This window comes from Dermacentor silvarum, chromosome 1, assembly GCF_013339745.2.
Source record: "Dermacentor silvarum isolate Dsil-2018 chromosome 1, BIME_Dsil_1.4, whole genome shotgun sequence".
Taxonomy (NCBI): Eukaryota; Metazoa; Arthropoda; class Arachnida; order Ixodida; family Ixodidae; genus Dermacentor; species Dermacentor silvarum.
The window spans coordinates 361,266,034-361,338,122 of NC_051154.1; the positions used below are offsets into that span (position 1 = coordinate 361,266,034).

The window sequence follows — 72,089 nt, forward strand, 5'->3', positions numbered from 1 at the left end:
CTTTGAAAGTGTTGGCTGAAACACCCGGTATAGGTGAGATTCAGCCAGGATACATGCTAATCTTGCAAGAAGCGGAGACGGTAGCGGTAAAGATAGAAATTGTGCTAGCGGAAGTATAGCAGCATTTGTCCTAACATGCCTTAAATGTAAGGCTTATATTGACGGCCGTGGAATGCCCTTTCTTTCAGCGCTCAAACCAAGAAAGTGCCTTCAACGTTATAGTGCTAGCGCCAACTGACGTTCCTGCCGATGATTGCTGCTTGATTACGAACTAGTGCTTCCCTTCAAATTCAAACACCCTTTTGAAACATGGGCCCCACGCCGTGGTGGCGTAAGTTGCGCTACCAAGCTCGACGGCCCGGGATCGAATCCTGGCCGCGGCGGCCGCATTTCGATGGGGATAAAATGCAAAAAAACGCCTGTGTGCCGTGCATTGGGTGCACGTTAAAGAACCCCAGGTGGTCACAATCAATCCGCATTCCCTCATTACTGCGTGTCTCATAATCAAATCGTGGTTTTGGCACATAAAACCTCAGAATTGATTTTTTTTTTTTTTTAGAACATGGGCCGTTAAAATGCAGCGATTCCTTTCGCTCGATCCTGTTCCTTTCTTATCATCCACCGCTCACGACCAGCCCAAACTGCAGTGATAACCCACGGGCACATTGCACTGTTCAGAGGGCGCTACGACGTTTTCATTTTTCACCCCAGCGTCGCCGACACCGGCCGCTAGAGAGGTGATGAAAATGGTACGCCATTCCAAACGATAGCGGTCATTTCGTCGCTCGTCTGAGTGTTACGCCCTGCGCATGCGCAATTTCGACGTTTTTACTACTCGGACACTCTTGTCCTGTGATAAGCGATTGAAAGTGTAATGGCGAATGTATGCAGCGTCCCTCCAGTTTTGCTTCCACCCACTCGTTATAGGTAAAGTCCCTAGATTTCCTGGTCTTTCTTAAGTAGCGACATGTACTCAGTCGGCCGCCATTATCTTCCTAGATAGCATGCGAACGTCGACGGCCGCTGCTATCTACATTCTACGCTGCTCGCAGCAGCATGCAAATGATTGCGGGGGAACAGCGTTAGGAAGGACATGGCTGCCGGAATGAGCGCCGCCCAATGAGATTCGTCGGCGGTGCTTCAAAGCTTGTCGCTACTTAAAGAAAGCAAAAAATATCTAGGGACTTTAGTTATAGGCTGTGTGTTCTGGCGCTGCTGTCTACTCTGCAAAGCTTTAGCGCAGGGTGCCTATAGGCGGAACGCCGCTCGTATGCATGGACGAAACTTGAAAGGGAAAATAATTGGAATAGAGTCGTTACATTGTTATTCCGGCCGTGTTTACAGTTCGCTAAGGAAGATGAAACTCAAGTTTAGACGCAATGTAAACATTTTCTGTTCTTCTTTTGCATATTTCTTTTCCTATGTTTCACTAACCCGTCTTCCCGCCGCCTGATTATTCAATTGGCCAATCCCCCTTTTGTGTGTACGTACCAAAGCTGAGGATCATCACCATTATTATCATCATCTTCACCATCACAGGACGGGTACTGGATTCAGTATTTCGTGTTCGTGTTTCGTCTATATCATACAGGGGCGTTTAGATATGAACCCGACAGAAGCGGGTCGAGTTGACTTGCCGGGATGGAATTGGCCTGTCGAGTTCTCATGTAAGCGCTAGCCGGTCGGGTTGAACGAACGTCGAGTCGGGCCGAGTCAACCCGACTCGAACCACTCGCGTCAGGTTCAAGTAAACGCATCCAATAAGAGCCGGAAACACCTATCATAATAGTAGGAACCCCATTTCACCTAGCTTTCCGAAATAATTAGCAACACCCTCTACGCCCTGCTTAAGCTCGAATGATTTTCGATAAGTCACGGACAGGCAAGCTCAAGAACAAGTGCCGTTGGGCTCGATTCCTGCTGCTGCGTGTAATTGACGCTGTGAGTGTCGGTGCGCCGAATACGTCGCGCTATAAAGCCCCTCTATCTTTACGTCGCGCGTCACTTCCACGCCCTCTATACGAACCAGAGGCGTTTTACGAACCGTATCAATATGTGCTTACTCACGGCTCTTGCATGGCCGGCATGACTCGCCCTATTGTTGTGCGTCCCTTACGACCCGACCGCCAAATGGCCGCGCGGGGCGTTCACGTGCCAACAGAAACGCGCCCGGCACGCCTGCGCAGATGTACTCGCCTTTCGCTAATTCTGTGCACAGTTCCTAATTCTGTGCACAGCAGATGGAGGCCGCGTTATAGCAAGCCGCCATTTCAACCCGTCTTTATCACACGAGTTTCTTCTGAGCTTGATCATACAGTCGTTCATTCTCAAACGCAGCTCGTCAAGTTTAAAACAGAAGCCAAAGAGAAACCGTTTTCGTATGAGTGTAAACGTGCAACGGGCAGCAACTTCGTGACGCGCGAAAGTCGGATCGCAGATTTTCGCCGAGTCTGCTGCTTAGCAGTGCTGCACCGAAGTAGCGAGGCGGGATATATGCACAACATTTGACGCGACGAGGACAAGGTGTTTTTCTTCGCCGGCGGCGTGAAAACGTATACTCAAACGCGGAGTTTTGAAAAACGTGTCTATGGTATAGAGAAACTTCGGGAGGAGCTTTCCGCAGCCATTTCACCTTGAGTCACTGGCTGCAATTGTTTTCTTTTTTTTTTCTTCTGCTTCTTTTTCCGACGGCGTGCGGGAAGTCTGTTTTCTGAAATGCGGAAGCCTTTGCCATGCCTTCGCGGTCGTTTTAAAGCGGCGCGCTTTCTGCGTGCAGAAAATATACTTGGACCCTGATCGTGGTCCCAGCAAACAGAGATTAGCTCTCAAAGCTCTACGGTAGCTTTATTAATTCAACTTAAAACAGTATAATGTGTGTGCTTTTTTTTTTGTTTTTGGTATGTTGGCAACTTGTTCGTTATTGTGTTGTTTTTGAGCTATTTTACTCTTCGATCGAGTGTGAGTACAGAATAACCTTCTGGTTTACATATGAAGCGCGGATTACGTGATAACGTATTGTATGTCTATGTATATATAGGTTGCACCCGTGGACGTCATCGCGGACGCCATATTGGGGTACCAGCAGGTAGAGAAGGGGCGTAAGCAAGGAACATGACAGCATGACAGCAACAAAAAGCGCAAAAAGCAACAATGATAAACCGGTGAAAAACCAACCGCCGTGAAAAAGCAAAACATTTTGCGCGTGATAATACGTTGCACTGACGTCATCGTAGTGGCCATTTTAGGGTACCAGCGCGGTGAGATATGGCTGCGTGACGTCACATGAATACCATTGATACGTTAAAAAAAAAAAGCTTATCTTACGTTCTTAATTATTTCTCTCTGTTTTTCTTCCTGATCCTTTGACTTGTTTCGATAGTACTTTGTTGCCTCTATTTTTTGCGGCTGAGAGCCTGGGATAGCCGTCCCTTTCTGGGACCAAACTTTCATCTTTCACAGCTAATAAAGAAGTCTTTGCGAGCCTTGTTCGTCGGCTCCCTTAAACTTGATTAATTACAACATGGCAGCGCCCCTATAACTTTTTGTAGGTGGGTTGGCTGATTGGTGAATTTATTTAACGTCCCAATGCAACTTAGGATCTACCGTATAAGAGATGCTCGCGGTGCACAAAGGGACAACAGGTCACTGTGCAATGTACAACACTGGCGTTCAAGTGAAGACCAATCTAGAACAATGGTAGCGCTAACTTGCGTTCGGTTGCATATAACTGTAGTTCCTAGACTATGTAATAAAGGTGTTATATAGCTGAAATGTTTCACTTCTCCATTCATCATCTTTCTTTCATTCAACAACAGTTCAGAGCCGCGAAGAAGCCGGCGACATATTGTGTGCTTGTTGCCAACATTTCCAATGAATGAATGACTAAATAAATAAATGAATGAATGAATTCAATCTGTATATATATATATATATATATATATATATATATATATATATATATATATATATATATATATATCACTGTATATATATATATATATATATATATATATATATATATATATATATATATACAGCGCTCAGGATGCCAGACTTGCTAAACGGCAATCATTCATTCTCCGAAAAATTCGGGGCATGCGAACAAACTGCTTAATTTGTTCTTAATGCTCTACTTTAAACAAACGACGATTCATAACGTGCAGTGTAATGGGATTAAGCTCGCTAACGTGGTGAATATTCTAGGATGTGGACATCGCTTTATATTAATAGCGAAAACGACTGCTCATCATTCGAAAACTATGCGAAAAGTATTCGATGTTCAATTCGATTCGCTTGCGGCCCTGTTCGATTTGTGTTCTATTCGCCCTCAAGAATAACTGCTTGCACACCCCTAGATCTGTAGGCTTCGCTGCACTGCGCGCAGTAGCCGTTGCGTTAGTTCAGTGGCTATATGGCGTTGCGCTATTCAGAACGAGGTCGTGGGTTCGACTCCCGGGCCGCGGCGGACGCATTCCGATGGAGGCGCACTGCAGAACCGCTCATGCTTTGCGTTCACGTTAAAGAGCCCCAGGCGGTTGAACCCTCCACTATGCAATGTCCCGCATAACCCACGCAGTGTCGTTGAGCGGAATAAGGGGTGGGAAGAAACGATGTGGACGTCCTTATACTATCTTTACGTGGACGATGAGAGCGTCTGTCCTGTCCACATGGACAGGACAGAGGCTCTCATCGTCCACGTAAGGACATCCGCATCGCTTATTCCCGCCCTTACTCCGCTCAACGGCAAATGATGTACCAACTGGTCCAGCAGTCAACCCTTCTGATCCTCATAACCCATCGTGCAGTTTCGCGAAGTTTAACCGCACAATTTGATGTTACGACGAAAGTCTTCAATGACAGGCTGCACCGAAAACCTAACCCATGTACGTATGTCACGCAAATCATCATCACGCAAATCCGCAAGATAGCGATATTCTGCCGTCTTGTGCCTACCTAATGGTTAAGAAACTAGGTATAAAAAGGTTAGAAAAATTTGCGTTATTAAATAAATTGCACTCTTGATGACATATATTTGTTGCACTGAGGATATTTAGGTATCATTGGTTTGATCACCGAGTAATTCTATAGAAAAGATGTTTTGCAGCCTGGTCAAAGCTGTAAGGGAAGTAAACATGGCAATGCTTGGAAGTGTCTTGCGGTCATACTTTGCCGTTCTTTGTCTACGTAACAGTTAGGAAAGCAGGCATAGAAAGGTTAGATAATTTTGTTTATTAAAAGAAATGTACCACTGCTTCTTAAACTATACTTTTCACTTTCGTGTTATGACAATGCCACCGAAAGAGAGATCAATAATTTTCTTTTTTAGGTTTTTTTTAATTGGGCGTAGCTCGTAAGATGGAGTATAATTAATATTTTACAGACGTAACGCAGATGCTAATCAGCGTACTAGGGCGGGAACCCTCCGACACGCGTTTATAAACCTGTGCATGCTCGATCTAGTCGCTGTCCCCACCATTGCGCAACGCATTGGTCCTGGTCGGGCATCGATCAGGTTTTCCTGGTGGAACGATTAGTCTGGATTTATATACGAACATTAACGTTCTCTCCGACTTGTTCGAACCCATATATGCGACCGTATATCGATCGCGCAGAAATTATACTCGCGTTCTGCGTAACCTACATTTTCTTCGAACGGGCAGGGCGGGCAGCTGATTGGCCGCTTGCATTTCACTGTGCATGGTTGCCCCGGCGCGCGCGGTTTCTTGGGCGGCGCTGCATGCGGTGATTTCACTACTCGTTAATGCGGAAAAAAAAAAGCGACCTGCTCCCCAGGGGCTATCAGTTGCCCGGGCGGGTCTTGCATGCTAATAAGGCGCGGTGATAATTTATCCGATAAAACTTACAAACGTTCGGAACCCTTACAAGTTATCCTTTGTGTGTTTCACCGCAGCGTCAAGGCTGTTGTGTGAATTGCCTGAAACCGACGTGCGCGCTCATACATCTGAGGCTTGAGCCTGCTCTGATTTGTTGTTTTTGTTGTTGCCTCAAATTGATTGCCGCAGTGATTAGTTCCTCCTCTTCGAAGTCCGCAGGAGTCGACGCACCGTGCTAGAACTGTTGGAAAACAAAACAGTCGTGATTGAACTGCTGTTGCACGGCTGTGGTACTTCTGATGATGTGTTGCTACAGGCGGTGTTAGCCTGCAGTCAGTAGTGCCTGGCATTTCTCCGCCTGAGCGCCGCTTCTCATGCAGTGCACGACCGGCGCTACCATTGGTACATTATAGCCAGCAGTATAAGCGTAATGGTACCAATACCAATAGCACGAAAAGGCGAGAAAAACACTCCAGACCTCGTTTCTCACTATGCATGCCCTAGCTCTTGATTTCCTTTTCATTTTTCTCAGTGTGTCTGTAACATAAAACGCATCTATCGTATCCTGTACTTGTGTTTTATGTTTCAAATGCCGCAAGACATTAAACTCAGCTGCTTTCCTCAGCATCGAAAGCAGAAACAACAGAAAGAAAGGTAAAGTGGCGCATTATCAGTATAGCGATTAGAAGACTCGTGTGCTTTAGCATTGCAGATAAGTAAGGGTAGGCTTAACGTTAAGAGACAGGAAGAGAGCGGTGTGGATCAGAGAACAAACGGGGATAGCCGATATTCTAGTTGACATTAAGCGGAAAAAGGTGGAGCTGGGCAGGCCATGTAATGCGTAGGATGGATAACCGGTGGACCACTAGGGTTACAGAGTGGATACCAAGAGAAGGGAAGCGCAGTCGAGGACGGCAGAAAACTAGGGGTGATGAAGTTAGAAATTTGCAGGCGCAATTTGGAATCAGCTATATAACGCAAGACAGGGGTAATTGGAGATCACAGGGAGAGGCCTTCGCCCTGCAGTGGAGATAAATATATATGCTGAGGATGAAGGGTAGAATTTTAGCACCGCTATATATACTTTAACATCCCAGGTTTATTTCGTTCTCTTCGAAACCATAATTAAAACTTCCGTCGTCTTACTTCGACTGCATTGCGCTATACCGCATTCGTCGAGCAAGCACAGCACCGAAGACTCTCATCACAATGGCAAAGTGAACGAAGCCATCAACTGGTACGTCGCGCTGAAGATGTGCAGAATACATCGGGGAACAAAGTGAACGAAGAGTGCAAATGGGTGTAAAAAACATCCGTAACGGAAAGGGTCAGGGCGCGTGTCCCTTGACCACAAAGGGTCGACAGCACGCGTTCATTTTTCTCCATTTTTTTTTAAATATCGCCGGAATGACGCTTTCCTTTGTCCATTGGCGGCCTTCTTCGCATCTTCCTTCCTGTTCTCCCCTCGCTTTTATGGCAGCCGGAACGGCATGGCCGCGTCTTCCGAGGCTTTTGCGGCACATATGGGCGGCCGCGGATGCGACGGTGAATTGGTGGCTGACAAGCGCGAACCACCGTGGCTGTTTATTTGCCTGTTTCTTTCTTTCATTCTTTTCTGTTCTTTCCTTTTTTTTTCCTTCATTACGAATTACCCGCCTGTCAGGCTGCAAAGGATGCGCGCGTCTCCTCTGCTTGCGAAATAAACAAAATAATAATAATTGAGGAGGATGGGGAGAGGGAGGACGTTGATGTTTCAAACGGAAGTACCAGTGTACGAACCTCGGGAAGTGAGAGAAATAAAAAACTACAAAAAAAAACTACAAGAAAAACAATGCAAAAAATAAGAAGAGTTTCCTACATCTGAAACGCATGAACGGTGAGTGGTAGGGCGGTGAGAAGGGTGAGGGTTATAGCGCGTACAATTGGGGTGGTGGAAAAGCGGCGTGATTTCGGGCAGCGATCCGTGACGGCGGATGAATTTCAGGAGACTCTCTCGACTCGACTTACCTGCCGAATCGCCGGTGGTCCGGTGGTTTATGCGAACGTCACACCCAGGAGGGGCGGGTGGGGGGGGGAGGATAAGGGGAGGGGGGAGGAGGGGGCGTGCAGTGAACTGTGGACGCTCCAGAGCCCCACACGGCATGGGCTTTCAAAGAGCATGGAATGCGCGCGCACAACCCGTGTATACCGCGGCGAGCTCAAAGAGCGAGGAAGAAGCTTCAGCCCTTCAGCCTGCCGATCGAGACGCATGGCCGCTTTGCCGGCCCACGCTGTATATAAGGTCATCACCGGCTTTCGAAGGGCAGTTGGGGAATGGAATAAATGGAACCGCCGCGAAATCGGATTTCGGCCTCGGCATCTCCCGGAGGTTGCTGCACGGGCGCGGAGATGTTACGCGAGAGGACCGCGCTGTATGTTAGTATGCACCGCATTCTCTGCTGGGCGGTGCATTTCGCTTTGACGCGTGTAACCGCAGTTTCGCAACAATTTCAGCGTATACGTAGACTTCCGGTCGGCGGAATCTCTCTCTGATCTTGGGAACTATAATACGTAGCCGTGGCGATTCAACCGCGTCGAGCGGGAGTCGAGTAGAGGGTTACGCGAACACTGTCGTGCATCCAAGCGCGCCCTCTGGTGTGGTAGCTTCCGCGTCAAAATGTTTGAAAGTCTACAATCCCGCCTCGTGACCTCAACTGTTTCCAGCTCGGGAACTAGATTGTTTGCAGCACTTCTGGTCCCATAAGAGGTATGGAGGCTGAGAAGAACGACTCTTGTAAGAAGAGAGAGACCATTCCTTTAATGCAATGCTGGTGACGACATAACTGGCATGATACAGTCCGTTTTGGCCCACGTTAGAAATATACTATGTATAAGAAGGGCAATTCTTATAAGGCAGTTCGTCTGACAAAAGGAATTGTCCTTTTTATTATATATATGTAGTGGATAATTTCTTTTTCCTGTCTCGATTACTTCGACTGCGATGTTGTTCGTTTAACAGAATCTCTTCTGTCAATACGTACAAAAAATTTTGTCATGGCAGATCACCTCACAGCGTGAGGGGATCTGCCATGACAAATGTCTTGTTTTCTGTGCTGGATTTCACAATAATAGAAGGAATAAAGTTCGGCCTACATTACGTTTGTGCAGTATGTCTGTTACACAAAGCCTGCAGCGCAACCCTGCAGTAGCTACTGCTACGTGCGGAGTGGTCTTTAAACATTTGGCGCAGACTGCATGCGCGGATTTTGAGAAATGTATCCGCTGAGGACAAGGGCCACGCCTGAATAAAATTCTGTCACCGTTTCATCCACACGTCACCGCCCTTGAAATGCAATCGATCAATTAGAAAATGATTATTAAGAAGAATTGATTACAAGTAATCCGTTACTCATTGTAAAGCGTCGCATACAGGACCGGTTACAAGTAGAAAGAATGTCTACTCACACTTTATCGAACACATTACGTTTTCCTTCATTGCACCTTCAGCCAATTATCTTTCCGACGTCGCCTTGTAGTTAGGAGCGTGGCGGGGTAAAACAAAAAAACAACGAATACAATAGCAAAACAATACAACAGCGCTGGAAACATTTCGCTCCAAGTCACAGACGGCCGCGACATTTTTTTCCCGGTGGGCGTATACCACACCCCTGTTGACTTGCTCGCTTCCCGTTCCTTTAGCCCTTCGTTCTTACGTTGTTTGTTTGTTTGTTTGTTTTGTTTTTTTGTCGCCACTTTGCCGTAGTTTCTCCGGTTCTGGGAGACCGAGCATCCCCCCAGGCGCGACAGGAAACCATGCAGCTTCGAAGCGAGCTCACGCGGTCCGCTAAACGGTTTCTTCGTCCGTGAATGATTTCCCTGGTCGCATGCAGGCTACGTCGCCAAAGGTCACGGCTACGACGCGTGCGTCCCTGCCGTCCGTCTAGGTCACTTGTGCGTACTCTTCCGGTCGCTGCAGTCCAGCCTATATAATTAAAAAAGTCAAAGTTGGCCCAAGCTAATAGAGAGCTTTAGATTAGGGGACGCAAGCTGCTAGCGTACACTGGGGGCCATCGTACTGCGCATGCGCAGACGTCTGGGTCAGCGCATGCGCAGTGCCGTGGCTCCTATAGTTCCTGCGTACGCAAGCAGCTTGCGTCCACTAATCTAAAACTCTCTACTGAGGAGCACTTTGCACTGGAACTGTCGAAGATATGCGTAACATTATATGACAGTCGGCGTGTTGCGGAATGTAAATGCTCGGCAATGTAAATATGTGCATCTGTGATGAGTACGTATGAATTCGAGGGAAACGAAGCAGTCGTGTTAATCACCATTATGTTTTACGACGATACTGATGTGATGTGATACGACGTGATGTGTTCCGCGATTCTTTTTTTCCGTGCCGTGATTGAACTTTGGAACGCGTTACCAAGCTTCGTGGCAAATGCCAGTGATGTTTGGAAATTTGAAAAGTCGTTAAACACGTATTTCTGTGATTCCGCTGCCACTTGATGTACCTGCATATATGGTTTGTCTGTATTTAAAACCCTTCCTGTAAGAACCCTCAGCAGAGGGTTGACATCATCATTTAATGAGCAACGACAACAACAAAAATAAAGAAAGAATGACCAAATATCTCAGGTGGGCACATATACGTTAGACTTATACCATGTGTACGTCCCACGTAACTTGTGCCAAAATTTTAAAATATATGCAAGTTCTACGTAACTGGACAGAACTAAGGTAATGCTGTTTGGCACCGCTTGGAGGAAGTCAGACTATTTTTTTTATTTTGCTTGATTATATAATTAGTTATACGAAAGAAGTGCCGCGCGCCTAGTCGTTGATTGAGCAGTTGATTAATAATAGGTAATTATGTAGGCGAAATACAACAAATAGTCTGACTTGCTCCAAGCGACGGCAAACAACTTTACCTTGGTTCTGTCCACGGTAAGGCAAGTTTTGGCACCAATTACGTGGGACACCCAGTATATGCCAACGAAGACATACTTTACGTACTTTTAATTGACAGACACACCACTTCCACCGCACGGTTCATATGGTCTATAACATAAACACTCCCATTGGTGACTGTGCACCAACTGCTAGAGAGCATAGCGTCTGCTGTACACAGGTCGGATTTGAAGAATGCGCCTCGGTGGAGGGGAGGGGAGGTCACTGCTTCCACTCCGGCCGAAAGGTCACGGTCGCTGGGCCTGGCTTAACCGCCGCAACGTCGAGAGACAGCAACACGACTCGAACAAGTTATAAAGAAAAGAATAGTCGACAAACTCTGAGTAACTAAAGAAGAACGAAAAAAAAAGAGACGATAGGGGGCGCGCCGTGCGCAAACGCGGTTCACCGGGGTTTAATGATGCGAGCAAGACTGTGTCGTCGCGCCGCTTACATAATCCGCAAGAGTCGCGTTTATACACGAGTGCATCTTCGGGCGTGCATCTCTTCCGCCTGTCGCAAAAGGCGAGCTGCTCGCTGTCGCTAGATTGCTCAGCGAAGCGGTGAACCGCCGGGCGCTCGTGGCCGAGCGCGACCCGTAAACACGCCAGCGGTGTGCGGCGACCGCCAGTCGCCGACCTCTTCCGGGTGGTGCGCTGCGCGCGCTGCCGCTTTGCATTGCTTGTTAGATGCGCGTCCGTGTGGGCGCCACCTATTTTTTCTTCGTGAGGCGTTCACCTCCCATGTTTAGGGTCCAATGAGGCGGGCCGAATAAGGTAATACAGTCGAATCCGGACATAACGCACTGGAAGGGGATCGCGAAATACTTCGATATATCTGTAATTCCATGTGTAAACTAATAAATGAATAATATGAATTTCAAAGGGATTTTTACAGTTGTTCGATATACGCAATAATTCGTTATATGTGGGTTCGATATATTCGAGCTTGACTGTAAATCTATGCGAGAGAAGAATGAAAATGGTGGGGTGCACGAATGCGGGCTTCCTTTTTTTGCTTTGTATGTTTGGGTGTTTGTTGTGCGTACGTGTGTGTGAATGCCTCTTTCACCACACACACACACACACACACACACACACACACACACACACACACACACACACACACACACACACACACACACACACACACACACACACACACACACACACACACACACAACACACACCACACACTATATATATATATATATATATATATATATATATATATATATATATATATATATATATATATATGTGTGTGTGTGTGTGTGTGTGTGTGTGTGTGTGTTGACGTTCATCAGCCAGCTTAGGCACTGCTTACTGAAACGTAGCTCTCCTTGTACGCTGGCAACGTCTTCATCTGATGCCAATCCAACCTCACGGTTTTATTTTTACGCGGTTTTTCGTTGTCGTGTACCACGATTTGCGAGACCTGTGATGGTGGTCCTTCTTTTGTAAGACAAGCAACGGGTAGACATGCGCGTCATAATTTGACATGCGCCTGAAATTCATCCTTACGCGCGTTCTTTTTAAACTAAGTGATTTTACTAAGAAAAAGCCAGCTTTATGGCTCGTACCTGCGCTGCCCTCTGAAAAAAAAAAAAAAAGTCAGTCAGCTCATTTGTTGCAGTTATACCACCAGTATTAACAGGTACACAGTTTGAACGGGTTCACAGGTTGGGTAGACACGATAAAGAAAAGTGTCGACCGATCATTGCCAAACTGACCCTTTTAAAGATAAGGAGCAAATCTTGTCACGTGCACGTAACCTGAAGGGAACAGCGTTTTCAATACGCGAGGATTTTTCATTAGCAACGCGACAGATTCGCAGGAAGCTAATAGAATTCGCAAAAACTCAAAATAAGCCATTTAAGCTTCTAGTAGACAAGCTGCGCATCGAAAACGTAAGCTACGTCTACGATGCCATCACTAAGACCGTTGTACGTTCACGCAGATAGCTAGAAGTAAACACACGAACATCTAGCCAGCAAAAGCTGCATCAGCCTTGCACTCCTCTATCACTAACAGTATCATTCACTAATATTAGAAGTATCCTTTCCAAACGTGACATGGTCTCATCTTACATCGATGATAGCCTTTCTGATATTCTTGTCTTCACCGAGACGTACATTCCAGAAAAGTGTTGCTCGGCAGCTGTTATCGGGCTCCTGATTGTCATCATTCCTTCTTAGATGAGTTGCGCAGCAGCATTAGTGCTGCCATTGAAGTCTGCCAGGCTCGCACTGTGTATCTCTTCGGCGATTTTAATCTACCTTTTATTGACTGGGAGGAGCTGTCGTCTTCTTGTAAACACTCAGCTGACTTCATTAACTTAACTTTAGACTTTAATTTTGCTCAGGTTATTACTCACCCAACACGCGGTTCGAATACGCTAGACCTCATTCTGACAACTGCACCTGAAACAATTAACCACATAGACTATTTGAATGGATTTAGTGACCACAAATTGCTACAAGTAGCTCTTGCTATCCAGCCGCCATTTGCAGGAACTGAATCTAAGAAAATTAGGGATTATAATAAAGCCAACTACCATGCCATTAACACGGAACTTACTTCCTTTTCTGACAACGTGTTACTACCTTCTTTTTACAGTCGCTCAGTAGAAGAAAACTGGGTTCTTTTCAAAATAAGATTTCGGCACTAATAGGAAAACACGTGCCTTTGATAACGATTACTAACGATAAAACGAATCCATGGTTCAACAAGTCTCTGCGCAGACTCAGAAACGGAAAGAAGCGGCTCTATAGGTCAGCGAAAAATTCATATTCACAGTCTTCTTGGGAAACGTATGAGGAATGCCTAAAAACATATTGCCACGAAATTGCAACTGCCAAAAATAAATACTATTCCCAGGACTTACCATCACTCCTTAAATCTAATCCGAAGAAGTTCTGGAAAGTAATAAGCCCTGATTACGACGATAACTTCATTTCCTTGCATGATGAAAATAACACTCCTTTTGCCGACACTGATTGTCCATATGTTTTTAACTAATTCTTTTCATCTGTCTTTACTAGTGAAAACGACCATCTTCCCGAAATTCTCGAACGAGATTACTCATACATGGCACCCATCGATATCACAATTGAAGGCATTTCTAAAATCATACAAAATCTGAAAATGTCTTCGTCTTCTGGTATTGACGATATAAATTCTAAAATTTTAAAGAACACTATATCTGCCTCTAGTAAAATCCTATTCCACATTTTTCGGCAGTCACTAAATACGGGATTGTTGCCTACTGACTGGAAGATAGCGAAAGTAGTGCCAGTCCATAAAAGTGGGAATAAAAGTTCACCTGGGAATTATCGCCCCATTTCCTTAACATGCATCTCTTGTAAGATGCTTGAGCATATCTTAGCTTCTAACATTTACACTCATTTAGAATCTAACAAATTCTTCTTTTCTAACCAGCATGGGTTCGAAAGGGTCTTTCTTGTGAGACTCAACTTTTCGAATTTACTACCGACTTGCATTCTAACATGAATAGTAATCTACAGACAGACTGCATATTCCTTGACTTTGCAAAGGCCTTCGATCGTGTTGCTCACTGCCGCTTGATTTTAAAACTATCATCGCTAAAACTAGATTCGCTTACGCTAACATGGCTCCGTAACTTCCTAACGAACCGGCAGCAATTTACTATCGCAAACAATTACTCTTCATCACTTTGTTATGTTTCCTCTGGTGTTCCGCAAGGAAGTGTTCTCGGCCCCTTACTTTTCCTCATCTACATTAATGACCTGCTGGACAATTTATCATCTTGTATGCGCATATTCGCTGATGACAGCATTATTTACCGTCCCATCCGCAGCAGTACTGATCATCTTGCCCTTCAACAAGACCTAGAGCGTATTGGTGAGTGGTGCAATACCTGGCAGATGACATTAAACGTTTCCAAGTGCAAACTAATCACTTTTAGTCGAAACATCATAACTTTAGTGGCCTATACAAAATTGGTAACAGCATTGTGGAACGCGCTCAGCATTATAAGTACCTAGGCATAAACCTAACTCCTGATCTTTCCTGGTCCACACATATCACTTCTATCTGTGCTAACGCATCAAAATCATTAGGTTTTCTACGCCGTAATTTATACAATTCTCCTTCCGATGTACGTAAACTCGCGTATCTTGCTTTAATCCGTCTGCAACTCGAGTTCGCCCCCTCCATTTGGTCACCACACCAAAAATACCTAATTAACAAGTTAGAATCTATCCAGAACAGAGCCAGTCGATTCATTACGCGTAATTACAGCTACCCATCTAGCATAACACAGATTAAACAAGGCCTTGCACTCGAGCCACTAAAAATTCGCCGTGACATTTCCCTTTTATCACTTTTCCACAAACTCATCCACACCAGCATGATGCCATCTGTTCACCTTAATCTAGCTCATCGAACTTCACGCCGACTAAATAATAACTTTAGCTTATCACGAATGTACGGTGAAACCGACGCTTTCAACCTTTCGGCCCTTCCACGAGCGATTCGTTTGTGGAATGACCTACCAGATGATCTCGCATCAGAGCGGGATCACGCAAAGTTCTTAAGCAACCTAAAAAAATATTTATGCACCGAAATTTGATGTATGGCGTTTTCGCGTTCACCCGTGCCTACAATGCTGTTACCGGTATGCTTTTTTTTTGCTTTTATAGTTTTGACGATGCTTTTTTCACCTGTTTTTATTTTATCGTCTGTGTACAGTTATTTGCGTAATACTTTTTCGGCAGTTATCATATCTTGTTAAACTGTTGGTGTTTAAATAGTTGCTTTATATTATCTTTTGTGTAACGCCTTCAGACACTACACTTTGCTGTTTTAGTATATTTTGCGTTTCTCTGTTCGTGTGTTCACTTACATTTGTAATAATCAATATTTCACCTATGTGTATTTCTCTATTATGTACATGCTGTATTGCCCCCCTTACACAATGTCCCACGAGGGCGCTGTAAGGTACTCATAAATAAATAAAATAAATAACTATTCTACAGCAGGGTATACGCGACAATATCATCAGCAATTTCGATTACAGTAAAAGCAGCGGAAGAATTCTGTACTGACCTGTACATTGCCCAGAGCAGCCAAGCTACTTTATTCGAAGTAGTGGTGAACAGGATACCGCGGTTCCTTCTATAACTAGCGATAAAGTTAGAAGGGCCTTACAAGACATGACCAGGGGAAAAGTTGCTGGAGAAGATGGACTAACAGTGCACTGGAGGAGATATCATGCTTGAAACGTTTGCGGCCCTTTATACGCATGCCTCACGACTTCAAGTGTACCAGAGAGCTAGAAGAACGCCAACATTATACTAATCCATAAGAACGGAGACGTTAAAGAAAAAAATGTCACAGTTTCGCCCTAAGGGCGAAGCAATGAATGCGATAGCAACACAGCAATGCCATACGAAGTAAGGTGAGCGGCTTTGGTAGCAATATGAATTGTAGTAAACATGAGCTGAATAAGTAAGCAGGTGTGCTGCGCCGTAAGTAGACCGACATGAAGAGAGACTCGATGACCACGGGAAGGCGCCTGTGAAGCGGTGGTGTTGATGAGAAGCGCTTCCCGTGGGCAGCGCGTGCGAAAGGACACACCTGTAGCGCTGCACTGCCGATCGGGGTAGCATTGCATGTGTAGCGTGCGTTGGAAAATGTGGCCCGACTATTACTAACTGAATAACAAGCGTGGTGTGAGCGCGCACAAACAAACATGAATAGATCACACTAAATGACTGCGGAAACGATTGTCAATACGCTGGCAGCAAGCAGCGGGCGAGGTACGTGCGGTCTATCGCTTCAAAGGAAACTGAGCGGCGAATGCACGGCGCATAAAGGTCATAGCCGTGTGGAGATAAGCGACGGTGCGAGCGAGCGACGAGCGCGGTTGCTGGCAGAGTAGAAGTGCGCCCCCCCCCCCCCCAGCTCCCTCCGGCGCTGGCTTCCCGCTTCCTTGCTTACGCGTGGGAGATTGAGTGCGTTCGCTCTCCGTGATAGCGCGCGTCCCCGCACGCTTCCGCTCGGGCATACGGCGCGCGGCGAAGATTTTATCTATAGGGAACCTGACGGTGACGGCGACGACGACGGCGACGCCGACGGCAGAAATCCGGTTGAAGTGTCCATATAATTGCTATCGCAATAATAAAGACTGATAGACCCATTAGCTTACTTTGAGTACTGTATAAAATATTCAACAAGATAATTTCCAATAGAATCAGGGCAACACTTGACTTCAGCCAACCAAGAGAACAGGCTGGCTTCCGGAAAGTATATTCTGCAGTGGATCACCTGCATATGTCAGCAATCAGGTAATCGAGAAATCTGCGGAGTACAATAAGCCTCTCTATATGGCTTTCATAGATTATAAAAAAGCTTATGATTCCATAGAGAAACCAGCGGTCATAGAGGCATTGCGTTCTCAAGGAGTTCAGGAGACATACGTGAATATCTTCGGAAATATCTACAAAGATTCCGCAGCTACATTAGTTTTCCACAGGAAAAGTTGAAAGTAACCTATCAAAAAGGAGCCAGGCAAGGAAACACAATCGCTCTAATGGTACTCACTGCATGCTTAGAAGAAGTATTCAAGTTCTTAGACTGGGAAGGCTTAGGAGTGAGAATCAACGGCGAATATCTCAGCAACCTTCGGTTTGCAGATGACATTGTCCTATTCCGCAACAATGGGGACGAATTACAACAAATGGTTGTGGATCTTAACCGAGAAAGTGTACGAGTGGTGTTGAGGATTAATATGCAGAAGACAAAGATAATGTTCAATAGCCTGGCAAGCAGACGAGAATTGACGGTCGCCAGTCATCCTCTAGAGTCTGTAAAGGAGTAAGGTTATCTAGGTCAGTTACTCACAGGGGACCCTGATCATGAGAAAGAAATTTACAGAAGAATAAAATTTGGTTGGAGCGCACACGCCAGGCATTACCAAATCCTGACTGGGAGCTTAACACTGTCGTTGAACCCCGCAGGGGCGTGTGCGTCAGCAGGCGTTTGGTGTGTTGCGACACCACGTTCCCGAGCACACGAGGGTTGGAACCTCCCGCGTCTAACCGTGCGCGGCTTAGCCGTGTCCGGGGAAAAGGGGATCCTGGGGGTTGAGCCAATTCCGGGTGTTTGGACTTTTACGGCCCCTCGGCGGAGGCAACACACCCCTTTGGCCTCGGCTTCACGTAGACGGCACCCCCGGACTGACCCGCCCGGGGGAAATCGGTAGTTGCCCTTTCCTATCCTTCTCTCCAATCTTCGTCTTTCTCTCGCCTTTTCATCTTACCTGTCTTCTACTCCCTTCTATATTACTTCCGATCTTCTTGGCAGCGAGGATTCACCCTGTGTGAGTAGCCAACCTAGGTTATTTCATATTCGGTTATGGTGGTGACGTACGGCTGGCGTCTGCGGGACCTGCGTTTACAGGCCCTGCAGCGTCCCCTTGTTGGGCTCCGTGGTGGGTCGCTGGCGTTGCTGCCGAAAAATCCATATATCCTTATGGCTACTTCTTTCCCATCACTCCCTGATCGCCGTCTGAAACGAGGGCGCACCGAAGACGTGTTCCAGTTCTTTGGACAACAAAGACAAAACTTCCCACGATTCCATGTAATTCACTCTGAAAAAGCAGGAAAACAAGTACGAACAATCTCTCCTTTTCTAGTCTCTAAATCCCTAACTGAGGCTCTTGGGCCAGGTTATAAGACATCGAGGATGGCCAGTGGTGATCTCCTCTAGGAGCTCCATGATCAGAAACAATATGAAAAGCTGCCTAATCTAGTGTCCTTTGGGGACATCCAAGTAACTGTAACCCCACACCGCACCATGAACACCACCCGCGGCGTTGTCTCAGACGACGACTTGTTGGAACTGACTGAAGCTGAACTCTTGGAGGGCTTCAGTGAGCAGAATGTCATCAACGTTAAACGAATTAAAATGAGGCGCGACGGTAAAGAAATCCAGACTAAGCACCTGATACTTTCAATTCAAGTGTTCTGCCCGAGTCCATCGAGGCCGGGTACATCAAACTTCGTGTTAGGCCGTATGTGCCAAATCCTCTGAGATGTTTTAAGTGCTAGCGATTTCGACAGAGCTCACCGAACTGCCGAGGTCGGCAAAGTTGTGCGAAATGCAGTGCACACGAACACACTTCTGAATCTTGTGAAAACTCTCTCCACTGTGTAAACTGTGATGGGGAACACGCCGCATACTCGCGGTCCTGCCCATCCTGGAAAAAGGAAAAGGAAATTGTCACAATTAAAGTCAAACAAAACATTTCATTCAAAGAGGCACGTCGGCAGGTGTCCTACCTGCCAAAAACCAGCTTTGCCGAAGTGGTGCGTCAGGGGGCTGCGCAACAACGGCTTTCGACGGCTGTGTGGCACACGCGTAGTGAGCCAGCGGTGACGCCATCCGCCCCCTCACCATCTCAGAAGAAGGGGCCATCGACCTCCGGGCTGGTGGCCTCAAGGGTCTCGTCTCTTGAGACGAGGCCTTCAACGCGAACAAACCGCTCTCAAGAGCGGGTGTCCAGCGCGCCGCAAGAGCCGATGGACACATCTTCCAGCCAGACGGCGCCGCCAGCGCCTAAGGAGCGGCGATAATCTCTCGACCGCTCCAAAAAAGAGAACCCCGCATTACAGGGCCTCTAAAGGGTTCTGTTGATGATTAGTGGGGTTTAATGGCGCAAGGGCCAGATATGGCCAAAGAGCGCCATACACATGGTAATGAGTTTCCGATTAGTTGTTTATGAAATAGAGGAATGTACTGTGAATGGTGTATGTTAAGTGGCTGTAAATAGGCCTAAAATCAGTCGCTGTAACTTGCGTAAAATATATAACTATTAAAATGATGACAGTGACTAGAGATGTGGGAAATGACCATGGATGGTTTGTTCTGAGGTAAAAACGTGTACGTGAAAGTAGCACTGGTGCCTCAACAGGACCCTTGAACGCAAGGCCTGAGAAGCACGTGCTCTATAACATTGCTGTCGCAGCAGCAGCCTCTGGAGAGAGGATGTGCTACGAATGTTGGGGGCTGATGACTCGCAATGTACCGGCATCTTCAAGGAACTTTAAAACTAACCTGTAGTCAAAGAACGGTTCTGTGCCCAGAAACATTGCTGGGTGTAGAGGTATGTATTGTGTGTATGCTAAGAGAAAATATTTCTTTCTTTGAGTCTCTAATTCCTTGCACTCTATTAAGACATGGATTACAGTTAGCGTGTCGCCACATTTGCTACCGGAAGGGGGTTCATTACCAGTCAACAGGTGCGAGTGCGTGCCATAGGTATGGCCAATTCGGAGGCGGCAAAGGATGACTTCGGTTTGTCGTGTTTTCGTAGTGGGTGGCCAATTCCCTAATTGTGGTTTAATGGCGTGAAGTTTATTTATTGTTTCCTCGTCCCATAAGTGCTGCCAATATCTCCTAAGGCTTTTGCGCAGGAAATGCTTCATATATATTGCAGGGACAGCTATAGAGGAGGTGTTCCCCTTCCTTACAAGGGAAACGGCAGTTTCATCTGCAAGCATGTTGCCCTCAATACCTCTGTGGCCGGGTACCCAGCATATAGCGACACGTTGATTAGACGTATATGCTGTGCACAGCACTGAATAGAGCTCACTGAGCACAGGGTTTTTGTGTTTACGAGGAGACATTAATGCCTTTACTACGCTTAATGAGTCGGGGAATATAACTGATTTTTGAAGCTTTGTTTTCATTATATACTTCCCTGCACACAATAGGGCATGAGCCTCAGCCGTAAATATGCTTGTTTCTGGATGCATTTCACCGGATTCAGAAAACCATGGACCGATTGCCGCATAGGACACGCCAGCGTGTGACTTTGATGCGTCAGTAAAGAATTCCGGGCAAGAGCATTTCGATTGACGTTCACGAAAGTGCATCCGGATATGTACTTCCGGAGCATGCTTCGAGACCTCAACAAACGATGTGTCAATTTCTATAAGTTGCCATTGCCACGGCGGTAACGACTTTGCCGGAGCCATTACATGGTGTTGAAACAGTGGGACACCGCTTTCTTCGCTGAGTTTTCTCACCCGCAGTGAGAAGGGTTGTATTGCGGTAGGTCGGTTATGGAAAAGTGTGGCACACGTAGTGTCATTTATAATGGAGTAACAAGGATGTCGGCAGTCCGAGTTCACGTTCAGGAAGTACATAAAGCTTCAGTAGGACCTTTGAAGGTTTAAGGGCCACTCATTTGATTCCACATAAAGACTTTGCACAGGGCTTGTTCTGAAGGCTCCGGTTGCCAAGCGGATGCCTCAATGATGAACAGGATCGATCATCTTTAAGGCACTGGGGGCGGCGGACTGATAGACTATCGCACCGTAGAGTATGCGTCAACGATGAGGCTTTTGTATAAGTTCAACAAACACTTTCTGTCACTGCCCCATGTGGTGTAAGACACTATTTTAAGAATGTTTATTGCTTTTAAAGATTTGGCTTTAAGGTACTTTATGTGGGGAATGAAAGTCAGTTTAGAGTCTAGAATTGCGCCTAGAAATTTGTATTCTGTGTTTACTGGTATGAGCTGTCCGTGTAGTTCCAGTTCGGGGTCTGCTGCGAGCCCTCTCTTTCGTGTGAATAGAACACACGAACTTTTATTTGGGTTTACTTTAAAGCCATTTTCTGTGGCCCATTTAGAGACTTTGTTCAGGGCAACTTGAACCTGTCATTGGCACACTGTAAGGTTACAAGATTTATAACCTATCTGTACGTCGTCGACGTCCACGGAATAAGATATGGCTGAAGGCAATGATGTGCGAAGTGAGTTCATCTTGACTATGAAGAACGTACAGCTGAGAACGCCTCCCTGAGGTACCCCAGTTTCCTGTATGAATGAGCGGGACAACGCATTACCTATTTTGACCCGGAAAGTGCGATTCTGCAAGTAGCTCTCTATAACGTTTAGCATGTTCCCGCGGATGCCCATTGCCGACAGGTCTCGCAGGATTCCGTAACACCACGTTGTGGCATACGCCTTCTCCATATCTAGAAAAACAGATAAGAAGAACTGTTTATGTATGAAAGCATCCCGAATGTTTGTTTCGATGCGCAAGAGATGGTCGGTTGTAGACCGGCCTTCTCTGAAACCGCATTGGTAAGGGTCAAGTAGTATGTTAGATTCCAGGAAGTGTAGAAGACGCCGATTAATCATTTTTTCAAATAGCTTACATAGACAACTAGTGAGCGCAATTGGGCGATAACTTGTCACAGAGGATGGGTCCTTGCCCTGTTTTAAGACCGGGATTACAATGGCTTCTTTCCGTGTAGATGGGAGATGACCTGCAGCCCATATAGCATTGTACAGTGCAAGCAGTGTCATTTGAGTGTCTTTGTGAAAGTGTTTAATCATGTCGTACATGATTCTGTCAGGTCCGGGTGCAGAGCTGAGGCAAGCAGTCAGGGAGGCTTTCAGCTCGGCGATACAGAAGGGGAGGTTATAAGGTTCGTCATGTCTACATCTGCGGTTTATTACGTTGAGTTCTGCTATATCTTTGTATTTTAAGAATGCCTCGGAATAGTGAACTGAACTAGATACACGCTCGAAGTGCTTGCCAAGAGCGTCAGCTTGGTCTTTTAATGTATTCCCTTGGTCATTGACCAGGGGTAATGGCTGGGTTTGCTGGCCATTAAGTCTTTTCAACCCATTCCAGACTTTCGCTTCCTGCGTGTAAGAGTTTATGTTTGAGAGAAACCTCTCCCAGCTTACCCTCTTTGCCTGTCTGCGCATCCGCCTTCCCTGTGACTTGACGTCCTTGAACGCAACGATATTTTCTGCAGTTGGAAATCGGCGCAATATGCTCCATGCTTTGTTTTGTTTCTTTCGCGCTTCCTTGCAGTCGTCGTTCCACCAGGGAACCCGTCTTTTAGATGAGGTGCCCTTTGTCTGAGGAATACATTTCTCTGCTGTGTCTACAATAAAAGCAGTAAAATACGCTACGGCGTCGTCTATGTTAAAATCACTGATAAAATCCGATGATATGCAGGTTGACTCTTTAAAACACAACCAATCTGCTGCTGGTAGTTTCCATCTAGGAGGATGCGGAGGACCATTTTCTTGTTTTACCAAGTTTAATGTCGCAGGGAAGTGGTCACTTCCAAAAAGATTGTTTATGACACTCCACTGCAGGTGGAGGTAAAGAGTCGGAGAGCCAATAGCTAGATCTATTGAGGAATATGAATTGTAATGTGTGTTGTAGTATGTTGGCTCTTTCTTATTGAACAGGCAAGCACCGGACGTCACTAGAAAGTTTTCAATTAGTCGACCTCTCGAGTCACACCGGGAGTCTCCCCACAGAGTGTTGTGCGCATTGAAATCGCCAACGACCACGTAGGGTTCAGGGAGCTGATTCATTAGGCTGTGAAGTTCTGCCTTGCTAAGGTGGTAATCCGGTGGTATGTAAATGGAGCAGACCGTAACCAATTTGTTGCAAATAATTGCTCGAACTGATACTGCCTCTGGTGTTGGGCTGCTGAGCACGAGGTCGCGGGATCGAATCCCGGCCACGGCGGCCGCATTTCGATGGGGGCGAAATGCGAAAACACCCGTGTACTTAGATTTAGGTGCACGTTAAAGAACCCCAGGTGGTCCAAATTTCCGGAGTCCCCCACTACGGCGTGCCTCATAATCAGAACTGGTTTTGGCACGTAAAACCCCATAATTTAATTTTTTTTAACTGATACTGCCTCGAGAGGCGTCTGAAGGACTAAGTGCCGACAAGCTACTGACTTGTCAACAATTATTGCTACGCCGCCAGATGGGGCGTTAGCATTATCACGATCTTTGCGGAAGATGGCATATTGCCGCAGGAAATTTGTTTGCGTTGGCTTTAAATATGTCTCCTGTACACACAGCACCTTTGGATTGTATTTGTGTAGAAGTTCTTTAACGTCATCGAGGTTGTGCATAAGACCTCTCACGTTCCTGTGTAATATTTGTGTATCCATATTGTTTGTGTTCTTGTGCTGCGTGTCAAGAGGAGTCAAGTGGCTTACAGAGCCTTTCCAGGCCCCGTAATCCATGGTTTGTCTTTCTTGGAGCGGTCGCGAGATTCGCGCCGCTCACAAGGCGCTGGGTGCGCCGGCTGGCTTGTAGTTGTGTCCATCGACTCCTGGGAGCCGTTGTACTTCCGCTTATTCGAGCGGAGAGTTTTCGGGGTTAGCCTTGCCTCAAAAAGCAGGGCCTTGGAGGCCACCAACCCAGAGGTCGACGGGCCTTCCTTAAGAGATGGCGCGGCAGCGATGGCGGCTGTCGCCTGGGGGGCTGGTGGCACCGGCGCGGCCACACTCTTTGTGGACCGGGCCGATGCCGGAGTCTGCTGCGACGTTGCGCCCTTGCGCGTCGCATCAGCATACCCTGTGGTATGGAAAAAAGAAACACGTTTCCGCGCTTCCTGAAACGAGATGTTCTCCTTGATTTTCAGTGTGATTATGTCTTTTTCTTTTTTCCATGTGGCGCAAGTTCGAGAGTATGCTGCGTGTCCACCGTCACAGTTGGGACAGTGGAGCGTGCCGCTGCAGTTGTCGGATGCGTGTTCGTGTTCGCCACATTTCGCACAGGTCAGTCGGCCTCGGCAGTTTTGCGAACCATGGCCATATCGTTGACATATGAAACATCTTCGGGGATTTGGGATGTAAGGTCTGACTCGAATTCTGGTATATCCTATTTCTAGGGTTTCCGGTAGCTCACTCGACGCAAAGGTGAGGATCAGATGTTTAGTTGGAATATCCTGGTTGTCCCGCTTGTTCTTTATTCTTTGCACTTGGATCACGTTGTGTTCTTTCCAGCCCTCCAGGAGCTCTTCCTCACTTAGGCTTAAGAGATCTTCATCAGAGATAACTCCTTTACTTGTGTTCATTGATCGATGCGGGCTAACAGTGACTGGCACATTACGGAATGCTACCAGATTTGAAAGTTTGTCGTGCTGTTGAGTGTCGCGAACCTCCAGAAGAAGGTCACGACTGCTCATTTTCGTCACTTTGTAGCCATCACCTAGTGTGTCGGTGAGACATTTGGCCACAGTGAAAGGTGAAATGGTTCTTACTGTCTTTTCAGGGTCTTGACTGTGTATCACATGGAAGCGGGGGAACGTTTCTTTGCGCTGGCTGAATAGTTGAAAAGTTTCTTCGGTGCGTCCTTTTTTAAAGATAGGACGATCATGAAGTGGGGGGAATGACATCTTAACCATAAAGGACTGATTCGATTTCGGCAGCTAGGCCAGCCGCCCACCACCGAGCCCAACATGGGGACTCTGCGAGACCCGAAGGAAACGCAGATGCCAGCTGTACGTAGCTACTATAACCTAATATAGAATACCCAAGGTTGGATGAAATACACCAGGTTAACACTTGCTGCCTGGGAAAATTGGAAGTAAATGGAAGAGAGAAGAGGACAGGAAAGATTGAAAGTGAGAGAGAAAGACGAAGGTTGGAGGGAGAGAGAGACAGGAAATAGCAACTACCGATTTCCCCCGGGTGGGTCAGTCCGGGGGTGCCGTCTACGTGAAGCCGAGGCCAAAGAGGTGTGTTGCCTCCGCCAGGGGGCCATAAAGGTCCAAACACCCGGCTTCGGCTCAACCTCCAGGATCCCCTTTTCCCCGGACACGGCTAAGCCGCGCACGGCTAGACGCTGAGGGTCCAACCCCCATGTGCTCGGGTCCGTGCTGTCGCAACACACCAAACGCCTACTTCCGCAGACGCCCCTGCGGGATAAAGGGTTCTGTAAGCTAACTTTCTTTTCTTAAACACACAGCACAAAACTCTTTTTAATATGGACACTCAAATAATTCATTGGAACATCAGAGGTCTGCTTCAAAATCTTGACGACGTTAAAGAACTCCTCCGCAAGTTTAGCCCCAGGGTGCTGTGTGTTCAAGAAACACACCTCAAACATACACAAACAAATTTACTCAGACAATATGCTATTTTTCCTCAGACCGCGAGGACACTGTCGTGTCATCCGGTGGTGTAGCTATCATAGTTGACAGAGTTGTTGCCTGCTGGGAAATAAAACTTCGTACACCCCTAGAGGCAGTTGCTCTCCAAGGGGTGCTGTTTGACAAGCTAGTCACTATCAGCTCTATACACATCCTTCCCAGTTATCACCTTAATAAAACCGAATTTCAAAACTACATAGATGACTTCCGGCTCCATACATAGTTGTCGGAGATTTGAACGCATACAACACATTGTGGGGAGACTCGCTGCGATGCGAGAGGTCGCCTAATCGAAAACTTTCTCTTTTCCTCAGGAGCATCTATACTCAATAAGAAAGAGCCAACGTACTACAGCGTGGCGCATAATACATACTCCTCCATAGATTTAAGTATTGCGTCGAGTACACTAATGCCGTACCTGGAGTGGTTCGTTATCAAGAACCCTTTTGGGAGCGACCACTTCCCAATTATATTAAACTTAACAAAACAAGATGTATGCTCGCCACACATTCGCCGATGGAAGGTGGACACAGCTAACTGGGAACGTTTCCGAGAACTTAGATATTTAAGCACGGACGATATTGCCTCCTTTAATATAGAAGACGCTGTGGCGTATATAAGAGGCTTTATAATTGACGCTGCCACGAAATGCATCCGTGAAACTAACGGACTTACGAATAAACGTCGCATCCCGTGGTGGAATGAAGAATGTAAACAAGCACGGAAAAATCAAAACAAAGCTTGGGGACGACTTCGCGACTCTCCAACTGCCGAAAACTTGATTAGTTTCAAGCAGATAAAATCCCAGGGTAGAAGGACACGCCGACGTGCTAAAAGAGACAGTTGGGAGAAGTACATCTCCAGTATAAATTCTTACACGGATGAGACAAAAGTGTGGAATCGAGTTAATAAATTAAAAGGCCGGGAGGTACACCCATTACCCTTAGTCAGTACCCACGGTGAGAGCCTGGAAGACCAGGCAGGTTGTTTGGGCGAATACTTTGAACATGTATCCAGTGCGTGCCATTACGCACAAACATTTCTCAGGTTCAAAGAACACGCAAAGCGAAAGCCCCTTGATCGAAAATGTTCAAAAAATGAAGGTTACAACTGCCCATTCAGCCTAGTTGAACTTAAAGCTTCTCTTACTTGCTGCAACAACTCGGCGCCAGGCGGCGATCGTGTCATGTATGAAATGATTAAGCACATGCATCCTGAAGCGCTGAAAACACTCCTGTGCCTTTTCAATGCCATGTGGTCGGCTGGGTATATCCCGTCCTCGTGGAAGGAGGCTATAGTCATCCCCGTGCTTAAACAAGGCAAAGACCCGTCCCTAGCCAGCAGCTACAGGCCAATAACGCTAACAAGCTGTCTGTGCAAACTGTTTGAAAAAATGATCAACAGGCGCTTAATCTGTTTCCTTGAAAACAACAAATTACTAGACCCCTTCCAACGTTGTTTCAGGGAAGGTATGTCCACAACAGACCACCTTGTTCGCATTGAGTCTTATATTAGAGAAGCTTTTATATATAAGCAGTTCTGTCTTTCAGTGTTCCTCGACCTAGAAAAAGCTTACGACACGACATGGCGCTACGGCATTCTCCGAGATCTCTCTGCGATGGGTGTCCGTGGCAACATGTTAAACACAATCGAAAGTTACCTATCTAATCGCACATTCCGCGTAAGAGTGGGTAACGCTTTTTCTAAGTCTTTCATCCAAGAGACCGGTGTGCCACAGGGGGCGTGCTTAGTTGCACACTATTTATTGTAAAAATGAGTTCCCTGCACACAGTCATCCCACGCACTATGTTTTATTCTGTTTATGTCGACGATGTGCAGATAGCCTTCAAGTCATGCAATATTGCCATCTGCGAACGACAAGTGCAGCTGGGAATAAACAGATTGTCCAAATGGGCAGATGAGAACGGTTTTAAAGTAAACGCCCAGAAGAGCACTTGCGTACTCTTTACAAACAAGAGAGGCGTAACGCCTGTCACAAGTATACAAATCAAAGGAGATGCGCTCTCTGTGAGCAGCGAGTATAAGTTTCTAGGAATCATTTTAGATTCCAAGCTTACATTTATTCCTCATATTAGGTATCTGAGGGGAAAATGCCTGAAGACAATGAACGTTCTAAACCTTCTGTCGCGCAGAACATGGGGTAGTGATCGAAAGTGTTTGCTTAACTTGTATAACAGTCTTGTCCTCTCACGGCTTGATTACGGGTCTATAACTTATAATTCTGCAACGCCAAGTGCATTAAAAATACTAGACCCCGTTTACCATCTGGGTATCCGCCTCGCGACCGGTGCTTTCCGAACAAGTCCGATCCAGAGCCTCTACGTAGAGTCGAATCAGTGGTCACTCAATCTACAGCATTCATATAGCAGTTTCACGTATTTTCTGACAGTACAAACAAACACTGAACATCCTCCTTATTCAACTATAAATGACGTGACCGCTACCACACTCTTCCATAATCGACCGGCAGCGAGAAAGCCCTTCTCTTTGCGCGTGAGGAACCTCAGTGAGGAAATGGGTGTTCCAGTTCTTGAACATTGTCTTATGGCTCCAGCGAAACTGTTACCACCATGGCAGTGGCAACTCATAGATTGCGACACATCATTTGTAGAGGTCACGAAAAACGGACCAGAGGCACACATTAAAATGCACTTCTTAGAGCTTTAATCCAAGTACTCATGCGCAGAGTTTTACCCAGACGCTTCTAGGCCACATACCTGCGTGTCGTATGCAGCCGTCGGCCCATCCTTCTCGGAATCCGGTGTACTGCACCCGGAAACGAGTATCTTTACGGCTGAAGCCCATGCACTATTGTCGGTCGTGAACCATATAAGGAAATCAAAACTTCAAAAAGCAATTATATTTACAGACTCCTTAAGCGTCGTGAAAGCCCTGATGTCACTCTGCAAACACAAAAATCCTGTACTAACTGAGCTATATTCCATCCTATGCGGAGCGTATATATCAAACCGGCATGTAATTATATGCTGGGTGCCGGGTCATAGAGGCATTGAGGGTAATGTTCGAGCAGATCAAATGGCCACATCTGTTACATCTCAGGCTATTAACCCTACAACTGCTGTTCCTGCAACAGATTTGAAGCCTTTCCTGCGAAAGAAACTGCGAAGCCACTGGCAACGCTTGTGGGACGCTGAAATAAATAATAAGCTTCACGTCATTAAACCACAGTTAGGTTTCTGGCCTCCCACAACGAAAACACGACGAACTGATGCCGTATTTTGTCGTCTCAGAATAGGACATACATATGGCACCCACAATTTTTTGCTTACTGGTGATGAACCACCAACCTGTGGTAGATGTGGTGAGAGGCTGACCGTCCTCCATGTCCTCGTGGAGTGCCGGGAAGCCGAAACAGAAAGAAAGAAATATTTTCCACAAGCGTACCAATATCATGTCCCGCTTCACCCCATTATGTTTCTTGGTGAAGAACCGCTTTTTAATGCCAAAGCAGTCGTCAAATTTTTGAACGATGTGGTCCTGCATGTTATTAGCCCAACTATTTCGTAGCGCATCCTCTCTCCAGATGATGCCGCTGTGATAGTAGTCTTTTATAGCACATGCCTCCAGGCCCTTGTGGTTCAAGGGCTCTGTTTAGGCAGTAGTGCTTCTTGCCAATTACTGCATTTTAAATATTTTAAATATTGTATTCTTCTTTCTCAATGCATTCTTCATTTCATATTACACCTCCTTAGTCATTGCCATGATTTTAGTACATGTATATTTTTACGCACTATACAGCGATTATTTTAGGCCCATTTACAGCCAGGCCTCATCTACTTCTCAGAATTCTTTGCTCCAATGCAAACTCACAAACACTGGCATGGCGATACTTGGCCCTTGAATCATTAAACACCATACATCATCCTCATCAACACTGTCGTTGAAAAGAAAAGTGTACAATCATTGCATTCTAGCGGTGCTAACATATATGGGGCAGAAACTTGGAGGTTAACAAATAAGCTCGAGAATAAGTTAAGGACCGTACAAAGAGCGATGGAACGTAAAATGTTAGGCCTAACGTTAAGAGACAGGAAGACAGCGGTGTGGATCGGAGAGCAAACAGGGATAACCGATATTCTAGTTGACATTAAGAGGAAAAAATCGAGCTGGACAGGCCATATAATGCGTAGAATGGATAACAGGTGGACCATTAGAGTTACAGAATGGATACCAAGAGAAGGGAAGCGCAGTCGAGGACGGCAGAAAACTAGGTGGGGTTTTATGAAGTTAGAAAATTTGCAGGCGCAAGTTGGAATCAGATAGCGCAAGACAGGGTAATTGGAGAACGCAGGGAGAGACCTTCGTACTGCCGTGGACATAAATACAGGCTCATGATGATGATGATGATATATTACAAGTTCACTGCAGTCACCTCGTTTCGTTCGCAGACAATCGGCACAATTGGCTAACAGTGAAGCGCCGAAACGTACATTTCAATGCGTGGCGCGGCCGCCTATTCACACTAATTTGGCAATGGTACTGCCACCTATAGCTCTATCTTGTGGCCAATAACGGTGCCATACTCACCGGGATTTATATTAATAATAAAATTAATAATAATAATAATATTAAAATAATAATGTTTATATTTTGTTATCACACTGATGAAGGAAGCTGTAGGTAAAAGCTGCACAAACAAAATGGCACGTCAATATTAGTTCTCGCCTTGCCATACGCTGGCAATTCCTCAATACACAGGGTGTCCCAACTATCATGCACCTTGATTAAAAAATATGCAAATGCCACATAGCTGGACAGAACCAAGGTAATGTTGTTTGCTGTCGCTTGGAGATACTCAGATTATTTTTTGTATTCCATCTAATTACTTAATTAGTCCTAATACATTAATCAATCAACTAATTAATATTGTAATTAGATGAAAAGTGTCAGTAAGAAAAATGGGGAGCAACATGAAAAGCTCCCGATACAGCTTTCAAAAAGCCGACGATTTTTTAATCTGCGCGCCGACGAAAGATGCAGAATCCCCGCTTAGAAAACGAGCCGTCTTGTTACGGTCAGATAGCGCGTCCGACGTTATACATTTTAGTTTATAGACAAGCTTTTCGTTACTAAGAAGCCAATGATGTCACTAGTGCGCAGGCGCATATGAAGAGGAAGAAAAAAGTCTTATGTCTAGTCAAGTAGCTTCAATTCGTGGCTATGAAAATTTGTGGCTTAGAAAGTTTTCGTATACGACGGTAAGAGGCTCAGGGCCAATCCCGCGTGCCTGCCAGAACTACAGCGATTGCATTGTATAGTCAGCGATTGGCACGTTTATCTGTGCGACGTGATCACCTGGAGGGGGTAACATACATCGTCTCGGCTCCCGACCGGTGAAAGGGTGTGTAAGCACTGGGAATAGACGCAGACTGGCTCATTGCTAGAAAGCCGCTGAACGCCCTTGGACGGCCACCGCTACATCCCGCCATGGGCTACAGGATAGCCACCGGTCTGGAAGGGTTGGGTTTTGACGGACTCAACCTAAGCTTCGCTGGATTAGGCATCAGCATTCCTTGCACGGCGGGAGGCGCTGGTGACGCCGATGGCGGCATTCCAGTGTCTTGCTGTCACATTCTCGAACGGCTATCCGCATGGAATCGCTTCCTCTGGCACGTCGGCTTGCAGCTGCGAGAGCTCACGGCACCTGGAGAACTGTCCCTTGTGCGGGTCGTCCACTGGGGCAGCGGCGGACTCCAGCAAGAAGTGCGCAGTCGCGACGCACGGTTTCTCTTCTACCTGCTCTTGGTGCGGCATTGTTGCGTCGTGAGCGTTCACCTCGACGAAGTCATCTGCGAAGGAAGTGGGCTCGGCGAGTACCGAGAGCAAGTCGTCTCGGCGCTTCAGCAAAACACAAGTCTGAGGGCGTTGACCCTCGGTGGCCTATTCGGTGACTACAGGTACGCGTGCTTCGTCAGCACTGACTCTTGAAATAGTTGGTATTTCATTAGTGCTTGAGTTTTGCGTGATTCATTCGCAGTCAAAACAGGACAATGTTCGGGGGAAGTTCAAGGCTTGAAACTATGAACAGAGGCCGAACAAGGGATGACTTAAAATTAAGCCAACGTTGCTACAAGGAAGGACTTGTCTTCATTGCGACAACTCGTAAGGGATTTTCCCTGAGGAAGGCAAATGCGTTTGTGGAAACGTTGGCCACTGATTGTGCGGTGAAAGGTGAAACGTTGTTTCACCTTTCACCGCACAATCTTTCTGACCACTGGTCACACGTTATCGTGATATGTTAGGTCCACTGCGCACGTGCCGCCTATACGTGGCACGGCTGTAGACATGCCGATAAATCTACGCTTTAGCATACAGCCACCGCTTGGCGTGCTTGAGCGCAGACGCAAATTAATGGGGTGAAGAATTTGAATTTTTGGGCGTTCCATGCCGTCTGGTCAAACAAACAGGTCACCTCGCAAAATGCCGATGTTTTGTCCAGAGCGTCAGATGACACTACGCGATGACTGATTCTGCCGTTGGTTTCTTGCTGTCATTACGCAGAGCAAGTAGCGAGGATGAATTCGGATCAAGGCGGGCTTTGTAGCCGCTGCAACGTTGTTATGCAATCATCGTAACCAGAAGTAGCTTGTGTTCAAGTTTGCAGCACTTAATTTAACCACATACATATCAAATCAGTTCTGCGGAATCCCGCAAGGTGGGCAAAAGTTATTAAAGGAGAAAACTGTCATCCACCCGAATGCTTTACGAAGCTAGAATGGCAATTTGATTCCCTTGTAGCTTCGTGTTACATTTAGGTAGGTGACATATTTCGCTTTCTCACACAGACACAGAGAGAGAAACAAGTAGATCGGTCGAATGCCAGCGCTCGTCCCGTCTACTTGTTTCTTTTGTGTGCTTAAAGTTTGCGCTCCAACCATGAACGCAAGCTCCAGCTACCAACTATGCCGCCTCACCGCATCGATAACCAGGGGCAGTGCACGCCACAGTACGTGCATGCGCAGACCTCGTTTGTCCGTTTTATTAAATTCTTCTCACGTGATCGGGTGTTGCGCACATCAGATTCTTTCCCAGACGAGTTGAACTCTTTCCTTACCGCTAGAAATGTGCTCATTTTCTGTCCTTTTATGTTATAACGTTTATTTCAAGACATACTATACTCAACGGAAACCGGGATACATGAAAATGTAGCTTGATTACTAGTGTGTTGAATGAATGGAAAGCTGTAATAATTGTTAAACGTTTTCGAGAATTCTTAAGTGAGGCACCTAGACACCTGAGAGGCACCTGAAGTAAGTGAGGCACATGAAAGTAATAATTCGCTATTTTAGTATAAGTACTCAGTAAAAAATGTGAAATATACAAAATATGGCACCTCGCTTTTAGTTTCCCACTTTTGTTCGTGAGACCCCGCAAAGAAATGTTATGCAGAGATGTGGGCGTCAATACTAGTTATAGTGATGCCCAGGCTATGCGGAAAAGCAGTAGCTTCGAAAATGTACGGATGGGCGAGTACGTATTATGCAGGAGCATTTGGTTTCACTAATGGCAGTAGGCACCTGGTTCCTTTTTACTTTTTCTTATTTTTACAGCATTTTTTAGGCTCGCGAAGCAATGGTTGTCAGGTTAGGGAACGTGTAGAAGCCTCCTAATTATTGTATATTGCATTAGGTAGCTTTTCTGTTCAATCAAGCTGGTCTAGTCCGCGTTCAACTGGCGCTGCAGCCTCCATGTGCTTTGTGCAGTTCCTGTACTGCAGAGTTATGTGGATTGTTGCACAATATTGTACAGTAATGAATAAGGGCACTAGCCCAGGCGGTGTTAAAAATGTAAGATTAGACTGCCAGTCACGCCTCAGTCATCGGTCGGTCTGAAATAGACTCCGTGCTCTTGCGTGAGTGAAAACCCCACACGACGGAAAGGATTGGTCGCAATATATCTTCTATGTACATATGCTGTCGAAACGCTGATGGATTAAACCAATGGTTGGTGAGAAAAGTAATGCACTGGATATTAATCGAACACAATCGTCAAAATAGCCCGAACTAATGAGTATCTAATGTTTTAGCCATCGTGAACAGCCTATAGACGTCAGATTGGAAAATTAGACAACCCAATAGAAGCTTCTGGCGTCACTGCTGTCGTTTGAGCTTTGGTCGACTCCGCAACATAATTTTTAAAATTTGCGTACTTTTATTGTGGAAGCGCTACGACCATTGCAGGCTAGTTTCGGCGATACCTTCAATCGAAGTTTTAATTTTCCCAGACAACCCGATGTACCACAAATTGTCAAATCTGAGCAATAGCAGAAGCTCAATCGTCATTTTGATGGTGCATATGGCATTGCTTGTACAAGTCTTCCAACAGAAATGTTTAACAGCTTGTCTAAAAACTGCAGATCAAATTGATCGATTTATATAGGCGCGGGAAGGAAAGAGTTAACCAACTTGTCGCCTCCCTGTACAGGTGCATTCGGGAGGACATGTTCAAGGCGATGGCAACTATGACGAACCTGCGAGAACTGGGCATCTCGGGCACCGGTGCAATGCCCTCAGACCTACTGGACGCGATTTGTCCGCTCCTGGTGGACACGATGAGTCTGACCACTCTCTCGCTGCCGGGACTCGTTTTTGGCGCGGAAGACGGGCGGCGCCTCCTCGACGCGCTTCGGCACAACGACACAATCGCGAACCTGTCCTTGCACGGCAGCATTGTTCATTCGTATCTACCAAACGGAGTGTCCAGGTTCTCCCGTTTTCTGAGCACCAGTATTCGGCTGTGCTCTCTGAGCGTGGACGGTGTGCATTCGGATGCAGCAAACACGTACAACGAGCTAGCATGCATGACCACAGCGCTCGTCGTTTGCGGCATGCTCTCCAAGCTGAAACTTGCCGGCTTCCTTCTGAACGCCGACTGCGCGAGCCTGTTTGCCAGTCTCGTGTCTCGGAAGGGCGGGCTCCTCGCACACCTCGACATTAGCGGCTGCCACTGGAGAGCGGAGTTGTGGCCTCGGGTCGGCGCTAGACAGATGCACTTGGAACAACCAGGTCCCGCCTTCTACAAACCCATTTGTCCCTGGCTTCAGGGGTTTGACAGTACGCGGGTGGAACTCTCGTTTCTCGCGCTCAGCTTCGCGGGACTCACGCCAGAGGACCTCGGAGCCCTCTTAAACACCGCTGCCACCGTTGAATCCCTCGGGACCATCTCGGTCAGTAACGTGTCAATGTGCGAACTCAAGGAAGTTTGCCAAGTCATCCGGGAGAGCGGAACGAGCGACCGAGTCCGTATAGAAGGCGAATACATTGTCGACTCGGCGGTACTAAATATGCTCCAGGAGTTTCCAGAACGGTTACGCCACGTGGTCATCAGTTCGTTCAGCGAGCCGAGGCCGGAGGCTTTCGGAAACGCTGTTCAGCTGGCGTGCTCCTGGTACCAGCTGACTACGCTCAGGCTGCTCCTGACGCAGAGTGTTCTAAGCGATGTCGCCACGGTGCGCTTGTTGAGCGAGTGCTTGAGCACTACTACCGGGTTAACGGAGCTCGAGCTGAGTGGATGTTACAAGACAGACCTCAGCCGCTCTCTTCGAGCAGCAGACAACACTCACAGCGTTCTTCTCGAGGCTATCTTTGACAACCCGGGCGTCCGAGTGCTGCAAATCACCGGGTTCCGTCTAGGCCGGGCCAACTTGTGGTTCCTGGCTGACGAGGTGGTCACCAGCGAGACGCTGTGCGAAGTCTCCTTCGCATCCTGTGACATATTTGAGAACGAAACGTTTCTTCAGTTCCTCGCTGCAGACTTCCGCGAGAACAAGTTGATCTTGCGATTGCAAGTTTTGGAATCTGTGGACGAAGAAACGCGAGACGAGCGGTTTGTCCTCGAAGATCTTCTCAGTCGCAACATAGGATACGTCACGTGTGCGGCACACTTTATAGTCAATCGCGTCCACTTGGCGCGCTGCGCTGAAGCCTACGCGACCGTATCGCACAGCGCAGCCCTGAATGAAAAAATCCAGCAGCTCACGTCCGTGAAAGATGCCGAAGCGAAGAGCATGATCCGAAGCATCCTGGAGTAGTCGCGAACCATTCTAAGGAATTTTTTGGATGTTGTGATTTTTAGCAAGTGTCGCGTGTAGTATCAGACAAAGAGGGCCGCTGCGTTCTCTGCTATACTATGTTTCCTCATTATTCAATCGTTTAACATTTGATTGTCTTGTTCCGCGTTTACGTGTGCATGTCCTCATCTGCCTATTGGTACTATCCTTGAGTGAGTGGTACGTTGCGTATTCAGCGCTGTGGTCTTCGACAATTAACAACTATCTGCTCTTCCATTCCATCAACCTGCTTTTCTACGAAGATGAGTTCGCCACTAGTTTTATATTTTAGTCTCATAGGAGTCTATTATTAGCAATGTTACCCATGTTCATTGCTATATTACCGGTTTGCCTGTTCTTCACCCCACACTTGATTTTAGCTTCGACAATGTCTTATATTTTTAGAAAACTCTGAAATAAATGCACGGAGTGTTTCCATTGACATGCCTCTGGGACCGTTTATATTCTAAGAGAGCTAGGTTGGACGCAGGTTTACATGCTGGACATCAAACGTCTTGGAAGCCACGCACATACTTCCGTGGAATTGACAACCTTCCAATTATCGCGCCAGCGTCGACTGGAGAGCCGATCCGCGCCGAATGACTGATCTGCGAAATGGTCGAGTGCGCGCAAATTTCGGCGATTAAAGATTAGTATATACCGCAACCGTATATATCGGTGGACAATAAGAGTTACAGAATGAATACCAAGAGAAGGGAAGCGCAGTTGAGGACGGCAGAAAACTAGGTGGGGTGATGAAGTTAAGACATTTGCAGGCGCAAGTTGGAATCAGCTAGCGCAAGACAGGGGTAATTGGAGATCGCAAGGAGAAGCCTTCGTCCTGCAGTGGACATAAATATAGGCTGGTGATGCTGATGATGTTGATGATATACCGCCATGCATCAGCTTGGTGTTTCCAGCGCCAACCGTTGGCAAACAAAAAAAAAGCGCCGCCACTCGTTCGTTCGTTTCTCGTTTGAATCGCCGAGCACTAAGTGTAGCCCGTGCGATCTGTGACGCTTCCATGTTAATATGACCAGAGAAAAATTTGGCGCTGCAGTTGTTCAATCACCATAAAAATGGTGCATTGATTTGTCTACGATTTGGCCTGGATATTTTGACACCGCACTTTACAGCTTGCATTAAGGACGTATAGTGAAATACGTAACACTTTAAACGTTCCGGAAAACTTCTATCGCATTGGCGTATCTTTGTTAATTAGTAACAAAGAGCTTTCTCGACTGCCGGACGTCGTCCTGAAAGTAAACTTGTGGCTTCGGAGGCATCCATAAATTTCCGTGCTGTTTTACAGCGTAAGCTGTTATGAGCTCAATCAAATAACCGTTTCGGTTGGCGACGGTGGCCGCCTCCGCTCCCGGTGTCCGTAACCGATATCGCCGGAAATGAGGGAGAAAAAAAAAGAAAACGTCGCCAACGGTATCGAACCGGGGTCCGCTGCATGGGAGTCAGATACTCTACCAACGAGCCACGCAAGCGCTTTTTTGTTTTTCTTTTCCTTTCATGGTATTTATTACGAATATAAAACGTACAGGTGCCCACAAACTAACTCGGAATGCCGGACCGGTGGCAAGGTATATGTAAACTGGCAGCAAAGCTTCCATAGAAGCCCTGTTGGGCTGCTGAGCACGAGGTCGCGGGATCGAATCCCAGCCACGGCGGCCGCATTTCGATGGGGGCGAAATGCGAAAACACCCGTGTACTTGGATTTAGGTGCACGTTAAAGAACCCCAGGTGGTCGAAATTTCCGGAGTCCCCCACTACGGCGTGCCTCATAATCAGATCGTGGTTTTGGCACGTAAAACCGCATAATCTTTTTTTCCATAGAAGCCCACATGTCAAGAAAACGGCGGCTCGTTGCAACCGTCGCCATCTACGTATCGGGGGCACAAGTAACAGCAAGCAAAAAATAAAAAATAAAAATTGACGTCATAACCGGAAATGGCAGTGACGCCAAGATCTTAAGCTCCTTGGCGCGAATATTTGAATTTCTTCAGCGTCCGGCATTTCGACCGCTACGCCAGCAGCTATTTTTCTTTTGAGGCTGAGGCGAGCTTGTGACTAGCCTCAGAGAAAGCGCCAGCGTGTCATTAACTATAGGAGTGGCGTATGTCTTAATGTGACCATAATTAGGCTGTTATTGACGGCAATTGCTCCAGTAGGTTCCTTAGGAAGGTGAGCGAATAGGGTGGAAATAAATGACAGTGCCACAGAGGTTCAATAAAATTCGTTTTTATTCGTTTAGAATAATGCAACCAATATAATTGACCAAACAAAACTTGTTTCAGTGGATGAAAAGTACAATGGCCAGCACATAGTCGTAATGTATAGCAACATATATGCGAAACCTTTTCGAAGATGCATTCGCAATTCCATGCCACACCATGCATTCATATCCAGCAGTTATCAGACAAGACAACATTGCCCCGCACATTATCATTTAGAAAACTTAGACTCACTAATTTTCCTTCCCGTCGGACACTCAGAACCTGTGTTACGGAGAGTGAACGAACATAGCGCGACGTTTGTTCGCGGAGCGTTCCGCATTTATCGTCGCGACGAGACACAGCGCGTCGGATGCCGTAGCTGGGAACTTGCACGATAACAAGAAACCTGCGGCGCTATAACGTAAAATGATTCCAAACTGTTTTGATTCAAATTTCTGCAATCAGCCTCCACGATTGGTCAAAACATTTCCGGCCACTCCCAACTTCGCCTGTCTGTCACACGACGTCACGAAAACCGCGATAGCTTCCCATCTGATATAACGTATACACACTGATTATGCATGATTAAACCGCACAAAAGAAAAAGAATTATTCCTGATTCGACGCCTTTTCACCATTATACCTCTGCTATTGGTTCAATGTTTTCTGGCTACGCCCACTTCGCCTGTCTGTCACGCGACCTCACAAAACCGCGAAAACTCACCACGTCGAAGTGACGTGTGCGCGAAAAAAATGCATTAATATGCCGAACAAAACTGAAATTTTTCTGAATAGCCACAGACTGCCCCGTTCCGAAAGGAATAGAAGATGGCTGCCCGCCGATCGCTCAGGCCCTCGCTACTCGCACCTGCCGGTGAGCATGTAATTATTTGCGCATGATAAACCTTTTTGCGTGGCAGTAAAACGTTATCGAGCCCTTTCGGCATGCATACGACATCGCTCTGCCAACTCTTCCTTGCTGAGGATCCGTTTTAGCGGCATTCTGATCCTTCCGTTGCACGCCACCGCGATTTTCGACCAGCCACCGCAAGCTAAGTAAGGCGAAGCGGACCAATCGGACAAGCCGGCACCACCCCCTTCATGCGGTTATCTATTTTCACTGTGCTGGCTCGGCCCCTTGGAAACCCTCTTCACTAGAGCGTGCTGCTCGCCTCTTGTTAGCCAATTCGATTAAATAAGCCGCTGAATTTAGACAATGTTATTGGTTTTGAAAGCGAACAAAGGTGACCTCCTATAAACGAGGAGAATGTTTCATTGGGTTGTTCAGATAACGCTGCGGGTCACCGCCCGATGCTTGCGTCAGTGCTTACGTAAATTTGACGTCAGGAGTTTGGCATCAAAACAGTTTGGCATCATTTTACGTTATAGCGCCCCTGCACTCGCACCTTTCGCCAATGAATGCCATGCGCTAGGCCACGCAAAAATTGAAGTGAAGCGCACGCCACACTGTCAACAAACACGCAAGGAAATAAAAGAAATTCGGATGAAACCGCCGCGTTCAAGTGAGCTACGTCATTCCGCACGGCATAATAGCTGGTTTGCACAGTATTGCCAAGTCTTGCCGCCAGAATCACTGGTTGGTAGGGGTCACCAAGAACGAACTAATAAATTGTGAAATAGAAACAAAATTATTATCTGTTGTTTTGGTACAGCAAAAATATTTGAAACGGAATGTTTACTCGTATGACAGTATTCCGATTAACATTTTCGAACATTTCTTTTTTTTCATATAGGTTTTTTTAGTTTAAGTGTTCGTCCCCCCCCCCCCCCCCCCACTCACCTAGTCGCGCTTCAATCGTGCGCCCCTAACTGATATCTCTGGCGATAGGTTTTGGCACGCTTTTCGTTCAAGCTTTGGGACCTATTTAGATTGACCTTGCCGGTGGCCTGTCGCCAGCGGAGCGCGCCGGTGAAAAAGTAGTGCCAGGGTCTGCGCATGCGTGGTCTCCCTAGCAAGCTCGTCTCTCTCCCCAGCGCAGCTCTACAGGTGTTGCCTTGCTCCAAAAGAATAGCGTTGGGTGCCTTTTAACCCCCGCAGGGGCGTCTGCGTCAGCAGGCGTTTGGTTTGTTGGAGACACCACGTACCCGAGCAAACGAGGGTTGGGCCCTCCGCGTGTAGCCGTGCGCGGCTTAGCTGTGTCTGGGGAAAGGGGGATCCTGGGGGTTCAGCCGATGCCGGGTGTTCGGACCTTTAAGGCCCCCCGGCGGAGGCAACACACCTCTTCGGCCTCTGCTTCACATAGACGGCACCTCCAGACTGAACTACCTGGAGGAAATCGGCAGTCGCCCTTTCCTGTCCCCCTCTTCAGTCTTTTGTCTTTCTCTCCCCCTTATCCGTCTTTCCTGTCTTCTAGTCACTTCTCACTTCCGAATTTCTGGGCGGCAAGGGTTAACCTTGTGTGGGTAATCAACCTCGATTACAGCATATTTTGTTATAGCAATGATGTACTGCTGACGTCTACACAACTTGCCCTTGCTATGTCATCACGTCCCCTTGTTGGGCTCGGTGGTGGGCGGGAGGCATCACTGCTGAACATAATGCTAATATATTATGGGATCAAACTATTCTCCACTACCTGATCGTCTCCCTCACAAAAGGGGCGCACCGATGCAATATTCAACTTTCTGGTCCAACCTAAAGAAACATTCCCGAAATTCAACGTTGTACATCGTGGAACTCCATACAAGACTGTTCGAACAATCTCACCATTTCTTGTGTCAAAATCTCTCACTGAAATAATAGGACCAGGTTACAAAGCAACGAAGATGGCTAGTGGCAACTTGCTGGTGGAGCTGAGTGATAAAACACAGCACAGCAAGCTGTCTAACCTCATGGCGATTGGGGACAACCCTGTCTTCAGTTCTCCTCACTGCTCACTTACCACAGTCCGTGGAGTAGTATCTGAACAAGACCCTTTGGAACTAACTGAAACAGAATTTCTTGAAGGATAGAAGGACCAAGATGTAATAAACGTACAGAGAATCTAATTGAGACGAGATAAAAAAGAAATACCAACAAAGCACCTAATTTTGACCTTCGCCATGAGCAACCTACCAGAGACCATTGAGACAGGGTACATGAAGATCCTTGTGAGACCATATGTACCAAATCCCCGCCGATGTTTCAAATGTCAAAGGTTTGGCCACGGCTCACAGAGCTGCCGGGGTCGGTTGACGTGTGCTAAATGTGCGGCAAATGACCACCCTGCAGATGATTGTCAACGCGAACTTCACTGTGCTAACTGTGATGGAGGACACGCCGCATACTCGCGGTCATGTCCCAAATTGAAACAAGAAAAAGAAATCCTAGCGCTCAAGGTGAAACAAAACATGTCTTCCAAAGAAGCGCGTAAGCGTCTTTTGTTTGTCCAGCACACAACGTATGCCGATGTGGCGCGTCAGGAGGCAGCGCCACCTCGGCCTAAGGCGGCTGCTAAGACCACGAGCTGTGAGCTTGCAGTCTACAGACACGCCCCCTTGGTGAGGGCAGCTAGCGCTGCCTCACCTGACCCGAGAAAAGGGAAGCTGACCACTGAGTCAGTGACTCCCAAAACAGCCGCGAGAGTCGAGGGCCGTGGCGCGTGGCACACTGCCGCCCGCGCGGGCGTCCAGCGCCTCACAGGACGCGATGGAGGTAACCCCAGGCCCTTCGGTGTGAACGGCGCTGAAGGATCAGCGTGCATCGTTAGAGCGCGCCAGAACAGGAAAACTCACAAGAGTTACTGCGCCTGTGAAAGGCCCAGTAACATAGCTGTGCAATCTTGAACACAGAACCACTGATCCCAGCTACAGTGGCTGTGCAAATGTTACAATGGAATGTCAGTGGACATATTCATAATCTAGATGATGTAAAAGAACTCTTATCTGAATTCCAACCAAAAGTGTTCTGCGTTCAAGAAACACACTTAAGACCCTGCCACACAAATTTTCTAAAACAGTTTGCAGTATTTCGAAAAGATTGCCATAACTGTCTTGACCCTTCAGGTGGAGTGGCTATAGTTACAGGCAAATCAATTGCTTGATAACATCTAAATATTCAGACATCTCTTGAAGCCGTATCAATCCGTGCCATACTCTTTAACAAGTTGGTAACGGTTTGCTCTTGATATATCCCTCCTAATCATCATCTCACCAGCGTTGAGTTTGAGAACCTGGTAGATCAACTGAAGAAACCCTACATAATACTCGGTGACCTGAACGCCCACAATCCGCTTTGGGGCGACACACGCTGCTACTCGAGAGGACGTTTCATAGAAAAATTTCTTATTTCAACTGGTACGTGTCTTTTTAACAAAAAAGAACCCACATTTTACAGCTCAGCACACCATACATGTTCTTCAGTTGATCTTGCCATAGCTTCCTCATCACTACTGCTATATCTAGAGTGCACTGTCATAAAAAATCCGTATGGAAGTGACCATTTTCTGCTAATTTTGACCACTGCAGATACGCTCGATCCTCTTGTCTACCCGAAAAAATGGCAATTTAGTACTGCCAATTGGGAGAAATTTAGAGAACTCTCCGTTCTTTCATATGATTCAATCGTACACTTAGAAATTGAGGAAATGAATGCATTTCTCACGGAACACATACTAAACGCGGCTCGAGAATCCATACCGCAAACAGGACGCACTCGTGTAAATACCAAGCCGTGGTGGAACCGTGAGTGTGAAATATCTAAAAAGAGGCAAAATAAAGCGTGGGGTAAGCTTTCGCGCTACCCCAAGACAGAAAATCTAATCGCTTTCAAGCAGGCAAAGGCTAGGGGAAGGAACATTCGGCGTGAGGCCAAGAAAGCTGTAGAAACTATCTATCGCACATAACCTCATATGCAGATAAAAAGAAGGTGTATGCGAGGTTGCGAAGGCTTAAGGGCCAAGCTCCTAGCCCACTCCCATTAGTAAATAATCTGAGCGACACACTAGAACAACAAGCTGACACACAAGGTGAGCATTTTGAAAGCATTTCTAGTTCACATCACTATACCAAAGAGTTTTTAGCGCACAAGAAACAGGCTGAACGCAGACCACTTATTTCCCATAAACGAAGTCGAGAGGGCTATAACAGCACTATAACAATGCACGAACTAAACATCGCTCTAAACAGTTGCCGAAGTTCGGCTCCGGGTAAGGACCAGATCAGTTACGACATGCTAAAGAAACTTCCGAAGCAGACGCTTGAATGTTTGCTGGGTCTTTTTAACAAAATTTTTGGCACTGGCTGTTTACCCTACAGTTGGAAAGAGGCAATCCTTATACCGATCCTCAAGCAAGGCAAGGATCCCTCCATGGTTGCAAATTATCGTCTGATAGCTTTAACAAGTTGCTTGTGCAAACTGTTTGAAAAAATTATGAATCGCCGCATTATACACTTTTTGGAATACAATGGTATACTAGATACGCTCCAAGCCAGCGTCGTGCTGGTAGATCAACAACCGACAACATGGTCCTCCTCGAATCGTACATACGAGACGCCTTTGTCCATAATCAGTACTGCCTTTCTGTATTCTTTGATCTCGAAAAGGCATACGACACAGCATGGCGGTATGGCATAGTGCAAGATTTGAACGCATATGGGATAAACGGAAACATGCTCCAAGTCATACAAAGCTACCTCTCCGATCGAAAGTTCCGAGTGAGGATAGGAAACAGACTTTCTCGAATCTTTGTGCAGGAAAACGGTGTTCCCCATGGTGGTGTGCTTAGTTGTACGCTGTTTATTGTGAAAATGAACTCTCTCTTCGAACTTCTGTGCCGCCAACAATCGCCTACTCGGTCTACGTAGATGATTTGCAAGTCAGCTTTAAATCTTGCAACTTATCCATATGCGAGCGTAAAGTTCAGCTCAGTGTAAATAGACTATCGAAATGGGCAAATGAGAATGGTTTCCGCTTTAATAGAGAAATAACAACATGCGTACTATTTACAAGAAAGAAAGGCCTGCACCCTGATCCTCCATTGAATTAAATGGACACAAAGTGACGGTCAAAAGTGAACATATATTTCTCGGCGTCATTTTTGATAACAAACTTACATTTGTTCCACACATCAAGAATGTAAAACTAAAATGCATAAAATCGTTGAACGTCATAAAGATCCTTACTCATTATTCCTGGGCAACTGACACGCAATGTCTGCTATCACTCTTCATTAGTCTTGTGCGGTCCCAGATGGACTATGGCAGCATAGTATTTCAGTCAGCATTTAAAACCGCGTTAAAGATGCTTTACCCCATATACCATTTAGGCATTCGGCTAGCTACTGGTGCTTTTCGGACTAGCCCTATTCAAAGCCTCTATGCAGAGTCCAATCAATGGCCCTTGGAGTATCAGAGAACATATTTAGGAATTACATATGCCCTCAACATATTAGCTCAGAGGGAACACCCTTGCAGAACACTAATTAATAATCGAACATCAGAACTGTTGTACGCGAATAGGCCATCACTAGCTCAGCCGTTCCCATTGGCTATCACAACTGTTGCCAAAACTCTTGGGTTTAGTTTCTCAGATGTCCACGAAACTGGGCGTAGTGATCTCATTGCTCCCTGGTGCCTACGCCCAGTTCTGTGTGACATGTCCTTTAAAGCGCTTGACAAGAAAAACTTGCCACGCGGGGCTATCTTGCAACACTTCCTATCACTGGAAGACAAGTACAACGCAACGTCCTATTTTAGGGACGCCTCAAAGACGCACAAGGCAGTCTCATGTGCAGCACATAGTCACGGCTATAATGTTACAAGAACTCTTAATACAAGTTGCAGCATAATCACAGCAGAAGCATATGGTATCCTACTGGCTGTGGATCATATACGACAACATAGGATACAAAAAGCTGTTATCTACACAGATGCGCTAAGTGTCGTAACTGCACTAGCTCCGGGAAAGGTGGGAGACAACCCTGTATTTAATTACCTGATAAAAGCCATTTATAACGCTTACAATGAAGAACTTTCTTCTTCTCTCAGGACAGCTAGCGCTTTGATGCGCTGTGTTAGGCGGCACTGCCTTCGGGATCAGCCCATATTTATCGTCACAGGCACATGACACCACCAAATTGGGTGTAGTCGGCCTATAATGCTATCGCAGCAAAAATATCCGTGTCCAATTGGGCGTTCTGACCCCTACTACTTAACAGCTGCAGCCTGATAACCTATCCATTAGACAATCGATGGTTTCGCTCTCTATATCGCCTTTATTGTTTAAATGCGGGTCAACACTACATGAACAATAATGGCAGAGTATTTATTTATTTATTTTTACTTATGGGGATACCCTAAAGGCCTAGAAGGGCATTACATAGGGGGGGGGGGGGTGTTGAAACGGGAATAACAAAAGTAGTCGCACTGTAGGTGGAAATGGCAATTCAGTAGACACAAGAATGCAAGTCCAAATTTAGCATGGTGAACAAAAACTAAAAGCAACAAGGTATAATACTAACACAGACAAAGGACAAGTCCACATCGTATCCTAAAAAAATGATACAATGTAAAAATATAAAATATATAAACAATGTATAATACACAGTCAGTTCAATGTAAAAAAGAAATGCTTTTCAGGCACAGTCATGGCAGCACTTAAGAAACAATGCGAGCATCAGGTGGATAACGTTTGTGTATAATGGGTGGATAACAATGAGTATCAGGTGGATAACAATGTATAATGCACAGTCAGTATATGTAAAAAAGAAATGCTTTTCAGGTACAATCATGGCAGCACTTAACAAACAATGCGAGCATCAGGTGGATAACTTTTGTGATTTGTGTCAGTTTCCAATGAAAACGCCAACTGTTACTGTATACAAATAGAAAACTATCGTGAAATGCCTTGACGTTCAAGAAAGGATGCAGCATTAATACAAGTAGCCCACATTAAACCCATAAATTAGAGAATATGACATCAGCCTTAGTATAGGCTGAAGAATAATAAGTAATAGATATTTTTAAGTGCTGCAGTACAAGGAAGCAGAGTGAGGTACAGGGTTATGTTGCGTACCAGTTATTACCTAAGCACCAGCAGGTGCTTAAATATATTCAAGCACAATACGAGTGTGGAACGCAGCCATGGCAAGAGAAACTGAAAACCTTGCCAATGTGTTGCTCTTCATGCTTCGTTTAAGCGCTGGAACTCCAGAATCTTAACTATGCTACACCAACCGGCCCAAGTTCCTGCCTTATTGCAGTTTTTTTATCGTGCAAGCTAGCTCTTTGAGGCGCTTGCCACGTGCGTCTCGTGGCGTAGCAACAATTTACATTTAAAAGTGAGAGTGAGACAGTTCTTTTCAACCTTTATTCGTCGAAGCTAGCGCGTTGTAACGCGTGGCATTACACCACATTCGGGATCGCGTCACTTCGACTGGTATGCTACACCCAGTCATGGGTGTACCCAAGCCATGTGGAGGAATTGCCGTAAAGCTCATTAGCGCAGTCATTGAATGGGGTGTGTTCAAATCTGTCTTTCTATTTATTAAGGCTGATTCACACTACGCCTACACAAGAACGATTTTCGTGTACCGACTGATGACGCGAGCAGTTTACAGGACGGAAAACGCTGTGGATAGCGGTTTAAAGGAAGGGAAACGCAAATCGCCAACAGTCGGCAGACAAAAATCGGTGCCATGTCGGCCTACTGTGAATCAGCCTTTACGAGATGCACGAACAACTGCTCAATTTAAAAGTGTGCTTCATACCTATCGCATTCACTTTGCTTCACTAGATTAGTACTCCGATAAACTTTTACTGCATCGCATCGTGATAAACTTTTACTGCATCGCATCGTCGTTCCACTTCATTGCAGATAAACGCAGGGGGGCGCATTTCTCTCTTATCGTGTTCAGGCCAATAAGCGATATCGTGCCTTTAACAGGCAACACTGGCCAACACTCGAACCGTATATTTCGAGCCACTTCTGCTCCTGGAAGCTTACCTTGCGTCATGGCTCCCGCCAGCGCGCAAACGTTGTTCGGTTTCGGGAGCGGCTTAGACTGGCGGCCCACGTCTTTCGTGAACGCCTTCCCTGCGACCGCAGTGTGCAGCGCCTGCGGACTCGTCCCGCCATCGTTGGCCATCCTGCCGTGCCGCCACCTTCTTTGCCAACGGTGCTACGACCACGACGGCTGCAAGAGCAACCACTGCCCTCTGGACAAAGAACTGTTTCGGGAAGAAGACGTGCTCTGGTCAACTTTTAGCAACGACAGTGTCCTCAGTCGCAAGGTACGTTGTTGGAACGCGAACAATGGTTGTAACGCCGAAAGCGTCGCTTCTGTCATGCTGGAACATTTTACCAACGCCTGCCAGTTCCACGTGGTGAGCTGTCCCAGATGCGGGGACATGTTGTTGCACCGGGACGCTGCGAAACACCGGGAGAACAGTTGCACGCCATCTTACGACCGTTACCTACCTCGTGGTGACAATTTCCACAACTCTTCCGCAGAGTTGCATGAAGCCTTGAGGGCGATATCTAAAGCAATGGACTCTTTGTATGCAAGGCTCGAGTCGTTCGAGCAGCGACTCAACACTGATAGACAAGCATTAACGGTGACCGGACTGTCCGCTTTACAGAAAACGATCGAATCGCTTCAACAGTGCTTCTGTGCTGAGAGAGACCGCGACATGAATGCCCTATCCCCGATTGTTGCTCGTGCTGTGGCGGTCACTCTGGAAAACGCGAATGCGACGTGCCAGCTTCAGTTCAAGGCGACACTCGCTGAACACCGGCTCGAAGTTGCTTCCCAGATCAGTGATTTGCTCGCTGAAAATAAGCGCTGCATTGAGTTTTTCACCCACGAGTGCAACCGGATGAAGCTTGCTCTCGAGCACGGGGCCGCAACCTTGTTAACTGGACAGCAAAGCGTGGCATATTCAGCGTCTTCTGCTGACCCGGCTTCGTGTGCTCTGCTCTTCGATATCAGCGACAGGATTTCCATGCTTCAAGTACAAATGTCAATGAGTACAACCGTATCCGGTAAGGTCTTGGCGGAAGTCAAGCAATTGCTCGCTCTCGCATCTGTTGCTGTCCGTAACAACGCCTCAAACGTCTCTCAGCCGTGTGAATGCACCTGTGGATGGCAGAGCTGGTATGCATCAGTGTGACATAAAAATACTGTCACTGTCGACGGTCCGATTGCTTACATTATTGGATACCGTATCGGCTTCCGTCTGAATGCTAGCCGAGATGATTATGAATACGTAGTATCTCCGGTCATACTTGAAGGTATCTGTGACGGTTTCTTAACGTGGCCCGTGGCTCTAACTTTGAGGGTGCAACTCGTTCACCCCACTGACTGCAGGAGGAACGTAATGCTAACCGCACCATTCTCGTGAGAAAAAAAGCCCGAACGTCGACTACTTTGGAAATAACACTAATTTGGAAGGGGGGGGGGTCGAATCAAACGGTTCGTATGAGAACTTTTTCTCAAAACAACTAACTCCTCTTGCAACTTGAAGCGGCGTGTTAGAAGACTGGTCTGGCGTGTACCAGCAGGACAGTCGCCTTCCATTCTGTCTTTAGGGCTTGCGCCTTTTACACTTCCTTAAGTTTAGTTGCCCTTACGGAAGTTCTTTCTTTTCCTTTATATGTGACGTCAGCACGGATTTTTGTTACAGTGCGCGCTTTTATGAGATCCCCAGTGACATCATTTCTACACTGCACACCTAAAGCAGCTGATAGGTAGCATAATTGTATTACTGCGCGGGAACTTTGCCACCTCCTATGTCTGTTACGACTGGACCCTGTGATGGAAAAATTCGTGTCACGCCGCCAAAGCCACGGTGAAAGCGCGTACGTTTCATGTACGCTTAGCCGCCCGCAACCATTGAAAATCGCCTAGGAGACCACAACGGCTAAAGGACGCTAATATTTGTGCCTGCATTCTTGCCTTCATCCCCGTGACGCGCGCGACGCCCTGATGTCTGCGTGGGCGCGCCAGTGCTGTCTCCCTACAGCGAAAGCTTCGTGGGCTGTGTACGGCACGGGTGTGCGTATGTGCGCATCGGTGCCTTTCCTTCTTATGCGGCAGTGGCGGTTGGAAAATCAGTTGCACTGATCGCCATGTACCGAGCACCGGCCGCAAGCATGGAGAGCGCCCGCCCCCTCCTCCCCCGTGGCGAGGGCGTTCCGAAGAGGCTATAAAGACGTCCCCACCAACGGACTTAAGCTGAGCACAAGATTAGACTATTTGTGGTCGCTTTCCGTCACCAAGCTTGTAGAGCTGACCGCTCCGTACCGAAGTAATTAAACGTCTTTGTTCCTCGTTACGTCGTGGCCGCGTCTCTGCCTGCGCCCTACTCTGTTGGTCAAATTCCAGACCGCGAGGCCCACGCTACCTGGACGGTCAACTGGTGCCCGTCTTTAACACGCCGCAGTTTAACAGGGGAATATGTGCAGGGAAACAGCGCAAGATGTTTTATTATTCGTTAATGCACATTTTTTGCACATATGTATACGAATTGGGGGGAAAAATAGAAAGTGTGTTTCATTGGTTTAAGATAGTCAAAGGACACACTCGACTTCCTGTACACATTCCTCAGAAACGTTTGCACCCTTTGGGGCTTGTTCCCAAGCAATAATGTTCGTCTGTCGTGCATGCATTTCCTTTCTTTAGCGCTGCACACCCGGTACTTCCAGGTCACCAACGGCATGCGGGTAATCAGCGTCGCATATTACCATACTCGACAGAAAAGAAGCAAGCGCAGAGTTATCAAGAAAGGAAACGCGAGCAGGACAGGCAACAATTTTTGTTTGATGGGACAAGACAGGTACCGTAAAGTAAAACCTTTTTAGTGTAGTACATCTAATCGCAAAAGCTTTATTGCGATAGCAATTATATCGACACTCCAGGCACATTTCTGCCGTCGCCATGAACTGCGGTATTCATGCAAGGGCAATAAGATCGTCGCCGTGCGCCGACTGCTGTATGTGTGAATGAAATCGCCCGACGACGAGCCGGCGATCGCGGCTCAGTTGCGCGCACGCAAGGGAGGAGAGGGAGAAGGAAGCGTGCCATCGCGTGTAATGCTCCGGGGAATGGTATAAATGAGGGAGGGGGGGGGGGGTGGCGCGTTCTACTCCGGGCCCGCGCTTCCTCACTCCACCGTTTTGACTGCGAGTTTCAGCGGTAATCGAGTGAGATGTGTTCACGCTTGCTTGTGCGCGCGTGACACCATGCCTTAGTTAGTTTAGTTCGTATGCCTATGTTTACAAGTTTACACGGCCGATAAAACTACTATCCTTACTTCGTAAAGCTGTCCACTAATTTGCTGTCGCCATCTATGCTTCGCCTTTCGGGCACAACTGCGACTTTTTTCGCGAAAACTGCATCATCTTGCCGCGCATAGAGATGTCGATAAAGCTACACTACATTGCTCAATACTTGGGCCCACCACTCGGGTGCGCATTGCAACCCTTTATGCTAAAGTCCCTATATAAGAAAAGTACCGCCATCCTTTGACAAATGCCGCTTCGCTCTCTCCTGTGTTATCCTGTATCTCCTATTGGACGATGATAGCGCGCGCTTTTCACTTCTTTATATTTTCTTTTTTTCCGCCTCAGAGCCATGTTGAAAGTCCTCTGCGCAGCCGCAGTCGCTGGTGGCGGCGGCGGCGCGCGCCCGGCCTGAAAGCTTCTACGTGGACTTTGTAGGTGCGCCACCGTCGACTTGGCTTTCGCAAGCAAAAAGTAAAGAAAAGGCAAGCGCTTTAGGAGAGGAGGCGGCGAAGGAAAGAGTAGGTGGCGGTACTTTTCTTATATAGGGACTTTATGCGGGTTGCACGTTTCAGAAGCGAAATGTTTGAGACTTTGTTGCAGTTTCCTGCATTTCAAAAACATTTTGGACAGCTTACTCTCAGCGCCAATGGTGCAGAAGCCACAGGTCAAGAGAAATTGATCATTCCCGTTTAACGCTTGAGCACAACCTGGATTTAATGGTGCATTGCATTGTTTTTACGTCAAATGCTGATAATAGCAAGAAATCTTAGATACAGAGCAAAGCTGTCTGTAATTATGGAAAAAGTATGGTGTTTTACGAGGCAATGCCACCATCTGATTATGAGGCCCGCCGTAGTGGGGGACTCCGGATTAATTTGGACAACCTGGGGTTCTTTAATGTGACCTAAATCTAAGTACGAGGGTATTTTCTGCATTTCGCCCCCACCGAAATGCGGCCGCCTTGGCCGGGATTCGATCTCGTGACCTCATGCTGAGCAGCCCAGCACCATAACCACTAAGCAACCACGGCGGGTTTCTGTAAATAGAGACTACGTAGAATACGAATGCGTATCTCGTGAAGTTTTAACACTTATTGTTAAGCTTAAAACTCCGAAACAAGTGCATGCGCTGAGATTATTCGCCAAAAAATACAAATCAGGGACGATGTTTCTTTCTCTTTCTATCTGTTTTTTTTCTGATGCAAAAGCACCAAATGGCCCATTGAGCGAGAAAGCCGGCATCTGTAGTCTGTAGAGCAGCGAAATGGCACCTAAATTCCTATTGGCTGCGACGCCACGCCCAGAGCGCGCCTCGACGGAGCAGATACGGCACCGTAGGCTCTTGCTGCTTGCTGGCTGGGGCCGCACGTAGCGCTATGGAGTCTGAATAGTGGCGCGCAGTCCGTATCTCTCAAAGTCCCTATATAAGAAAAGTACCGCCATCCTTTGACAAATGCCGCTTCGCTCTCTCCTGTGTTATCCTGTATCTCCGATTGGACGATGATAGCGCGCGCTTTTCACTTCTTTATATTTTCTTTTTTTCCGCCTCAGAGCCATGTTGAAAGTCTTTTGCGCAGCCGCAGTCGCCGGCGGCGGCGGCGGCGCGCGCCCGGCCTGAAAGCTTCAACGTGGACTTTCTAGGTGCGCCACCGTCGACTTTACTTTCGCAAGCAAAAAGTAAAGAAAAAGCAAGCGCTTTAGGAGAGGAGGCGGCGGAAGAAAGAGTAGATGGCGGTACTTTTCTTATATAGGGACTTTAATCTCTCTCTCTCACCCTCAGTGGACTTAGCTGCGGCGCGCGCCTGCCGGCCTTAGTGGCCGCTGCCGCTTCCCCGGTCGCGTATATTGAAAATCTAGAAGGCACAGCGCCTTAACAACCGTGGTTGGTCGAGACGTATTTTTGGGCTAGTTGGTTAATTTCCTTAGTAAAACAGCGCCGGAAAGCACAAGGGACCCGATAAAGTTCATCTTGTCCCTTGTGTTCTCTGGCGCTGTTTTACTACGGAACCACGGTTGAACGCAATTGGCTGAAACGCCGCCGACGATGCTCTGATGTCATGCCGTAAGGATTATTACCTTTGCGTGTCGCTCACGATAGATTAGGTTAGGTTAGCGTAAAAGGTGTTAGGTGGCGCGGCGTACTCTCACAGCGGTTGCAAAGGGCTCGAGCTTCGCCAGCAGCGTTTCACCCAAACGCGTTCATAAGGCGCTGTGCCTTCTAGATTTTCAAAATATGCTCCCCGGTCTCTCGTCACGCAGGACGTCGGTGGCATGTGGCGTTAGCACCGCAGTCTGCTGCTTGCTGGCTCGGGCAGCACGTACCCCTATGGTACATTACTAGCAGCGCAAAACTCGGACCGCTCTGCAACGTTCATTTGGACGTTGATGCTTTCGCATTCCCAATTCATAAGTGCTTAGGTGTCCTCGGTTTCTTTTTTTTTTTTTGATGGGTTTTAGTAAACCTATTTCAATACCTTGCTTTTGTACCAAGCTGAGAAAGTATATCTCGTTGCGAACATGGATGGTGGTTAACTTGCAATGCTACACCTCTTGGGTCAACGTTCCGTGGGAGAAGAAACTGGAATTTTTTATACATTGTAGCTTTATGACTCTGTGGCAGAATTTCGGTGGCAGAATTTCGCAATATCTTTTTATGACCTGGCACCTAACGCCGCGCTCTTTCTTTGTTGTGCACGTAAGCTACGTGAGAACTACGTCATCGGTTGTCTGTGTACATAATAGCCCGCTGAATAAAGCTTTTAATCAGTTGCTGATCGTCTGGCTCCGAGTCACGTCCATCACAATTGGTGACGAGGCAGGCAGCGGACCGGCGCAGGCCCGACCAATGCGCGCGGCGCAATGCCAGTCACCGGCATCGGGGAGTACCGCCTAGGTACAAGCGCGTCATGGGATGAGTACGTGGAGCGACTGGAAATGTACTGCGAAGCGAACAAGCTTTCAAAGGACGAAGAAAAGCGGGCGGTTTTGCTCAGCTCCTGCGGAGAAGAAACGTACAGTCTCATCGTGACGCTGGTGAAACCCGAAAGGCCGACAGCTGCAACCTACGATTGCATCAAGAAAGCAGTCCGTGAACACATGCATCCGAAGCCGTCGGTACTGTACGGAAGATTTTTATTTTATAAGCGTAACCAAGCTCAAGGGGAAAGCGTCGCAGACTGCGTGACAGCGCTGAGAAAACTGGCTGAAAACTGCGGTTTTGGAGACAAGACGCTTCCACTGGACGAGATGATGCGAGACCGTTTCGTCTTCGGCATCAACAACGAGGCGGTGCAACAACGTCTACTGGCAGAAAGCAACCTGACATTCGCTGTGGCGTACGACATGGCTGTGACAGCGGAAGCAACTCAACGACAGCAACGAGAAATCCGAGCCACAGTGACGCGAGCGGCACAGGCGACGCGGCCGTCCACGAAACGCGCTCAAGGAACCGGCTTCGTCCAAAGAAGTCATCTGCTACCGCTGCAACGGTAAGCACAGTGCTGAAATTTGCAAGTTTCGTTACGCGCGCATGTCGCTACTGCAAGAAAACGGGCCATATCGTGAGAGCATGTCGCTTCAGAAAAGAATCGCAGTTAAGTCAAAAGCAAACTGCTGCCCAGAAGTCGGAAAATAAACAGGCACGAAAGCAAAGTCAGACAAGCAGACCGCTTCACGAAGTAGAACTTTACTCGGTTTGCGAAGTTCACGAGCTTGAAAAGTTTATCGCCACTGTACGGATTCAAGGAAAAGAAGTGCAGATGGAAGTAGACTCAGGGGCGTCACACTCGCTGGTCAGTCAAGAAACGTTTCGAACAATTGAAGGCAGCGCAGGCAAAATTCCACTTCAGAGTACTGGCACGCAGCTCGTGACTTGGACTAAAGAGCCACTGCAGATGCTGGGAAAGGCAATAGTGGAAGTGCGCTTCAAAGAAAAGTGTGCGAAATTGCACTTACTAGTAGTGAGCAAACAAGGCAGCAGCCTGCTGGGAAGAAGTTGGTTTAAGGCCTTAGGAATTGAAATTCATGGAATAAAAAAGTGTCCGAGGGTCCAGAAATGGTTCAGCGCTTTCAAGAGGTGTTCGGAAGTCATCTGCCAGGCTGCACTAGGGATCCAGTGCACATAGATCTAAAAGATGAAGCACAACCGGTGTTCTTGAAAAGCAGAGCAGTGCCATTTGCACTTCGAGATGACATCGCAGCCGAGATAGACAGGCTAGTTAAACAAGGTGTGTGGGAACCAGTACAGTCGTCTGCTTCGGCAACCCCCATCGTAGTAGTGAGAAAAAGAAATGGTTCCATACGCTTGTGCGGTGATTATCGCAGCACAGTGAACAAGGCAGTTCAAAACAGCGTCTATCCTTTGCCCACAACTGAGGAGGTCTTGGCATCACTAGGGCCAAGTAAATTTTTTACGAAGCTGAATTTGGCTCAGGCCTATCAACAGCTTGTTGTGGATGATGAATCGGCTACGGTGCTTACTTTGAACACAATGAAGGGCTTATTTAAAGTGCGCAGACTTCCATTTGGCATTTCCGTAGCGCCGTGGTTGTTTCAGCGCACCATTGACACACTGCTGACCGGTATTTCGGGCGTGAAATGCTATCTCGATGATATCTTGATATCAGCACACACGCTAGAACAACACGAAGAACTAGAGGCAGTGCTCACCCGTCTACAAAACGCATGCCTACGAGTGAACAAAGAAAAATGCGAGTTCCGCAAGACACGCATCGAGTTTTTGGGTCATGTGATAGACGCCGCGGGAATTCATCCTAGCACGAGCAAGGTAGAAGCGATTCTGAACGCACCGACTCCGTCATCAAAAAAGGAGCTGCAATCATTCCTTGGGCTGATAAATTTCTACAGCCGTTTCCTAAAAGGAAAAGCAGAAGTCGCGGAACCGCTCCACCGTTTGTTGGACAAAGATAGCCGCTGGTTTTCGAACAGCCATCACGACCGAGCCTTCAGTGCACTCAAGAACGTGTTAGCGTCAGCAACAGTTCTAATCTCGCATGATCCGCAGCGACCAATCGTGCTGTCATGCGATGCATCTCCTGTTGGTATCGGAGCCGTGCTGGCGCACAGAGAACCGGACCTTACCGAACGACCGATAGCGTACGCTTCGAAAACGCTTGGAGCAAGTGAGCGAAAGTATGCGCAGATTGACAAAGAGGGCTTAGCCATCGTGTATGGCGTAAAAAAGTTCCACCAGTATTTGGCCAGGTGGAATTTCATTAATACAACTGATCACCAGCCTCTGCTTGGTTTGTTTAACAGGGAGAAACGTATACCAGAAGTGGTGTCCCCAAGAATGCTGCGTTGGATGCTGCTTTTGGCTGCATATGACTACGTCTTGGAATATCGACCAGGCCCCCGCAACAGCAACGCTGACGCGTTAAGCCGTCTTCCAGCACCCGGACTCGATGACGATGACTGTTGGACGCAGTGGATTGCCCACCGTTGCAAGCGACTGACATCGCGGAACTTACATAGAGGGACAGTTTTTTGTCCACGGTGAAGGAATACGTTCTCTCTGGTTGTCCCACGCATGTGCACAATGATTTTACGGCTTTCGAAGTAAGGAAAACCGAGTTGTCGCTTCACCGTGATTGTATCCTGTGGGGCAACAGAGTAGTTATACCTCTAGCGGCAAGAAAAGATTTTCTTCGTTCGCTGCACGCAAACCACCCTGGCATGACAGCCATGAAGAGTCAGGCAAGGTCCCTAATGTGGTGGCCAAATATGGACAAAGAAATCAAAGATTTTGTGCGTCACTGTGACAGGTGCCAATTAAACCGCCAAAGTGATCCAAAAGAACCAGTGCACTTCTGGCTTAAGCCAGATCAGCCTTGTTGATTTTGCGGGACCAGTGAAAGGCGAAGTTTTTCTTGTCGTCGTAGACGCATTTTCCAACTGGGCCGAAGTGCAGATTATGCCGTCCATGAAAACATCGGCAGTAATTGCAACACTACACGCGCTGTTTGCGACTCACGGTGTTCCGGACGTTATCGTTTCCGATAAAGGAGCAGCTTTCACGAGCGAGCAGATGCAAGCTTTCCTGAAGTTCAATGGCATCCGTGTAGTGTTCACAGCGCCTTATCATCCCGCCAGTAATGGAAGGGCGGAGCGAATGGTGCGGGAAGTAAAAGAAGCATTGAAGAAACAGTCGGGGAACGACACACAGTGCAAGCTATCTAGGTTCTTATTGAAACAACATACCACCCCACATTCAGTGTCAGGTAAGACTCCTGCGGAGCTCATGATGGGTAGAAAATTACGCACAGCGTTAGACAAGCTGCACCCAGACCGTCAGCCTGCTACGTCTAGCTCTGTAGTGAAAGGATTTGGTGTTGGTGATTCTGTCTATGCCCGAAGCTTCGTCGCAGGACCTCGGTGGAAGCTGGCGGAAGTCATTAAAGTCAAGGGTCCGGTATCCTACCTGGTGAGGATGGCCAATGGCGAGGTGCACCACAGGCACCGAAACCAACTGAGGCGCGCATGGCTAACAGCAGAGCCACCAGAGCCTCTACCCGACTACCATTTCAGGCTTCCTCCGGTGCGAGCACCTGAAGACGTCGAGCCCCGCCCCGCCATTCCGAGTCCTCGCTACACGCCTGAGGACACCGATCTGAGAAGTTCCACCCGTATCCGACGACCAGTCATTCGTTACTGACACTATCGTTTACAACCATTGATTTGTACTAAACTTAAACGGGAGGAATGTTATGACGTGGCACCTAACGCCGCGCTCTTTCTTTCTTGTGCACGTAAGCTACGTGACAACTACGTCATCGATTGTCTGTGTATATAATAGCCCGCTGAATAAAGCTTTTAATCAGTTGCTGATCGTCTGGCTCCGAGTCACATCCATCACACTTTTCTTGCAGAAATAGCCGACATGTTAACATGACGTGTTCCGTGGCTCGATTCAGGACACACATCGTCAGCGTTGACCTTGTATTTTGAACCTACACACTATTGTCTCCACGGAGTTCGTGCGTAGCACTATATGTGGCCTGTAATGCCTGAATCGACATCACCGCGAAACGTGTCACAGATGGCGACTTTAATAAAGTATTTGCAGCAGTGGCGTATATGAGTATGGGAGTGTGGCGGCTTTCGGGGTTCCAGCTCCTTCAGATGTCACTATGAATCATAGTTGTGCAGTGGTGTGCAGTAAACCCCCTCCCGCAATAATAGTATACTATGCCACTGATTTTCAGTGCAATAGGCAAATGCAAGGCTAAACAACATGACTACAATTCTATATCTGCACTTCTCTCCGACAGTGTAGTCTATTGGTGCCTTTCTAAAGCCGCCGCCGCCATCCCTTTCTCTATTCACCGAGTGCTAGGAGATCTTCGTAAAGCCACTGTTCATGAAGTCTCCTTACTGAGTGCTTAACATGCGGAAAAAATACGACAGCTCGATGAGCACGCGGTATATAAAAGTGAAATGCGCATCATAGACTCATGACGTCAGCGTCACGCAATATCGCTCAAACGCAACTAGCACTTGCCGTCCCTGTTTACGCGCGAAACGTGGTCTGATCGCACTGCATTCTTTGTTTCCTTTAGCAGCCAAATTACATGAACATTCTGTTTCTTCGATTGGAAGAACAGCGTTTCCACAGTTTTGCACTGCACGATAGCTTCAAGTTCCATCTACCTATTTCGCCAGGAAATCAGATCAGCCATACACGATCAGCCAGCGAGCCACACTGCTGTTAGTGCAATTTTTAGAATTTTTCGCCACTCTCGCATTCGTCAAATTTTGCCACCGTGTTGCGCAATAAACAACACACTGCTACAGTCCGCGAATCAAACTCGATAATAAGCCCGCATGGCGGCGTGCGCTTTTTGCGCCATCGGTGAGTGCTGCGGACACCGCGGGTGGTTGCATTGTGGTATACAATAAAACAGAGGGCCTTTGTCACGCATTGTGAATGCATTTGTGAGGGCAACAAAGAAAAACGTTTTCTTCTTAGCATTTCTTTCTTATGTAGTTATCAACCCAGTAATTAGGGTCTGAAACCTCAATTATTCGAGAGCGCGACAAATGCTTAATTACGTTGCCTTTAATTCCGACCAGCCTAAAATCGAGCATCAAGTGCAGCGTGGCCTCGGACGCGAAAAGGAAGGCTGTTCATGTTACGCTAACACTACGACCCTGCTAGCAAAAGCCGAGTCCATTCAGAACTCCACGAGACAAAAGTGGAGAGCGGTTCTTCTGCGTTTTAAGTCACGCGCATAATTGAAGGGGCCAATTTGACACCTTTTGGCAATACGGCAGTATGGCCTTCAACCAGCGCACCGAGCTGACTTGCTTGCTCTTGAAATGTTTTTCACAACACGTGATTGCGAAGCCGCGCCGAAATTGGCGCACGTTTTGAACGGGTTGCATAAAAGCGACCGCAGTTATTAGAAGCGCTTTTGTTGAATTGAAGGTTGGTGCCGTAATTACAGATTTTACAGCTAGCTAAATGAGCAACAGAAGTAGGACACACAATCTTTCTGTTGGTACTTCTTTAACACTACTTTATTCACCTTTCTTCTACTAAACGTAACTGGCGAACACAGAAGTGGGGGCTTGCCACACGCACCACGTAAAATATAGTGACGTTAATGCAGACGTTCGTGTTCGCTGTGGCTGCCTATTGCATTTGGCACGCCAGCGTTTTTCCGCTGCATCGCTGCTGCAGGCTCCTATATCGAATGAGTTCATGCCAGCCGTGAAATCGCGCTGAACTGCACGGGACCTCCGCAAAGCTAAGAGCAAAGTGCACAGCACTATAAAAAAGTCGCAGTTCGTCCGAAAGACGAAGCATCGAGTGCGATAGCAAATTAGTAGAGAGCTATACGAAGCAAAGATAGTAGTTTAATTGGCCATATAAAGTTGTAAACATTTGCTTACTAACTAAATATACAAGCACGGTATTAAGCGCGCGCAGGTAAACATGAACGCATCGCGCTCGATGACCGTTGAAACTCGCTGTAAAAACGCCGGTGTGAGAAAGTGCGGCAGCAGCAGCGGGCAAATTGACCTTCGCGCTGTCTCTCGTCTCGATTCAACGCGAACTAAACGTCGAAAACAGAGCGAATACGAAGCTACCAGCACTCGGCGCATGCACTTTGTCCCCATCGCAGATCGCTTGGAAGATGAGGCCCGCCCGGGCGCGCACTTCACCCGCATCGCAGATCGCTTTCAAGATACGTTGCGGCTGCGCTTTGAGCAGCAGCCGACGAAGCAGAACACCCCCCCCCCCCTCCCTTTCCGTCGCCTCGCCCCCGTGCCTTGCGCGCGCGCGAATGACGACCGCGCGCTTCCGGCCTTCCTTCCTCCCCCGCGTACGCTACATTGAGCCGTGATTGCCGGCTCCCCTCGCACGTTTTCACTCGCGCACACAGCGTACGGCACGCGGCGGCGATTTTATCGCCGTTGGACTTTATACGGAACATCACGGCGACGGCAGAAATGCGCTTGGAATGTCCATATAATTGCTATCGCAATAAAACGAATACCAAAGAGCTGCAGTTTCAGAACTAGATCAACGAGTGCCGCCTAATCAGAGCCATTTTGTTCCAACATGAACTTGCCCTGTTTTTACCAACGCAAGCAATATTATCCGCAATGGCATATCTGACTTGTCCAAGTTTGATAATCGGTCTGGAAACAGCGGTGACTCATTCTCGTCCGATCGTCTTCCCATTCCACACCCAGAGCTTCCAGTGACGCTTCATATTCTGGGGAGCTCGGGAAACGGACCGTTACTTGTGTAGGCGTGATCGGCGGCTGCGAGCCAAGTCAGTGAGCCAAGTGCAGCCATCTTGTACAGTGTTTAACGTATCAGCGAAAACCGCATCTGAGGAGTGGAAGATTTACCCTACCCTTACACACACACACACACACACAGACACGTGTGTGTGGAAAAGTGATGCTGTAAAAGATGTGTCTGATGAGCCACGTTGTTGTTGGATCAACATTTACGAGTTCACGAGCGCTTTCACAGAGCTGAGGGCCTTCGAACATTGAAACCTTGCACGCACAAAAGCCGACGGCTTACTTGGATGCTGCAGCTGCAACATCGTACGTGAAGAAGTCGGGAGCGTTCTTCTCCTCTCTGGGGTTTTACGTGCCAAAACCAGTTTTGATTATGAGGCACGTAGTAGTGGAGGGCTCCGGAATAATTTTGACCACCTGGGGTTCTTTAACATGCGCTACAACGAGCCGAAATTGCTGCATGTGAAGCTAACCTTCTGTTGGCCACGCTGAAGATGTTTTCACCTCTGTGGTCAACTTTTACACCGCTTATTGAGTATTCATTTATTGTTTGTCAAGCATATTGAGATTGGCCAACGTTGATATGAATGGCAGATGCTGGTAAGCATCAACACCCGTCATTCACCAAAAGCACCGAAAAGCCACAGCTGAAGTACACTAGTAAAGGTACCCTATGAAAAGGCAGACAAACACTTACTTGCAGTTCAATCGCAACATTGGCTTCCGAATGGCACTGCTCAGATATTCGCTTTCGAGCTCTTGAGCGAGTCTGCCATCGAGGAAGAAACCCTTGTGGCCCAGCGATGCCTGGGCTTCGAATAATGCCAACTGCCCCATCAGCCACACGGTGAATACCGCTGCGCCATGTGTACTGCTATATACAGAGTGATCCCAAAGCCACGCCTCTTCCACTGCCACTGAGCGCCTAAGCTGTAACTAATTTACACCCTTCAAAGTGAATAAAGGTATAAATCGGTGTATAACTCACATGCATACACTCCACAAGGGTGTAAGGGTGAGAGTTAATTTTAGACCCATTGACACCCTTGTTCACTTTTAAGGGTGTAATTTATTTTGGACTGTGGGGAGAACTGGTGTTACTGTAGTTTATTCTGCAATTTACACCTAGCGTAAATTTGTCCAGTGGTAAATGCGTTAAGGCAAGCCAATCCATGTGGTGCTCTTGTTTGTGTAAGTAAGCGGCGTAGGTGATTGGGCAAGGGACGAGAGAGCTCCGGGCTATTGTATTTTTGTAATGTAGCGCGTTCGCTTTGCAGTTTCTTACGGAGACGGCTGACACAAGGGTTTTAGCGAGTCAAGCACACGTGTGACAGAGACAGAGCTTGAGGTATACTAATAGATCACCATACATATTTTTCATTACGCTTGCAACTAATAACATACACGCTTGTTAGCAAATGGAAATATCATAGCTTTGGATTTCCGTTTTAGCTATAATCAATAAGGTAAAAAGAGTAAGACAGCACACAGTCGGCAACAATGAAAGAACATACAGCGGGGAAATGATTAACAATACGGATGTTGGTTGTTCGCCGACCAAATACAAAGTTAATATAAAGGGCGAACAGAATTTAAACGAAACCCAAAGAAAAATATACATGCAGTTTTCAATGTTTTCAGCGAACTGCTCTAAATAATAGACAGAAACCTCGATGCTCCTGAGCAAGCCATTCGCAAGTACGGAATAAACGTTCATGCAATCAAATCTGATCGCGACTCGGCACCCACGACGGCCGGCGTGCATGGATTTAAATGGTCTTGTATCAAAGGTGTCCGATGAGTGCAACGTGACCGCTGCACACAAATAGCTGACGTGGTGTACGGTAACATATTCTGCGTGTTCCACAGAAGGCACCTAAAGAGAGACCAGCCATCTGTACGTGTAACAGGCTCCATGTCTCGAAACCCCCTAAAAGGTGTTTTCACGCTGAGTTAGTATTGAGGATTCCTTAGGAGACAGGCTCGATCCTCGCAGACCACGATAGCGATAACATCGCTCACCGAAGAGTGCAATACGTGGAGGCTCACTGGCTTTCTTGCTGCACTAACGGCTGATTCCGGAGATTGCGTGCACGGACAAGACTGTCGTGTAGCTGACGTCTTTCGGGCGAAGCCAGCGACAACGAAGTCGTGGACGAGCTTTCAGCGAAGGTCTCCTGTGTACGTCCTGTGCCGTTTATCGTCCACGTTGAAAATGCCGTGCAGCACTGCCACGCAGGACGAGCGGTGGAACGATTCACGGCTAAACACAGTGGGCACGTGATGCACTTGCGAAGACACGCTGCACAAGCTGCAGCCTACTTCCTTCGACAGTGTGCCGAGGCCTTGTGCACGAATGCTGGTCTCGGATGTGCCGTCGAAGCTGAGCCAGCGGAATACGGACAGGGCGCAGGAACCCGAGTGCTGCCTCTTGATTGGTGACTCCAACTGGGAAATAAGAATAAGACGAACTGAAAACTTCGAAGTTTTTCCGTTCATCAATAGCGATGCAATCCCCTGTCTTACAGAACCATATCTGACAAAGGTGCGCATTTCAATTAAATTAAATGTTGGGTTTAACGTGCCAAGACAACGATATGGGCATTGTAACTGGTACTTATGGACACTGGCAATACCCGTATGAAGGGGAGAAACTTGCAGAGGAAAAAAAGTTTTTGACGTCCCATCCAGATGTCTAAAAAACGACGCGACAATCGAGTCGTGCTTTACGCAATCATATCACACCTGCAATGCGCACTCACACTCATACCTTTAACCTTTTTCGGCCCGAATTCATTATTCAAAAACTTGATTATTTGTATATGAAGATGTCATCAATGAAATATACGAAAAATACGAAAGAGATCCCTTTCGCATTTTTCGTATATTTCACCCATACGGGTGAAATTGTAATCTTGTTAAATGCAGACGTTTCGCAAAATCCGCTCATGTTTTTAATATTCGTAATGTGGGGAGCTTCTTTCAGGCTCTGTGATGATAACTATCAACAAGAAACAATTCGAGAGTGTTTTCATGGCTATAGAAGCGGGAGGGTACTTTTGTGTGTGGAATCCGTTCAAAGTGAAGTGTTTTCTGTATTGTACGCATGTGAGTATCAGGGTATACTTCACTGGTGTGAAACAACACGTAAATATTACAACACAAAATCTATTATCAGATTCCTACTCTTCGTGACACGCTTTTTACTCCCCCTTCTTAAGTATCGGCTAGCATTGATCATACTAATAAAGCTGGTGTCGTGTGCTGTCTAACCAAAATAGGCAACGATTCTTTCATTCCCCAGAATATCGCGTGACTAGAACCACGTTCCCGGTTCTGTAGTCACAATCAACGATCACCAGCACTTTCGTTCCGCACTAGCTAGCTTTTTATAATCAAGTGATTGAACTTACTGTTCTTCTTATATATTATTTTTTATATAGAACTGCTATGCGCTAACATTGTATGTGTTATTAAAATTACGTAAGCAATCTCGTCAGGATGACACCAGTTTCGAGATATTAATTCCCAAATTTTTAGAAAAAAATGCATTGGACGCATTCCAGTTACTTTGTTAACGAAACGTCGTTTAAAGCACTGAAGCACAAAAGTAACTGGAACGCCAATGCATTTCTCCGCAAATTTCGGGAATTCATATCTCTAAACTGGTGTCATCCTCTCAATTCGTTCCAAGTGGATCCGCCTTGCGAACTCCACGGCTACACTTTGTTAATTGCAATAAGCGCCATCAGGTAATTAGTTAGAAACTTAATTAGTGAATTAGTCAATTTGTCAAATATGCATGTCAATTTTTGTGCCGGTAATGCCCGCCTCTTCGAGTGCATCAGCTCATGAACTGGAATTGTGCTATCTGCCACAGGCAACCTCAAAAAAAAAAATTCAAAGTGTTCGCTGAAACTCCCTGTATGTATACCGAGGAAGCTCCCGTTATCATGCATCGCGCTAAAAAAATACTGGCAATTCAACGCGAAGGTAGCCAAGTGCATATTATTCTCAGTCGAGTAGAGTAGCCGCCAGTAATCGTTCTGTTGGTGCGATTAAATTCAATAATTATTTGCAATTAGCTAATTATTTAACTACGACTCTGAATGCCGTGCTGTCAAAGGTAATTGAAAGAAACTTAAAGCTGACATGTTTTCAGCCAGGTTCTCTTTGCCCGTTTATTTTTTCCTGCTGATAAGGAAAGCCCGCGAAGAATGAAAAATTATGTGACTAACCTTGCGCCCTCAAGCAAGCTCCACAACATTTTGGGGCAGAGCTGGCGCTTTTTCTTGCCCGCCCCGTCCACGACACCGCGATGGATTGGTGTTGACAACCATGATCACTGGTGGTTGATGATTCCCAACAAGATTCATATCCAATGCCGGTTGGTCCGTTATTAGGTACGCGAGCAGCTCTTAGCATTTATAGGCACTGAAACTCGTGTCGCACACATCAGTTAAGGCAGCAAAAGTCAGGCGTAACACACCGTATTTTTAGTCTTCTTCATTAAGCATGGAACACTGCATAGGCGGAAAGTTTTCATTTTTCAGGGGGGGCGGGGGGGCTGGGGCCCGACCAGCTTTCCGAAACCCACCTATATATATAGAAACTTCTGCTAACGATTTTCAATTTCTAGCTTTATGGCCAAAGCGTTTATATCGACACTTCAGGCAAATTGTCGCGGTTGTCATCGCCATGATGTTCCGCATTAAATCCAAAAGCCATATACATCAGCTACCCATACATTGTGGGTGCGGGAAAAAACACGTCACAGGGAGACGAAAAGGATGGTGGATTGATGGGCATTATTTCCCACGCGCTCAATATTCGGGTTAGTTGTAGGTCATCTAATCAAACGCGAATGGGAAGGAGAGCACACGTCTTCTCCTCTAGCCCTGCCGTAGCTGTGAATGACTGTGCGCGGCTGACGCTTATGTGGCCGGCGTGCCATATCTAATTGTTGGTAATCATTGGTGGGTGCAATGATAAATGGCGACCAGGGATGGCTGCTAACTTCATGCGTGCTGTCTTTCTGCGCCCCTAGTGTTTTAGAGTTAAGAGACAGAGGTCATCGCAAATCACTCACAGAGGCCGTCAGTAGTGGACATAAAAATAGGCAGATAATGATGATTAATTTAATTTTCAGAGTTGCGGTGAATCGCGCGGCTGTACGAACCGTTCGCCTCCGCTGCCGGCGTTATTGACAATGCTTGCGTTGTGAAAGCGAGTGCACGAGGTCATCCAGTCAGTTATTTACAGATTTACATGGTCCGTGCTTGCTATGTCCACTTACTATGTCCATTTTAGGTGAATGTTTACTGCAATTTATATGGCCACTATAACGTGTAGACGAGTGTAAGGGCCACACACTTTTCTGTCGCGATTTTGACGAGCCTTTCATGGAACCAGGCCATTTGACCTCATTTTTCCAACTACGAGTATGAAATACGTCGTAAACTCCGCGATCACCTCCTCTCGACATCCAGTAGCGACGCGCGAAAGTACGCTGCGCGCGACAATTTGCTGTTGAGCCCGATCAGAATCAGCGCACGGAACGCGATTGCTTCTCGGTTAGATGTCTTTTTTTTAATACTGGCTGTCAAGTTATGGGTGCGGCCCTTACACGGCTGCGATTCTTACACGGATTTACACGGTAAGAATATTCCTTCGTGTAATTGTCTTCTACTTCGCTATCACTAATACTGATTCGCCTTCCCGGCCTAACTGCACTCTTTTTTATTCTTTTAGTACTTTGAATCCGAGTATAAGCGCTGCTGCGCGGGACTTCTAGACTTGTATTTATTCTGATTTTGAGTGAATCCGGCTTGGCATCATTTTGGTTACTGAGTGAATTCCATATGCAAGGTGTTTCAGCGAACAGTTTCAAAAAATTTTTAAAGGTGCCCTGTGGCAGATAGTACAATTCTACTTCATGAGCTCGTCTACTTGAACAGGCGGGCATTACTTGCACAAAAAAATTGAAATGCATAATCGACTGATTAAAAAATAACCAATTAAGTTTTTAGCTAATTACCTTACGGCTTATGGTGCAATTTACAAATTCTAGCCGTGGAGTGCCCAGTGTAACACCTAAACACTTTGAACTAAATCGCAGGCTGACACCAGTGTCGAGATATTAATTCTCTAACTTTGCGGAGAAATTCATTGGCCTGCCAGTCACTTTCTCAACAAAACCTTGCTTTATGCATGAAAGCACAAAAGTACGAAAAGAACAAATTATGGGATTTTGCGTGCCAAAATCCCTATCTGATTATGAGGCACGCCGTAGTGGAGGACTCCGGAATAATTTAGACCACCTGGGGTTCTTTACCGTGCACCTAAATAAAAGTATAGGGGTGTTCTAGCATTTCGCCCCATCTAAATGCAGCCGCCGTGGCTGTGACTTGATCCCGCGACCTCATGCTTAGCAGTCCAACACCATATCCCCTAAACAACCACGGCGGGTAAGCGCAAAAGTAACTGGAGCGGCAATGCATTTGTCCGCAATGTTCGGGAATTAATATCTCGAAACTGGTGCCATCCTGAGAATTAGTTCCTAGTGCGTCCGCCTTGTGAATTCCACGGCTAGAACTAGTAAACTGCAACACGGGCCATAAGTTAACATGGTAAAAACCTAATTGGTGATTTTTTAATTAGTCAATTATGCATTTCAAATTTTTGTGCAAGTAATGTCCACCTCTTCGAGTAGACCAGCTCATGAGCTAGAATTGTGCTATCTGCCACAGGCAACCTTTAAAAATTTTTGAAAGTGTTTGCTGAAACACCCAGTATTTATGGCCTCTGCATGCATGAGGCGATGTTTCAATCCCTAATGCGTAATTGTTGTCAATAATTAGAAGAGCTTTTTTCTTTATTTTTTTGTCGCCAGTCGTTAGAATTGCCTACTGGAAAGAGAATCAATATTCAGACGCATATCACTCACATGCTTTTCACACGCCGTTGATAAAAGGCTCTGCCGAAGGGGTCACTGAAGTCTGCATGTTTTTTTTTTTTCAGGGTCAAGACACGCAAATAATTTGAAGTGAAGTGAACATACATCAACATATTCATTCTCTAGGTATAGGCTATCCATTTAGTTGGCTACCTCCTTCTATATAAAAAATATAATTAACTTTGTCCTTTGTATATATTTAAATATATTGTGTCTGTGCGTGGTATTTTCAGCGGAAACTTAAAAAATGTTAAAGTGAGGAAACACGGATGAGCTAGCCGCCGCTGGTGCTTCTAATGCGCTTGTCCTCCTATTGTCAGGATTTGTCGAAATAAAGCGAAAGTATAAATTAAAGCCGTGCACGTCCGCGCCAACAATGGTGCCGTAAGTTTTTAGCCACAAAAATAAAAGTGAAAATGTGGAGGCAACGCAAGAGAATCCTCAAATTATGTGCGTAACAGAACTCCGGTAATGACATTTTAGGGGCGGGGAGGTGCCTCAGATTTCTGGGGGGGGCTCAGCCCCCCGGGAAAATTCCGGAGGGGGCTCGAGCCTCGGAGCCCTCCCGTAGTCGGCGCCTATGGAACACCGACACGACGCCATGCATTTTGTGCATGAGCTGGTTGGCATGCTCCGAAGAAAAGTTGTTCCTTGCTCGGGAGCAAGTGGGGTTTTATTACTCACTGGAACCTTCAAGTGTCAAGCAGAACACCGCATGTAATTCGAGCTTCCAGTGTCGACCCCCCCCCTCCACCTTCACGGTCATGAGCCGCGTTTACATGAATGCGACAGTAGCGCATCACATTTCCCAGCGTATCACGAGTAATGCGATGCGCCAACGTTTACATGCACCGCATCACCCCTGGTGCAATGGTGTCGCACGTTGAAGGCAAAGCAGCCTCTTGCAGACGTTTCCGGTGGCGCGCCACGCCACACCTCGGTGAGCGCCGCAGATCCACCGCAAATTGCACTTCCCATCATTCCTAATGCGATGCGATCGCGTTTACATGCACTGCCAAAGTGGACTTACTCGTCTCAATCCACCTGGCGCATTAACGTGACGCGATTTCCTAGCGCATTAGCCCCGTTTGCATGGATGTGATGCGCTAGAAAATTGATGCGATGCGATGCGATAGTTGTGGCATTCGTGTAAACACGGCTATGGAGCCACATACACCATCGCGATACCTGTAGAGGCTTGTGTATCTTGAGTTTTATTTCTGGAGATTAAAATGACATTCTGGAGTGCCTTTCTGTGTGTGTATCATTGTACCTGCCCTACAACAAAGTAAACTTGCCATACCAGCAAGATAATATTGATGCAGCTAGAGATAGAGATTCATGAAAATGTATGCACTATTTACAAACTGGCATGCGCACAGCCAGTGGGGCGGACAGTCTAGCCTAGCAGCATTGCGTCGTCTTCGTCGGTCGTTCTTCTCATAAGAACGTGATAATATAGCAACCCTCGTGGACATTCTGGAGCCGACCGTTGCAGTTACAGTTAACCATGTCGCTTTCAGAAACTCTTCGATGTTTGGAAAGGACGCATTTTATTGCGGAACAACAATATATACGAGCCACTTCCTGTTTTCTCTCCAAGCATTTTTTTAAGTAGACCAAATAAAGCCATTCACAGTGTACCATTTCAGCCATAAACTACGTGGCCTCTAGAAAAGGCCACTTTTACACGTACACACCAAATAGTCAAACTTCGATCCTTTCAATAGTTGTTCTTAGAATGTGAATGCGTTTCGCGTCGTTAGACTCGCTAAAATACTGGTTGGTGAAAAGAGCATTCATGACGTAGATATCACCTCGCCGCCTTTCGTCACAGTGTCATTGTCACAATTGGCATGGACACCACGACGAGGCGACTTGTGACTCGGTTTCGCGTGCTAACTTTGTTTATCTCCTTTTCACAGTTTTAGAGGCAAGCAAGCGTTAAAATTTCAAAACTTCGTCAAGGCGAACAAAATAGTTGTGGTTAGGATTGCGCATATTCGGCGGAGTTCAATTCACTTGAATACTAACCCTGAGAAAGCAGACCCAGAACACAGAAACGAACAACTAGGGCAGTCGTTTCTTGTTCCGCTTTCTTTCTTTGCCTTTATTCTTAATCCTGCGCTGCTACACTAATGCAATGGAGTGCCGGAACGAATTTATTCTGCCACCTGCATCGAATCACGAGGTGGGCAACGTGAAATATTTATTTACGTAATTACAGCGAGAAGTTAATTTCTCAAAGTACACTGTGCGGTAAGCGGTCGTCGAGAACGGGCTTCGGCTCCTGAATTGCATTTGTCCTCACAGATACATAATTATAAAGATAATTAAAGAAGAACTGGTGCTTGTAACATTATTTTGAGGCCACCAAGTCTAATAGCGAAATTGTAAACATAAGAGTAAAAACTCGGTTCCACTATAATTAAATTTTACACTGCCACAATGATTATAAATTCTGTAGATCTGATCGAAGCGGAAGAACAGGTGGTAGTGTGCTTATTGCAGTATCAACGCGTCATTTTCGTCAAGTTATTCCAGTCATATCCCCACTAGAAATTGTGTGCGCATGCGTTTGTTTCGGACATCACGAAGTAATTATTTGTGCCTGTTACCGCGCACCTCAGTCTTGTTCCACGTTCTGCGATTCTTTACATGACGCTTTAAATAACATTCTAGTACGTATGAATAAGGATTATAAACAGGGATAAGGTGCCTCAGAAAGCCTTTGCTGGCCAACGTTTCGATAGGAGGACCTATCTTCGTCAAATGCGGCCTCGTCATCCTCGGCGGGTTAGTTTTAAAGGGTTAGTGGAGTGACGTCACGTTGATGTCGGCTGTGGCTGGCTGTAAAGGGAGAGACTGAAAAGAAAATAAGCGCTTTCGCTTGGCTGGCTAGGCGCGGTTTCTGAGACGAGGGGACAAGAGCGGAAGAGCGAGAAAGCGGCAAAAAAATAAATAAAAAAAAGAAAAAGAAGAAAAAACATAAGAGGTGGTTGGGGGAGCGAGAGGGGAGTGAGCGTTCCGAGGTGTCGCGGGCGGCGTGCTTTTGGGGTCTCTGAAGAGTCGGTCAGTGTGCAAGTAACAATACGAGTTGAAAGCCAGACTTGAGTAGCGTAGCATCAAGGCATCGGGTAATTTTGTGGTTGACAGGGAGCAGCTTGGTCCGTCAAGCGACGTTAGCTTCACTAGTTCGCCGTAAGCGTCGTCGCGGGGATATACAGAATTGGCGAGACCCTGTGTGGTCAAGGCGCCGAACAAGATATCCTGGCGTCTGGGATTTTGGACTGTCTCGGTGTGGATCTTGTGTGGAGAAAGAAAAAAACCGGCACAGGAGGGTGACAGTGGAGAACAAATATAATTAGAAATATAAACATGGGGGGGGAGACAGGTGTACCTTGAAAAGCGCTCGTATGGTTGATCAATGCGTAAAAGCATGGTGCAGGATAATAAATTGAGTGGTAGGGGAGATGCAGGAAATCACTGGAAATCGAAGAATAGGTGAAGTTGAGGGAAACAAAAAAGAAACGGCACAGGAGAGAGACAGCGGACGAAATATAATGTGAAACATTAACACGGAGGGGACAGGTGTACCTGGAAAAGCGTTCGTATGGTTGATCAATGAGTAAAAGCATGGAGGAGGATAATAAATTGATTGGTGGGGAGATGCAGAAAAGAACTGGAAATGGAAGCATAGGTGAGGTTGAGCATCTAGATTAGCTGGAGGTTTAAGTTGTTTTGCGCCTTTGTTAATGGTATAACAATTTAAGGCTTATGTTACTGCTTTTAGCGATTCTAAGTTGCCACGTGATAAATTGATCCCCGTCGGGTGCAGGCATTTAAACTTGTGTATGAGGTATGATTCTGTATATTTTCTCTCCCGAGGTGAACGAAAATTTGTTTGTAGTATATAGAGTCTTGCTTCATCAAATATATGGCCGTGCTCATTGAAGTGGCTGGCTATTGCTTTAGGTAAATTGTGTTTTGTATCTGCGCGATAGCCGTTGAGTCTCGTGTTCATTTCTTGTCTAGTTTCACCTATGTATTGCTTGTTACAAGCGGCACATTCTAGACAGTAGACTACGTTGCTTGACGTGCAGGTGAAATTCGAAGTTACCTTGTGAATGTAATCTGACGCTGTACTTTTTACTGTAGTAGTAGATTGAATATGTTTGCATGTGGAACACCTGGAGCGGCCACAGGGACCGGATGTTGGCTTCGTCTTTGTCCTTAGTTTGGCGTGTAAAGATTGTCCTTGAAATTACTGTTCCGTCTGTAGGCTACTCTGGGCGAGTCGGGAAAGATCTTATTAAGTTTCTGGTTGCTGGTGAGAATTGGGTGGTATTTACTGAGGATATTGTTCACGTTGGGGAGCGCGTTTGAGAATTTAGTAGTAAGAAGAGGCGTTGTTGTCCTTGTGATCTTAGGGCGGGGTTTGAGGACATCGGCTCGATCAAGCTTGGTTGCAGCGGTGTAGGCTTACTGAAGGGCAGTGTTCGGGTAGTTCCTGCTTGATAGGGTTTCCTTAAGGTGATCGAGTCTGTCTATGTAGTCATGGTTTTCAACGCAAATGCGACGAAGTCGTGTGGCTTGGCCTTTAAAGATACATTGTTTGCAATGTCTGGGATGGTGGCTTGTATATTCTAGTTACTGTTGTTTATCAAAAGGTTTTCTATAATGCGTTGTCTTTAGTGTTACATTATCAATATATATTGTTGTGTTCAGAAAGTTTATGCGCTCATTTGAAGATTCCAATGTGAATTTTATTGTTGTGTGAAAAAAAATTTAGGAAAGTTACAAATTTATCTAAACTTTCCTGACCATGTTCCCATATTATGAATATGTCGTCTATGTATCGTAGGTATGTGTGGGGCTTGTGGGTGCAACGAGATAGGAAATCCGTTTCTAGAGTACCCATAAATATGTTCGCGTAGGTTGGTGCAAAAGGTGTGCCCATACTTGTCCCATGTATTTGTAGATAGTAATTTTCCTCAAATTCGAAGTAATTATATGTCAAAACTAGTTCAAGAAGAGAAGTATACTTCAATAGAGTGTTGTGCATTGTGTTAGG

The 72,089-nt window shown here is 46.7% G+C and overlaps 1 protein-coding gene across 1 annotated transcript; it reads left to right on the top strand.

The window, feature by feature from the left end:
- Positions 1 to 31,128: 31,128 nt before the first annotated feature.
- LOC125942385 (uncharacterized) lies at positions 31,129 to 36,190 on the top strand. The gene is made up of 2 exons (XM_049660551.1): positions 31,129 to 31,682; positions 34,210 to 36,190. The coding sequence occupies exons 1-2, from the start codon at positions 31,213 to 31,215 to the stop codon at positions 35,813 to 35,815; spliced, it is 2,076 nt and encodes a 691-aa protein (XP_049516508.1). The 5' UTR covers positions 31,129 to 31,212; the 3' UTR covers positions 35,816 to 36,190.
- Positions 36,191 to 72,089: the final 35,899 nt, after the last annotated feature.

Excerpts from the sequence above, each read along its gene's own strand:
- LOC125942385 (XM_049660551.1), top strand. The coding sequence starts at position 31,213 with ATGGGCTACAGGATAGCCACCGGTCTGGAAGGGTTGGGTTTTGACGGA. Across the intron at positions 31,683-34,209 it reads GGCCTATTCGGTGACTACAG|GTGCATTCGGGAGGACATGT; the intron begins GTACGCGTGCTT and ends CTCCCTGTACAG.